A 60,948-nucleotide genomic window follows, 5' to 3' on the forward strand; every position below is an offset into this window, starting at 1 on the left:
TACATTCTTCATGATAGACATGAGAGCACGGCATGCGAGTCACTTCCAAACCAGCCTCAAACTCCTGCGTGCATATGACACATGTTGCAACCGAGTCCAACTCATCTTGTTGAAGGGTAACCTTCTCCAATGCTTCAATGGATGATTTGGTTGCCCGAATAAGTTTCCCCTCATGATCCCTCATGATCGTATTGACCACCTCATCATCATTATCATATCCATCGGACTCATAGAACGTTACGCCAATTGATATGGGTGATGTGCCAGCCAATCGAACAACCTCTGATATCTCTTGTAATACACGTTCTTGTGTTTCAACTGAGACATTCATGTCCATAAGCAAGGACGATAAGCAATGACCGTCATCTTGCAACAACAATTCATGTATGGAAAGCCTGCGCCTAATCACTCTTGTTATGTTCCCTCCGCCTAAACTACAAAGGAAAAGGATGTCATCTGGCTGTGATTGTGATGGCTCAGTATCAAAGGATCGTAGCTGCCACCACACCCCGTAAGAGCACCCGTAGCAGATGTGCTAAATGTGCCAAATGCCAAATTTTTGGCACATTTAGCACACCAAACACAAAAACGGAGCTTTATCAGATGTTCCAAATGGCAAAAATTATACCGCATATGAATAGTACCGTTGCAAATTTGCAACGGTACGGATGAAAATGGTATAAGTTTTATTAATTTTTTATTCTCTTTTCTCTCTCCTCTCTCTTCACTTTATTTTTTTCTCTTCTCTCTTTCTCTTTCTCTCTGCCTCTCCATCTCTGTCTGTGTCTCCTCTTTCTCTTTCTTTCTGACTCTCCCTCTCTTTCTTTGATTGTTGATCTTTCTTTGTGGGCCGAGTTGATTTCGTGGGTAGTGGTGGATCGTCCTTGTTCGTGATTTCATGGGTCTAGGTTGATTCATGGTTCGGTTCTTCGACAAGTGTGAGTCTGGGTTGATTTCGTGGGTTTGGGTGATGGTGGTTCGGCAAGTGTGATATGATTTGGTGGGTTTTGTAGTTTGATTTCAGTGGGGTGATTTGATTTTGTGATTTGGTGGGTTCGTGGGTCTCTGACTGGCATGGGTCATCGGCTAGGAGATCTGTTGGTCATTGGCGTGGGCATCATGGTGGTTGTTTGCTAGATTTCGTGTGTTTGGGTTGTGTGAAATGTGATTTGTGGCTTGGCCGCCACTCAACGCCGCCGATCTCACCAAAGACCACCACTTGACGCCGCTGTTCATCTATCTTCTCTATTCCGCTTCGGGTTTTTTTTTTTTTTTTTTTTTTTTTTTCCTTTTCTTTTTTTCGTTCACATTTTGGCTGTGGTTTGATGGGTGGGTTCGGATGTGGCAGATTGGTGGGTGGGTGTGGGTTCGGGATGGGGGTTATGGCGATGGGTGGGTGGGTGGGCAGATCGGTGGTGGGTTATGACGGTGGGCGAATCGGTGGTAGTGGGTGGGTCGACTGGTGGGCGAATCGGTGGTGGTGCCGATCTCTGTTCTGATCTGTTTTTGTCTTTGTTTTTCTGCTTTGGTGGTGGATTCGGCGGCGGTTGATTTTGGTGGTTGTGGTTTTTTTTTTTTTTTTTTCCTGGTGAATATGGCCGCAACAATTTTTCTGGTTGTGTGGTTGTTGCAGTGGTGGTTGATGATATGATGATTTCTGATCTGTTTTTGTCTTTGTTTTCTGTTTTGGTGGTGGATTTGCGGCGGTTGTGGGTTGATTTTGGTGGTTGTGTTTTTTTTTTTTTTCCTGGTGATTGTGGCGGCAACAATTTTTCTGGTTGTTGTTGATGTCGTTGTTGCGGTGGTAGTTGATGATGATAATGATGATGATGATGAGGATGAGGGGAAGAATTTAATATATTATTTTAATGTGGTGTAAATATTATTTTAATGTATAAAATTGAAGTATAAAACATCTGATAAATGAGATGTTGTAAAATGATGTGGTAAAATAATAAAGTAGGTGTTTGATGTTTTAAAATGACATTTTTTTTACAACGTCTGCTGTGGATGCTCTAATGGAGCTTATAGTTGGGGCCCCAAATGCTATTTAACATACTAGAGAAAAAAAAAAGTAATAATGGGAGAAGATGCAATTAATTGTTTTGGAGAAATAAAAAATAAAAAATAAAAGTAATAACAGAGAAGCTGAGAAACGTAAGGAGAGTATGCGATAACGAGACATATATAACCATAGGAGCACCGACACGTCTAGGTAAAATAAAAACCCTATTAGAGTTTGTAATATACTAGAGTCCTAGTAGTAGTAGGGTTTGTAATATACCAAAGTCCGTCTTCTGCTAGAGTTAGGAATGTCTCCCGATAGAATTCAGAGCGGGCTCCATTCCCCCACAACCCCACAAAAAAAAAAAAAAACCCACTTAAGACCATAATATAAGTTATAACTCCCACCAATAAAATATTGGCGAAAACACTATTCCTGTTCTCTAAATTTTGAGCTCATGGTCAATTTAGTCTCTATTTTGAGAGCAATTATTTGATTCTTGTTATTTTTAACTTGCAATTAATTTAATCCCTATCGTTAACTCACTAACGAAAAATGTTCATGTAGCAGACGGTGTGTATTGTTGGCATATTTAAAACTTATGTGGCAAATAATAAATATTAAAAAATTCCATATCAGCACATCCGCATCAGCAATTATATAAAAAAATCCAAATAAAATAAACATAATAAAAAAAATGTTATTTTCTTTTATGTTTTCTCTCACTTTCTTGGCAACCAAACACTACAACAAATACAAAGAAATTTCAAGCTTTGAAACTTTCCTGCAATTTTGAAAGCAACTTTCCTTTGAAACAAACAAAAATTATTGAAGCAAATAAAAACTCTGTTTCAATTTTTAAATCCAAAGGTTTTGGGGGTGTTTGGTACATGTGTTTGAAAACATGTGGGTGAAAAAATGTGTGAAAATGCGTGTAATATTGTTTAAAAATTGAAAACATGTGTTTGAACAAGTCTACCAAACAACCCCTTTGTCTCTCCTTTTCGTTAAACTTCTCCTCTCTCTTTCTTTTCTATGTAAACCACTGATCTGCTTCCATTCACACCACCAATCTCCAAAGAATTTGTCATCTCTTCTCTAATCTACCACTAGCAAGTCTACGTCACTTACCAGTAGTTAGAGTTCAATCCGTCATCACAATCGGCCTTTGACTCACAAATCTCCAAACCCAGTTACGCCTAAATCTACAGTAGCAACAACGATGTCATATCATGCGAAGGCCTACGCAAACATTGCGTTCTTAATCCCTAGTATTTCTACCACTAAATCCATCATTCTATGCTTTGCCTAGCCTTCAACAGTGATCAAATGATTTTTCAAACATTGTTTGGTTGATAGTTGATACATTTGAATTTTGGAGTGAATCTAATGGCATAACTCTACTAATTACCAAATGTATCAACCAACAACAGCAACCAAACACAAACAACGGCAATAGTACAGTTTTTGGATTTGTGTTTCGACCCACAATATATCTCAAACACCATTATTGGGTTTGAATTTTATTTATTTATTTTAAATTTGGGTAATTTAAGAATGGAGTAATTGATAAGGTTGCGTTCGTTTTTCTCTTTTTTTGGTTAAGAAGAATTTCTATTTGTTTTAAGGACAGTTGCTTTCGAAATTCCAATAAAGTTTTGAGCTTGAAATGACATTTTTTTTTTGTATTTGTTGCACTGTTTGGTTGCCAAGAAAGTGAGAGAAAATAGAAAAGAAAATAAAATATTTTTTTATTTGGATTTTTAATATAATTGCTAATGTTGATGTGCTTACGTGGAATTTTTTAATCCATATTATATTTTTTATTATTATTTTGTTTGCCATGTAAGCTTTAAGTGTGCCAACAATACACACCATTTGCCACATAAGCATTTTTCGTTAGTGAGTAAACAATAGAAACCAAATTGATTGCAAGTTGAAAATAACGGGGACCAAATTGACTGCTCACAAAATGTAATAACTAAATTGACCATGAGCCTAAAATGTAGGGACTAAAATAGTGTTTTCGTCTAAAATTAATGTGACTAATAAAATTAATGTATTCCTAGTACATATAACTTTTCTCTCCTTGGCTCTTTGCAGTCTTGGAAAGTAATAGTTGCTAACTTGCTATTCCATATGCAAGATTCAAACCTCTCTGATCAGTTTCTCACCAATCGTAGTAGGGGATTTCTCCATCTATGTCTTCTCTTCCTCTTCTACCATTCATATTTATCCTTCCCCCCCCCCCCCTGTCACCTATTCTCTCCCTAATTTTTTCACCCTGTGTCAATTTCATTTTTACTATGGATGCAAATATGGAGGAGTTATGAGAGAAGTTCAGTCTCTTTGAAGAGGAAAAGGGTGTCTTATCAGTAAATTCTTAGGATGTAGTTGGGTCTAAAAAGCAAGCTCAATTCAGGCTGTTAATTAGGTTGCAAATCAAGAAAGATTTTAATAAAGAGGTGTTCAAGTCCACCCTTCAACAACTGTGGAGAGGCTCTCATAGCGTAAATATCAAAGAAGTGGGGAACAACTTATTTTTGGCTATCTTTGTCAAGGAAGAGCATATGAACGATATATTAGACAAAAGTCCTTGGTCATTTGATAGGAGACTGATTTTATTGAATCGCTTCAATGGTGAACTTAGTCCTAGTAATGTAACTTTTCAACGGTCCCCTTTTTGGATTAGGGTCTTCAACATTCCCATTAAAAGCATAAATAGAATCATTAGTGAACACATTGCCAATGGGATTGGAATTCTGATTTTGATTCATGCTCCTAGAAGTGGTCTTACTTAGGGTCCTTTTCTTCGTATTCGGGTGGATATTGATATTACAAAACCTTTGATGAGAGGAAAGATGATTCATATCGAAGACGTGGAAGAAGGGTGGGTCCATTTTAAATACGAGAGACTTCCTACATTTTGCTACCATTGTGGTATTCTTGGACACCAAGAGCATGAATTTCAAAAAGTTAGAAAAGGCTGTCTCTTGTTGGAGGAGGAAGACTTACAATTCGGCCCATGGCTTCATGATGTGGCTCCAAAAGTTGGTCAAAGGAAAAAAAATTTCAGCCAATCTAAGATGGATGAGGATGAGGATGACGATGATGATATTCTAACATAGGAAGGGAACAATGGGGAAGGTGAACCAAACATAGGTCGGCCATAGTTGATCAATTTTTTGTCAGTGGGGAAGCCCAATTTAAAAACAGTTAATTCACAACTGGATGATCCAATAAGAATCTCGGATGGTCAATTATCTTCAAAACCATCGAATCATTTTTTAAATTCAAAATCTGGGAAAAATAATTTTATATCTAATCCCACTATTTATGAAGACCCTATATCTCATTCAAATTCGAATTCCAACTTGACAGAGAACCCACACCCAAAAATTTTAGAGAAATCCCTTTGCACAGTGGGAGTATCTTCGGATAACCTTATCTCTATCCCTCAAGAAAGTGTTTCCTTTTGTTGACGGTCATTTTGGGGAAGCCAAATAGAAAGAAGCCAAGCAACACAGGCAGAAAAGAATTGGTAAATGGATAGAAAAAACCATTAAGCCCAAGTGGCAGGAATAATGAATCACAGGTCCATGATATAGACAAATGGGCCTTAAGGAAGCAAACGGGCTTAAAGAAGCCCGGAAAGAGAGGAATGGCAAACCCATGGGCAGTGTATGATGTAGAAAAGTGAGAATGGGTCACAGCAAGCCCAAAGTAATGCAAGCAAAGAAAGTAAGGGGTTGATGGCAGGCCCATGAGCTCCAAAGATGAAGTATAAGGTAATTGGGCCGGGAAAACCCAAAGAAGTTAGTAAAAAGCCAATAGGAATGCAGAGTTAGGAAAAGGGCCAAGGATGCCTAAGAGAAAACAAATGGGACGCAGGAGCCCGCAAGCAATACAACTAAAAAGGCCGAAATGAATATACTGAGTAATAAGTAATAAGCCCAAAGAGGCCCAGCAGGCTTGGACCAAATAACATCACAGCAAGAATAGCTGAGTGATATGGCAGGAAACAATGGCAAGGCTACGGAAAAAGTAAAAGGATAGGCTAGAGAAAAGGAAGCCCACAATCTGGCAAAGCCTAGCCCCAAAAGGAGCAAGGGCACAGAAAAAATGAGATCAGAAAATAGCCCACGCCATAAGAAGCCAAGAATGGCCGGCAGAATGTGCAGACAGGTCTCCAGATCACGAAAAGCGCGTGAGCAGCAGGCAAGCTTTGAACAAACATAGAAGTAAAGCACGCGCAAGGCCTAGGCATCACCAGCCTGTCATGGGTCAGAGGTAAGAGGTAAGAGGGCATGGTCTGGCGGTGGGGAGAGGGAAAAAAACCTATTATGAGATTCCTGCTCAAGCTCTTTTAGGGGAAATGTCCTACTGGGATGACATACCACCCAAAAGAAGTAAGGGTAAGTGGGAACCACTAGGTGTATGCCATGAGGGATAGAGAGAGAAAGCACCCACACCGTAGCAGGTCAAGATGACACGACAGACAAACAAACAAAATAGTCCTCTTTGTCTGGTGGTAGGAGTGGCACAACCAACACAGATGAACCAGTGGTGGTCGATAAGTACATCCAGACCAGACAAGACAAAGGTGGTTAAGGGCTAAAATAGTAAAATTTGGTTACGGCAGGCACTATAAAAAAGGGGACCCTAGCCGTGCACAGGGATCACGGGAATGAGGGGTGATAGGAACTTAAAAGAAAATCACGGAATAGAAAACAAGCATTGAGAAAAGAGAGAAAAAAGAAAAATTAGAAAATAAGGAAAGAAAAACAGAGAGTTAGATCGGTAGGCATGCACCAATAGTTTGATTCCCTCTCTCCCTCTCAAAGTCCTGCTCTCCATCAAAGGAAAAGAATCTTTGTTGAACATAAACCATTTAGGCCCATTCCTTCAAAGCAATTAATTTCACTCCTTGAGGAGCTTATTTGCATTGAGGAAGTGGTTTCCCTTCTCGGTTTCAAGCTTTATAGTGTCACTCGGTATGGCAGACTGACTTTCCCCTCTTCTTAATCCAAGAAACCCATACCTATTATTTTCTGTTATTTTTTGTATACAGAGGGTACTTCCTGCCGCTCGTTTATTTATTTATTTTGTCTTGTCTAACTTTTCTCTTGTGTTACCTTTATTATACCTGCTTGCTATAACTCCCTGTAATAGCTCTGCCTACCATGGGTATATGATCAAAACTTGGCAAAAATGGGCATAGTTTGTGCACAAGCCGGATCAAAATGAGTTGCAATTGGACCGATCTCAACTTCCTTACTCAGAATACTTGGGCCCAATACCGCAGGAAGCAGCCCAGCCCAATATTGTAAAAAAGGCCCACAACACCTTTAAAATCTCTCTAACAAATAAGGTAAAAGATATGCCCTCAAACCCACAACTAGTAGTGGAGAAGAATGCGCAACGGTTTTCTGAAGGAAATCTGGATAAATCCTTTGAGATGGGTATCAAAAATTTAAATGGGGAAATTTTAAACAGTGATACTGAGATGGAAATATCCCCAGATATTGTGGAGGTTTCTTCGAGCAGTAATAATCCATCTTTGCGTTCTTGGAAGCGTATCTTACGAAGTTCCAAAACTCCCTCATCCTCTAAAGCACTTGAAAATTCCCTGCATCCAACCTCTCATAGAATCCTCTTTACTAGAGCCTCTTGCTCTCAAAAAGCAAGCTATTGAGAGTGATAGCCTGAATATTGATCAATCCTTCGCTGGGGGTACTCTCCCACCCCATCCTCCTACATGAAAATTTTAAGCCTCAGTTGTCGTGGGCTTGGGATCCTAGAGGCAGTACAAGAGCTTTGCTGCCTAATAAGCAAAGAAGGTCCCAAAGTTCTGTTCCTGTCTGAAACTCAGTTGGATAATAATGGTTTTATGAGATTAAAGAGGAAATTAGATCTACAACATGGATTTAAAGTTCCTAAAATTGGACTAGGTGGTGGTTTAGCCCTTCTTTGGTGGGATAATGTGGATATTGATGTCAAAACATCTTCTCCACACCATATTGATGCTCTGATAATATAGGATGGTGTCGTTTGGCACTTCATTGGATTTTACGGACATCCTGAAACTTCAAAGCATGGTGAATCTTGGGATTTATTGCATCATTTACACATATCTTTCTCTCTTCCATGGCTTTTACTTGGAGATTTCAATGAAATACTTCATCCTGATGAATACCAAGGAAGTGGTTCTTGGCCCCTCAATCAGATAGCAGAATTCACCAGGGCTGTAGATGACCGTTCCTTACTTGATTTGGGCTTTAGTGGACCAAAATTTACCTGGTGTAACAGAAGGTTTAAGGGGAATTTGGTTTATGCAAGATTGGACCATGGTTTATACAATTTGGAATGGCTGGAATTATTTCCTCATTTTAAACTGTCACACATTCCTTTTGGTTTCTCTGATCATACGGCATTGGTGGCAAAACTACAAGCCACTCCGGGAAATATCTTTGTAAAAAAACATAGATTTTTCGGTTCGAAGCATTTTGGATGCGTGATCCAAATTGTGAAAACATCATCAGGTCTAGCTGAGATTCAGTGCAATGGAATACTCTTATGTATCGGTTAACTTAAAAGATCAAAGAATTTAGGGTGGCTCTTCTCCAATGGGGTGGTGGCAATGTAAGGGGTCTTACACAGATGATCACAATAAAAAATAAAATAAAATAAATAAATCTACTCACTAACTTGGAATTGGATTGCCAATCAGATCCCTTAAATCAGCAACTCTCTCAAGCACGAAAGATTACCAAAACTGAGCTCAATGAACTTATAGCTCAAGAAAACAGCTACTGGCATCAGCGTTCAAAAGTCTCCTAGCTTAAGGATGGTGATCGGAATTCTAAATACTTTCACACTATGGCTTTTCAAAGAAAAAGGAGTAATGAAACCACTAAGCTCCAAGACTCATTTGGCACCTAGTATTCTCAATAGGATAAATTGGAGAGAGTAGCAGTTTATTACTTTCAGTCAATGTTTACCAATGCTTCCACTTGTTCATTCCAACAGGCAATTCATCATGTTCATGAAGTTGTTACCCCAGACATGAACAACACACTGCTGGCAAATTTTTCATAGTAGAAGGTGAAGAGAGCTTTGTTCCAAATGCATCTAACAAAATCACCTGAACCTGACGGTAAGAATACTTTATTTTTTCAAAAATATTGGCATATTGTGGGTATTGATGTTTCTAATGTTGTTCTTGATTGTATAAGCTTTGGAAAATTTTTACAAAGCATTAATTATTCTCATATTACCCTAATCCCAAAAAGAAAGAACCTGGAACTTATGTCTCACTTTTGACCCATCAGTTTATGTAATGTCATCTTTAAGCTTGTCTCTAAAGTCTTAGCCAACAAACTTAAGAAGATCTTGGGAGATATTATCTCAGAATGTCAAAGTGCATTTGTAGCTAAAAGAGTAATCACAGATAATATTCTCATCTCATGTGAAACTTTGCATTGCATGAAGTCCAAACGCAAAGGGAACATTGCACATATGGCTCTCAAGCTTGACATGAGTAAAGCTTATGACAGAGTGGAATGAGATTATTTGAAGGCTCTGATGATGAAGATGGGTTTTCACCCAAAGTGGGTTAACCTTATTATGGATGGGATTTCATTTGTCTCATACTCCGTATTGGTGAAAGGAGTCCCTTGAAGCTATATTAGACCCTTTAAAGGCATTCGCCAGGGGGATCCATTGTCACCCCATTTATTCTTACTATGTTCTGAAGGTTTCTCGGCATTACTCAGAAACGCTGCCCAACACAGGTATCTACATGGTGTCAGTATCTCTTGGAGTGGACCTCAGATCACCCACCTTCTATTTGCAAATGACATCTTGCTTTTCTGCAGTGCCTCCCTATTTGAATGCCACATTATCAAGGAGATTCTGCACATCTATGAATTAACATCTGGCCAAAAAAATAAATTGTGACAGAACCTCCATTTTTTCAGCACCAACAGTCCTTTTGCCTTAAGGGAGGACATCGGGCTTTTCTTGAATGCCACATCCAATGTGTCCCTTGAAAAATATCTTAGGCTACCTCTTATCATTGGCAGAGGTAAGAAACAAATTTTGTAGAGATTAAGACTAGAATTCAATCCAAACTTTGTGGTTGGAAGGGCAAGTTATTAACACAGACTGGTAGAGAGATCCTTATTAAATTAGTGGCTCAAGCTATCCCGGTGTATGCCATGAATTGCTTTCTTCTTCCCTTAGGTCTTTATGATGAAATCAATTCTATGATGGGACAATTCTGGTGGGGTCGGAAAAATGAGGAGAAGAAAATGCATTGGTTGAGTTGGAAGCATTTGTGCTTAGCAAAAAAGGATGGAGGATTGGGATTTCAAGATCTCAAATGTTTTAATTTAGCTTTGTTGGCCAAGCAGTGCTGGAGGCTTTTGAACAATTAGGACTCCTTGTTCTTTAAAGTTTATAAAGCCAAAATTTTCCTAATACTTCTTTCCAGTTGTTCCTAGTCACTCCTCTTATGCTTGAAGAAGCATTACCCATGGACAATAACTTATCATTCAAGGCAGCTGATGGAAGGTGGGCAATGGCTCTTTGATTAACATTTGATCCCTCAGAAACCAACCAAAAATTCCTTTCTCCTTGAACAATCTTACCATCGGAAGCAAGAGTAGTAGATTTAATGGATTTTTCATCACCTTAACCAAGATGGAAAAATATACTCATCGACACAATATTTTATCCATTTGAGGCATCTACCATCAAAGCCATCCCCCTAAGCTTTCGCAAACCTGAAGATTCATTAATCTGGACTAGAAATCGATTTGGTGTCTTCTCTATTAGAAGTGCATACTTTCCACAAACTGAAATTGATAATCAAAAGGTGATCAAGCTTCCCCCTCTAATCTGTCTCAGCTTTGTGGACACAAGAGGTTTTGGAATCACCACCTAATTTTTGCAATGGCCTAGGAACCATATACATAGCGTCCTCTCGAGGAAGGACTTTTTGATCTTACTACTAGAGATACAAGTTCGGAGTTAAGATACGGTCTTGGAAGGTGTTAGGCACCCAAAACCGCCCAACCCTAAGGTTAGCTTTGCATCATTGTGTCTTATGTCTTAACCCTATTAAAGGCACACTCAATATTGTTATCTAACTCTCATACACACTAACATTCATCTAACAATCAACATGGCATCAATCATCCTAAAAGACCTAATCATACATCTATCATGCTTACAAACAAAGACCCACCATTCATCTAATCATGGCATCACATATCAAAGGTCCTAACATTCATCTAGCATGGCATCAAAGTATTCATCACATCACAAACCCTAATAATACATCTAAGCATGCTTTATCATAAACTCCATGTTTATTTACCCAAGGCAACAATCAAATCATGGCAAAAACACAAACATAGAAAGATCTAAGCAACATATGATTGCATCTACAAATTGGAAATACTCATCCAAACAAGCATGTTCATACGCATTTAACAAATTAAGATCCTACAACAAATGCATGTTCATTACAAATGCATAACTTACCTTTACTTACCTTGTAGCAACTTAGCACTTATGGCATTATGCATAAGCATATGAATGCATGATCATGGCATTGAAACAATAAAACACTAAATAAATGCTAATTTTAATGTGTGGAGGCAAACAAGCAATTAGGCATGTGAAAGCAGAAGCTAAAACAAATAAACAAAAATTAGGGTTTCTGGGAAAGTTCATGCACAAGCATGAACTTCCCTGCATGCACATAATCAAGCCTACGTGTGCAGGCAAAATTATGCGTGCAGAGGTTTCTGCCCAGAAACCTTAAAAACACAATAAATAGGGCAGAACATTCAAACACAAATTCTAGCAACTAACATGCTTTTAAAACATATAACTATAGAAACCTAAGCTAGATAGACATGTTAAAACATATTATAACAAGAAAATAAAACAAACAAACAGATTTAAAGCAGAAAAAGAAAAGAAAAGGAAAAAGAAAAGTTTAGACTAATATATCAAAGAAAAGCTCTTCAAGATTGATTTTTGACCATTTCCCTCAGTCAAATCTATTCATAAACTAATAAGAAAGTGATTAGTAATATTCAAACTCAAAGATCAAGGCCAGAAAAGGCCTTAATCAAATAAAATTGACTTGAGTATGCTTTTTGAAAAACTCCCTCTTTAATTTATTATTTCTAGTGAATTTTAGTGTTTTCCTGTGAGATTTCTATGTGTTTTTTAAAATATACCATGTAAGGTTACTTATAGTGTGAAAAAAGGGGTTTGGAACGACTCCCAAACGATATGGGATTTGTTCCAAATCTCAACATTAATGTAGAAAACTTGCTTGTTTAGGTTTTCTAGAATTTTCTATACGTGCACAAGATTAGGTCTGCGTACACATGCAGAAAGTTGCATGCGCAGGTTGATTTTTGTGTGCGCATAGTGAGGGTTTCCTTAGCCTTATTTTTCCAAAAATAGATTTATTTGCTCATTAAAATTTATATTTTTCACTTTCACATTTCTCAAGTCAATTTAATATATGATTGGGCCTTAAACCAACCTTAGGTCTTAGAATTTAGCATCATTGGAGAATGGGGGCTCGAGTCGTAAGGGGTACAAAATGCGGTGTCTACAGGCTCCATTCATTTTGGGAAGGTATTTGGTCTACCTAGGTTCCATCTAAGATCAAAACATTTGTTTGGAGAGCATGCAATGACAGTTTGCCAACACGCACCAAACTTTTTGACAGGAAGATAGTGAACTCTTTCTCGTGTTCTTTGTACTGAAGAAGCCACACCTGTTTTTGGAGTGTTCATTTGCTCAAGCCATTTGGCTGCAAACTCCTATCTTGGATGGTTACAGATTACCTTCCCATATCAAGTTCATTGATGCAATGGATGCCGCCCTCAAGAAACTACCTGCATTAGTGTTTGATACTCTCTGTATAGCCTGTTGGATGATATGGAACTGTCATAATAAACTGGTTTTTGATAACATAGTTCCCACTCACAAAGATTTATGGTCTTGGGCTGATTTATATAAATTGGAATTTTTGGAAGTGCAGTAGAAGAATGTCCAAATTAGGGAGTCCGTAGTAGCAAAATGGAAACCCCCTCAATCAAATTCTGTGCATAAACTGAATGTGGCCATTTCTCAGTCAAAGAAGTTTACTTCGGTGGGCTTTGGTGTTCTCATTCGCAACAACAAGGGTGAAGTGTTAGCTGCATCTTGTGACCGGGTAGAGAAGAAATTGAACCCCCTTTGCACAGTGGCTTTTGTGATGAGGAAAGCTCTGCAATTCTATCAAAGTACTAGTTTTTATAAAGTGGAAATGGAATGCAATTTTGCTGAACCGGTGGATCTCTTAAACTCTAATAGAATTTGTCCAACGGAGGTTGCTTGGATCCTAGAAGATATTACTTTAATTATAGATAATTTTGTTTTTATTTCTTTTGCTAGTATTGGCTTTAGCCAGTGCTGCAAAAGAGAAAGAAGAGGCCATTGTTTGGTAAGAAGAATGTCCCTCTTTTCTCTTCCCCATTTTACAATATGATTTAACATGAATAAAGTCTACCATTGTTTTTGCTATATAAAAAATTAAAAAAAAAAAAAAAAAACCCATGTACTTCTCAACACATGGAATTTTTTAAATGGGAGGTAGAGTAGAGGAGATAAAGATTGAACTCAAGACCTTTTATTCTAATACCATGTTAAATTAACATTTATAGTAAAAATTTAAGTTATTAAAATATGATAAATTTAATTATTTAACCATATATTTCTAACAACATCTAGTCACGCACGATAACAACAATAAGCTCCCTATTTCCCACATCTTTTCACATCTGACCTGGGGCCAAATACACCTCGCCGAAGCCTTGAAACAATGATGGATTTGTTGTGTCGTGAACTCAAGGTTTTTATTTTTTATTTTTTTTCTAAATATGGATGGGTTTGAGTCATTTCTTGAAAATTAATCACTTGATTTAGTATGAGTTTGCTATATTTTGATATTTTGGATGTCGGAAAACTAAAAGGTATGGTTTCATTGTTTATTGATATCTTGATGAGTTTTGATTGGATTCCTAAATGTCAATGTTCAACCCCGAAACAAATTTGAATTAGGGTTGCAGAATATAGATTTTTTTTTTTTTTTTGGTGGGTATTTACGTTCTTGTTCTCTTTAACATAGAAAGTATTAGATTATTTTTATTATAGAAAAGATACGATTTCGAATGAGAGTTTCTGCTAATATTAACCCCCCTAGTGGGATTTGGTAGAGCAAGAACAAGAATGATGAAAATAAGAGTGCCTCCTATATAGGTTATTGCTTTTCCATTTACAACTCTGGGGAGGGGGGAGGGGTTGTTATCCATTAATAGTTAGAGCGAGTGTTCTCAAGATTCAGGTACGTTACTTCCCCTTACTTTTAAAAAAATAATAATAATAATTAATTGCTAACCCGCGCTATGCGCAGAAAGGTTTTATATAAATGTGAAACATATATAATATATGCACAATCATCTTGATTTCTTTTTCTTCTTTTGTTAAATGTCTTTTCCATTTGCCATTTAAGATTTTGCTATAAATCGAAGATTATTCCAATCAAATGATAGTCCTTATGCTAACCCAAAATGAAAATAATTTTGCCAAATTAAATTTTAACATCTATTTGTCAAATACTGATAGCTGAACAAAAGAATATTGCCAAAATCCTATTCCTTAATTCCTTTACCTTCTTGAACTTCCACACTAACCAAGCAAAGGGAAAAAGAGAAAAAGAAAGAGAGAAAGGCACTTGAAATTTAGGAGTATGGACCATCTAGCCAAATTAAGTGCAAATTTCAAAAATAATTGGCTTAAATTTTGAATAACACTAAAATTCCCAAAATTCAATATTTTCCTTTTCGTTTCTCACAATTTTCCATCAACCAAACAAAGAAAAAAGTTGAGTAATATAACATTATCTAAAAGAGGTGAAAAGAAAGGCATGATGAAATTTTGAGATCTCAATTTTTTTGATTGAAAAATGGAAATGACTCCACCAATCTACCAATCCATGCAAACCTTAGTTCAACAAAACAAAATACAAACCATATCAATTCTTTGAGTTAATAGCCATAAAATCATCAAATTATTGTAGCAATATTACTATTTGTATGTGAAAGTTAGATTTGAGCTTATATAGGGGAATAAAATAAGTTATCTAACAGTACATCTATATGAGAAAGTTTGAAAAGATGCTAGCTTTGACATGACACTTGAAAAAGAAGAAGAAAGTGATAGTAAGAACATAAAAGGACACAAGATGTACGTGGAAAACCCTAGAAAAGGGATAAAAAACCATAGTTTGAGCAAGAATCGAATGTTCTTGCTCTTCTCAGATTGTATTATGTATGTAAAGAGGTCACTCTTGTACAATAAAGGTGTTCTTGCTTCCTACCATCTCAACTCTCTACTCTCTTCTCTAAAGTATCTCTTTGGGTTCTTGATTAAGACTACAGCTGCATGTCTCTCTTATAATCTAAGGAATATGGTTGAGTACAAAGGCAGGTGTCAAATCATCATTTCTTTATTTTGGGCATTTTCACAGCTGTGATGTTATCTGCTGACTAGAGGATAGGAATTGCACCAACGTGGCAATGGGACCCGTGAGTAAGTAACTTTGCCACTGCTTGGGAAACAAGTCCTAAACATTGAGAGGAACATCAGGAGTATTGTGATTGATACACGTGTTTCTGAGGTGATCCAACATGTATTCAACCAATAAAGGGTGTCCTCATAGCTTCTAACCTTAGAAAGTCATTATCTCCCTTCTTGGGAAAAAATTGCCAAACAAACTATTTTTGGGAAAAAATTAGGCGCATGACATGCGTTCAAAGTTATTTAGTAAGTTGGACTCTTTTTGAAAGTCGAGTTTGGCAAACTCGACTTTGGGTTGGAAAACAGATACTATAGTGGCGTTTTTTTTAGTGGCGTTTGTCAAAAACGCCACTATAGGTTCCCTATAGTGGCGTTTTCTATAAACGTTGCTATAGCCACTAAAAAAACGCAACTATAGTGTTCGTTTTCCAGTCCAAAGTCGAGTTTGCCAAACTCGACTTTCAAAGAGTCCAACTTACTAAATAACTTTGAACGCGTGCCACGCGCCTAATTTTTTCCCAGAAATAGTCTGTTTCGCAATTTTTTCCCCCTTCTTGTGAGTGCTTGAGTACCATGTCAGATACATATCTTACTTCCTTCCCAAGGCAGTCATGCCTTTAGCATAGACCAAGAACAAGATCCCTTAGCCAACGCTTCCTCTTCCTTTGCTTACCACCGTTCCACGTGTAAGGTCCAAATTCAACCACATATGCATTCTCCCATGCCTTAATGGTGTTATGTTCACTATTTAAGCGGGAAAATAAAAATCAGCATTACAAAAATACATTCACTCAACTAAAAGAAAAACTTTCATCCAAGAAAAACAATAATCTTATTACAATTTTAATTACCTTAATATTTACTAATAACTACTGGCTAAATATTACAGTAGTTCAATGAGTATTGTATCACTAAATACAGCAGCACTTAATTGATGTAGCCTTAATGCAACAGTCCAGTATGACAGACCTTGTATTCTAGCAGTAGACAAGCCAACAATAGCTAACATTATCAGGAACATAGCAATGTGCAACTTAAGGCTCTAACAGTAATTTTACATTAAGTCCCTGTAGGAAGCATAGACAGCAAGCCATTATGTATCCATCATTTCATAACCTGAAAGTATATTTAAAAAATTGGATCTTTAAGTGGTAATTTAAGCTCTAGTAATATTATCTATTAATTAACGAAATTGATTCCAGGAAGACATCGTGGTTTTACCACAAAAGAGACCAAAAGATTGATTATAAAGTAATAACATTCAATCTATATTTTCCAAGGTCTTAAAGGAGGCACGAAGTTAAAATACTGATCTAGTTTTGGCTTCCACAGTCCTTAAAAATAAAGAAGAGAGCCAATTGATGAAAGAGTTATGATATTTTTAGAAGATTTTTTCTGTTGTATCTTTTAAAATTTAAATCTTAATAGGCATCAAATTATTGTAGCAATATTACTTGGTGAACCACTAAGTTGCAAACTTGATAGTGCTAAAAGTGTTAAAATCATTTACCTATTTGAGTTGCTAGAAACACACAAAACCTCATCCTTATAGAAGCTCTATGACAATGGAATGAAAGAATTACCTTCTCTCGAAGGCATTTAAGCACTTAGAAGTTTTATTATCTTGTGAACCATCAAAAGACCTTTCAATAATAATAATATCAGCTATATCGGAGTATTCAATGTCCTCAACTACCGAGACATCAATACAGTTAACACTGTTTCAAGTGCTTGTATGAAGGAAAATAGTCGATAACAGCAACCAACTTTGAGTTGTAATAAATTAATAATAAAAAGGACACATTTGTACATTATACCTATTTTTGCATATGTGCATTAGTCATAGTTTGGAACCTAATTTGGTGTATATTAGCCAGAGAATTGTAATGTCTTATAAATAAAAACTATCCTAACCATAAACATATAATTTCATCTAATAGCTTCAAGTCTTCAACAACAAACACACAATGACAAATGATTAATGAATTTTCATAAATATTGTAATAATAACAAACAACTTGGAACTCCACAGTCCTTTTATCATTCACTAAGTTTTAGCTTTGTCACTTTGAGAGTATATAGATAATTCCTACATTTGAAATTTGGTTCCAAGCTATTTGATGTGGATTATTTGGATAGAACGTAATCGGCGTTCTTTCGAGAATACTGAAAAATCTTTGGCTCAGTTAATAGATTTGTTCCAGTGGACTCTCTTAGATTGGTCTCAATATTGGGGTCTCTTGGACTATTCTTCTCTTAATGATTTTCTGTTGTCTCTTAGCACAGCATTTTGAGTCCTTTGTTTCTCTACTTTTTTTGTTCAATTAATTGTTCAAAAAAAAAAAGAATACCTGAAGAGAGTTTGTGTGCTTCTAAAAGAAATATATTTCTTCTATAATTAACCAATGCTCCATAGTTGTTACCTAAGATTCAAGAAAGGCCTCAACCTCCATTGCAACAGGGACCAAGACTTTACCACTACCATGACCACGACCACCGTCTTTATTTCTCTTCCACTTAAAAGATCTTCATGTATAAGGATTCAAGAATAAAAATTAAAAATAAAAATAAAAAAGATTACTCAGGAATTTTCTTAAACAGATTGTGTATATAAGCATAAGTTGTTCTATTGCCTTTTATTCAAAAAAATCATATAGAAGAATTATGAAAAAAAAATTTGTCAAAAACAAATGCTTCATATCTTCCACCATATCCGTACTTGCACAAACTAATCATTATATTTGAAAACTTGTAAAACGAATGAATGTAAATGCCTCAATTCGGCTACAAAACCTAAAATACCAAAGCAAACCTCTATAGATAGTGCATCACAAGATGTAGCATCAATATCTTTTTTTTGATAAGTAAGATGTAGCATCAATATCATACCTAGCAATTGAATTATCTATTTGATCCGTTGGTCATAGTGGTGGGTCATTGAATTTGTGAATATTTGTATAGTCCTTACTAATATCTTAATAAATTTGAAATATGATTGGATTGATCATGATTTGAACCATTTGCTTCATTACTTTTTCTAAGTGTAAAATGTGACAAACCTTGTAATGCATGAGTTATATTGCCGCTATAACATTATGCTTTAAAATGAATACGATTTGCATTTAATTTTTTAATATTGGACAAAACTTATCTCTTAGTTGCTTAATTATATATTGTATTTGATTACAACTAACCTAATGAATATTCATATTTGCTAAATTATATATTATAATCTGATTACAACATCCTCAGTTTAGTTGAACTAAAAACAGTCAAAACATTAAAATTCTACAAATTTAAAGTATATGCACCCCAAAACCTAGATAGCATGCAATCAACACCAATTCAATAAAATATGGTGATGGAAAGTTCTGTTCTATTATTTCTTCAATCACTTTCAGGGGAGTTGGGAAATCAAAGGAAAAAAAAAGATTTTCTTAGAATTAAGAATCCAACTAATGTAATAAAAAAGAAAATTGTACTGGCAAAAAGAAATACTAAATAGACTTCTTCATGTTATTGTCTTAAAACATTAACAAAGAAATTTTTTCTTCACTCATTCTAAGTTTATCCACTTAAAACTTTATTCTTCTTCTAGTAGCAAATCTAAGTCAAGGATGTGTATGAGGATAGAACAATATACTATCACTTTAAAAAGGCTTAGACACAGAAACTTACCCCAAGAGAATGAACTTTGGATGGAATCATTGATTTGAGAACTTCTACTTCTAAGAACCTCTCCAACAAGAACTTGTGGTTGAGAGCAAAGGCCTCATTGAAACACCATATCTGCAATTCTAGTTAAATGTCAATCAGTCAACAAATTACTTTGAATGAGATTCTTGAAGAGAGCCATTAAGGCTTATTGCAAGAGCAGAGTTTAAATTGATATGGATTATGTTGTAATGCAACTCAAATCCCAACATCCCACCCAACCAAACTTTAAATCAAATAAAGATTAAATCAAGCCCCAAAGAAAGTCACGGAGAAATTGAGCTTTAAAAAAAATCAGTAATAGAGAAATAGAGAGTTAAAAATGTGTTGATGAAATTTTGTACGTGCAAGTTAGATTTGAGCTTATATAGGAGAATAAAATAAGTTATCTAACAGTACATCTACATGAGAAAGCTTGAAAAGATGCTAACTTTGACATGACACTTGAAAAGGAAGAAGAAAGTGATAGTAAGAACATATAATGACACAAGATGTACGTGGAAAACCCTAGAGAAGGGATAAAAAACCACGATTTGAGCAAGAATCAAATGTTCTTGCTTTGCTCAGATTGTATTATGTATGAAAAGAGGTCACTCTTGTACAATAAAAGTGTTCTTGTTTCCTACCATCTCAACTTTCTTCTCTCTTCTCTAAAATATCTCATTGGGTTCTTGCGTAAGACTACAGCTGCATGGCCCTTTTATAATCTGAGGAATGTGGCTGAGTACAAAGACAGGTGTTAAGTCATCATTTCTTTATTTTGGACCTTTTCATAACTGTGATGTTATTTGCTAATTAGAGGATAGGAATTGCGCCAACGTGGCACTGGGACCCATGGGTACGTAACTTTGCCACTGCTTGGGAAACAAGTCCTAGACATTGAGAGGGACATCAGGAGTACTGTGATTGATACACGTGTTTCTGAGGTGATCCAACATTTATTTTACCAACTAACCTTAGAAAGTCACTATCTCCCTTTTTATGAGTGTCTGAGTACCATGTCAGGTGCATATCTTACTTTCTTCCCAAAGCAGTCACACCTTTAGCACGGACTAAGAACAAGATCCCTTAGCCAACGCTTCCTCTTCCTTTGCTCACAGTCGTTCCATGTGTAAGGTCCAGATTCAACTACATATGCATTCTCCCATGCCTTAGTGGTGTTATGTACAAATTTCATTCTCTCTTCTTGCCCATAAACTACAAATACTACTTTAATATAAAATAAAATCAATCCAAGGCATCATATACAGTTAATAGAAGTACAAAATTAAGTAAGATAATAAGCAAGAAACTTGTATATTTGAGAATCAAAATCAGAAACATGTCTCATTAAAAAAAAAAAAAAAAATCAAAACATGTTATCACATCTCCATTATAAACTTGACTGATGACCGAAAACTCCTTTAGTCAAGGCCCATTTTTTGTTTGGCTCAGGCATTTGGGAGAACACTTAGAGGGTGATGGGATTGGCCTCTCTTCTTTCAAGGATTTTTCCATAAAAAACATATCTTGTAAAGGAAAAAAAATTACAAAGTAGAGAGAATCTAAAAATTAGAAGAAGAGAAATAAAGATAGACCTGGTGAGGCCAACAATGCCAACTAAAATTTAGGATTTGCTTGGCGGTGGGATTGACTCCACTATCCCAATTAGTATTTGATTAAAGAAAAGCCAATTCCATCAGGTTGATTGAAAGGAGGAAATTACGGAGATAGTGAAAGCTTTAAATTGAAGGAGAAAGAGAAGGAAGCAAATGAACTGTGTGTGGGTTTTATTTTTAGGGTTTTTAGTTTTGGTTTTTTTCAGAGATGTGGTTAGGGTTTTCAAAGGATTGGTGGATGGACTGGGTTTGGTTTCTACGTTGAGGTCTATAAGGTTTTAGTTTGAGGTTTTCAGATGTCGGGTTTTTCACTTTTTTTGTAGAGGGTAGAGGAGGGAGAAGAGGGGAAGAAGGAGAAGGGTAGAGAAATAGAGAAGAGGGAGGAGAAGGAGAAGGGTATGAGATCGATGGTTTCGGGAGCAGGGTTGGTCATGGGTCTTTGTTTTGGAGGAAGGAGAAGGGGTTTGTGCTTATGTATTGGGTTTTACAAATATAAAATCAGATTTTGCGTTTTTATTATTATTGGGTTTTAGAAATATTAAATCATAATTTTTGTTTTTTTTATTTAAATAATGCTAATGTGTAAAAATGTTGGAGTTTTAAAAAAAGTCAAAAGCTAAAGTCAAAGGCTTTGATTATATATATATATATATATATATATATATTACTTCCTCGATTAGCTTGGTAGTTTAGAAAATTCAAGAGAACCCCTTTTTTAAGAAGCAAATTCAAATGAGAGTTGCTTCCTCAATTAGAGAGTCTTATTTTGGATTAGTATTTTAGGAAGCAATTAGAATGAGAGTTGTGGGTTCTGGTTAGCAAAACTAGTAAAATCTCTAATAGTTGAATAAGAGATTTGAGATTCAATTTCAGCCTATACCAAAAACTGATTAGTGTCTTGGTCTGATAATAAAGAGCAGAATCATAAAAAACGAACGTCATAGATTGAAACTCTATATATAATAAATAAATAAAAATAGTATGAGAGTTATGTGTGTGTGTGTGTGCGCGCGCACGCTCGCGTGCATAATAAGGATTAAAATGATGTTACTAATATCCCTATGAGAGTTATATATTAAAATTTGCTACTCTAATGAATTGTAGTGTCATCTTAAAACCATAAACTCATTCTCATATTAAATGAATTGACTAAAACTTAATCTTTTACTCTTCCCATGACTCTTCCTCTTATCTCTTAATTAATGGACATACTAAGTCTCATTAAAGTTAAATTCTTATCTTAACACATTAATTGCAAAGTTAAACACAATTAGGAGGTTCTCTATAAAACTTTAATTTGTTTATTAGAGAGTTTTCACATCATGTGCAGCACAAGTTATTTGCGTCATTGATTTTCTTGTATGCCAAACACTATAAAAGACTTTTCATTTTGAGACTCGCAAACAAACACTTAAAAATTAATTAATTTACTAGAAAACATTTTAAACAAGTGATTTTTCAAAAATTTCATATTATTGTTGAAATGAACAAAGCGTTTTAGGATTGATTGTATCGACTAAGAAGAAAACAAAAGGCATTGAACTATCAACTTCTTTGTCAATTAGTATAGCTTCTATTATTTATTTATTTATTTTTATTTTTATTTTTATTTTTTTGAGAAGAAGCTTCTATTAAAATTTGATTATGAATTTGTAAAATATCTATAATGTAAATTTTTTTTGGGAGAAAAGAAATCAATAATAATGTAATTAATGTATTATATATATATATATATATATTCTTCTTTAAAAAAGAAAAAAAGAAGAAGGAAGTGGATGATTATAAAATTTTGTTTTTTTGTTCTAAAAATAAAAGAAGCAAAGTTGTCAACACGTGTGGTAGTATTATTATGGGGGAAAAAAAGAAAAAAAAAAAAGGTGTCGTTTTATTTATTTATTTATTATCTATCTGCAAGATTTTTGGGGATCAGAGAGAAGACCAAAATTATTATTATTATTATTTTTTTTTTTAGAGGCAAGAAGACCAAAAGTTAGTTACATTGGTACCCGTTCACCAAATTCCTCTGACGCGGTCGATTCTTTCGTTTAGATTTTTTACACATTTACCCCTCCACTTTTAAATCACATTCTTCATCTCCAAGTAAAGCTCCTCAAAATCAAATCCTAGCCGTCCATTTCTTAAGAGACTCCGCCCCATAACCATAACTCGGTTCCAAAAATTTATTTAAGATACGAGGAGGGAAAGCCAGAAAGGGACCCTTTAAATTCTCAAATCTAGGGTTTTTGTTTTTCATTATTAGTAGAATTCAATTCTAAATTCCAGGGTTTTACTGTTACCGGTATTGAATGAATAAGAAAAATAGAATAATACCATATAAACAATTTTGCCTGGAATTTGAAATACCAGAAAACAATGGCTAGGAAGCGAGAATTGGGTAGTACTAGTGGAAGTAATCATGGTGAAAGAGTTTGTGAAGAGTTAGGGCCCTGTTATTCTGAATCTCGAGAAGACGTGGCTGAGCGTCGATTTCTTCGCTCTCAATACCTTGCTGTCAAGGCCCTCATTAGTGGTATTTTTTTTTGTTGATAAAAATTGTTTTTTTAATGGTTTTTGGCTTCTTTAGCAATTGGGTTTCATTGTTTGGCTTTTTTAGCAAATGGGTTTCATTGATTCTAGTATTTTAATGGTTTGTGCAGAAGAAAGAGATGATATAACAAGAGCAGATTCTGACAAGTTTGACTCAATCTTTCACCAAGTCCAGACCTTGCATGATTCCGGTATTTTTTTTTTTTTTCTAAATGCTATTGTGTTTCCTTAATTGTCTGGTGCAGTTTTTGTTTTTGTTTATTAAAAGTCGTAAATTTTTTTCCTTTTTTTAGCATTGCACACAACAGATTACAATAATGTTTTTTTTTTTTTTTTTCCCAATAATTGTTGGAGGAAATGCTTTGAGTGCATTTAAATGCTCCTACATTGATTTCTTTAGATTTTGTTCTCAGCAATGATGGGCTATTATTACAATAATTATCACTTAAATTTTCCCATTTAATTTTTTTTTTCATTAAAAGTTGTAATATTTGTTCCTTTTCTTAACATTGCACACAACACAACAAAGGGCATGCATATTCTTTCATTTTTTATAATTGGTGGAGGGAATGATATGAATGCATTCAAATAATCCTACATTATCTTCTTTAAAATTTGTAACAATGATGATCTATTATTGCAATTATTATCTTCAAAACTTCCCTATTTAAGGGTTTTTTTTTATTTTTTTATTTTTTAATTTTGGAGCTGAACCATTCTATTTTGTTCATTTTTATTGCTCATATGTTATTTACTTACAATTAAGAATGTTAACTTGAGAGTTGATATTCTTTTTGTTTTGGTGTGGACATGTATTTCAGTACAACAACCAAGAGAACAAGTTGCTGATGCAGAGGCTCTTTCAGACATTGCAAGTACATTGCTAACCTGTGTTAGGGCACATAACAGTGAAGGTATTACACCTTCGGATTTTGTCACATGTCTTCTCAAACAGTTTGGGCAGCAAAGTGGACCAAGCACTAGTACAGAGAATGCTGGGAATGCTACATTTTGGAATGATATTGGTCTTGCAGTGTCACATGTTTTCAGGAGATGTTCAGGATGCAGCACCATGTAATTGACATAGAATTATTTCTTTTTCATGTATTATTAGTTCTAAAATCATTCAAATGATTCCCTAATTAATTCATCAATTTTTCTTTCTTCAGGATTGGGCCTATGAACACTGAACTTAAGCAGCGGAAGATGCCTGTTCAAAGAAAACGTGTGAGACACACAGAAAGTGCTCAACCTGAACAGGTATGCATGCTTCATCCTAATGTTGTGATACCACAATTGACCAGCAATAAAATAAAAAAGCTGTAACATAGGGAGCCAGAATGAAATTAAGCACTTTATTTTATTGAGAATGGGAAAAAAAAATCCATTCTGCTTATCAAATAGAATAATGGAAAATCTTTTTCTGTTGTAATTGTTCATTTCGAAGTGTTTGAAACGTTTCCCTGTCTACTTTCAAGAATATATATGGAACATATACGTAATCTTTACAAGATTTTTATGCCAAATCTTGAGACTATTAATTATTGACTGTAATGCGTCTTGTGTCTATGGTGTGAATTTGTTTCTTTTTTCCCTCCGAACTCTGGCAGTTAACTTCCCTATAAAATGTGCAGTTTAATTACATATATGTTCCATATAACATATATATGCTATCTGTACTAGATTTTTATGCCAAATCTTAAGGCTACTAATCAGTGATTGTAATGTGTCTATGGTGTGAATTTTTTTCTTTTTTCGCCTTTGAACTCTGGCAGTTAACTTCTCTGTAAAATGTGCAGTTTGAAGATGCTGGTGCAGAAGAGAGAATAGATACTGACCGAAATATGTTAACTATGTTTAATATCTTGAAGAAGAATAGAAGTGTCAGGCTTGAAAATCTAGTATTGAACAGAAACTCTTTTGCACAGACAGTGGAGAATTTATTTGCCCTATCATTTCTGGTTAAAGATGGTCGTGCTGAAATAAAAGTGGATGAGAAAAACTGTCATATTGTTTGTAAGATCCTGTTCTAATGCCTTTTTGCAGTTTAATTTCTTCTGTTTTGTATTCATTCTCTTTACCCCATTTTTTTTTCTTTATATCAGCACCAAAGAATGCTCCTTCTGCAACGGCTGTTGCCTTTGGGGCTGCTGCTTACAGCCACTTTGTGTTCAGATTAGACTTTGAGGACTGGAAGGTACTTTGACAAGGAAGCATAGTTTATATATTTTCCTTTGATATTATATTCTTCTTCTTTTTTACTGCGTTTATACATGTGACAATATTTTGTAGATCTCAATTGCTAGTGTTATTGCTTGCTATAATTGTTTTATTCAAACCGTTTTTCTTGTGGAATTTGCAGTTGATGACATGTTCCGTAGGGGTTGGGGAAGAGCTGATGCCACAAAGGAAGCAATTAAAAACATCAAGCAATTCTGAAGTAGATCCACTATCTGGAGAATCTCAAGCAGCAGTGTCTACAACACATATTAGGAAGTTGTGTAGAAATCGTGGCCTTGTTTTACAAGAAGAGTCTGTTGCTGAGAGTGAAGAGTCTCTGTCAGCTGATGAAGACTCAGTTCAGTGTGAAATTATTGAAGAAAAAATTGCAGCAATTCAAAAGATGCTCGAGCAAACATGAAATTGGTTGGATGTACAGTTTACACTTTACAGTAGCATTATAATTTTTTCTAGCTGAAAGCCTGGAAGTTAGGATTTGCATATTAGTCGTTTAGCTCTCTATATCCTACATATTCTATACTATTCTTTAAGAGGATTCCTCACTTTCATCTCCACTTTTTACATGTCCTATAATACCCACAGTCACCTTATGAAGTCATAAAAAATCTAAATAACTTTATCAAACAAGTAAAATTAGAACTTTATGTTTTTATGTTGTGGTTAGAACATAGAGGATGTACAACTTTCCACATTTGATCATTGCTTTTGTTCGTCAATGACCTTGAAGAAAGGTATCAAAAATTGACTAAACATTGATAGAAGAAACTAACTTCTACTGCTTTTGCCACCTATTGGTCCATTAGGGCCTTAAATTTCACTTATTTTTGTAGTAAAATCTGAGTTCTCGAAAGATACCTTAGTCATAACTGATTTGTTCACTGTATTTGGTGAGAAGTTAGCCTAATTTTTCAGGTTTTTTATTTTTTATTTTATGTGCATTATTGCGGTGAATTGATTCCGTCATTCCAATTGGTATTTTCTGTTAATAAAATTAACTTAACTGAATGGTTTTTCTGGTTCCAATTGATGCTTGAGCCCGCTACATTGGGTGGTTTTGGTCTCTAAATTTGAAGGAATGAATTCTCTCTGTTTTTTCTTTTTTTCATCTCGAGTAATTTTGGGGTTGTCACATTTCATATATATATATATATATATATATTTTTTTTTTTAAATTTCAGGTGAAATGCGAGATAAGTTTTTGATTTTACATCTTTTTTGTCTTCCCATCTCTTCGTTTTAAAACCTAATCTTATGCAACTAAAATGCATGTTAATGAATCTCTCAGATGACTTATTTTCACTAATAAAATGAATTCAACTGGAAATTATAGACAAGACAATAGAGGAGTCGTTAGAGTCTCCTTCTCTTTAGTTTTCCAATTTAATTCATTCTTTCTTTCATCAAAGTTCTTGCCCTGTTATAGACATGGAGGGGTATTGGAACTACTATGGCCCAAAAGGTTCAATGGCCACTTCGGGAAGTTCTTGGGATGAGCCTTTTTGTCACATCAAAATCATGGGCTTAGTTAATCAGATTCATATAATTTGAAAAGATTTTTGCGTTAGGGTTTGAAGACTTTGTCCATTTTTTTTGCTTGAAACTAAATTGTAAAAGCTCTGTTTCCCTCTTCTATCACAAAATTTTTTTTTTTTTAATAGATTTCCCTCCTTATCATCACTGCTTGCTGTAACACTATTATCTACTTCGATATTGTACTTTAATTCTTCTATCTCAAAGCTATCTTTGGCTGAACTCTTGTTTTTTTATAGATATCTTTGGCTGAACTTATTTCTTCGTTTCTTTTGTGTATGAATCAAAACTTCAACTTAAACAAAATAATAAAGTACTGGATCTAAAGTAGCACTACAAAACACTAGCTTTGAACAAATGTAGAATGAATTCTATTTGTACGCCGATCACCAAAATAGTTGGTAGTGGGCTGATACCTAACACAGAAAATAAACACTAAAATAGCTTTAAAATCATTATCCAATGTGTGAGTGTGTTTATTTTTTTTGTCCTAGATCTCACCCTACTTTTAACTATTTCTATGATTTGAGTATGCATAAATCTCACTAAATAAAGGTGTGAAACTCGAATTAGGATGAATGTAAAGTTTTGAGTTAAAGGGAAGAAAAAGAAAAAAAAAAACCCTTTAGACTACGTATTTCATACTGGGATGAATGTAAGATTTTGAATTAAAAGGGGGAAAAATCTCTAAACATGTGCGTGTGCGACGAGGCTAGTGATCTCCTTTTTCTGATTTCATTTATAGAAATTCACAATATCCTTTTTCTTTTTTCTTTTTTTCATGTACGAAATACATGATGTGGTATAAGCCTTATTCCTTGCAAAATCAAAGTTACACTCTGGGAGCCATGATTTGGTTTTAACCCTATTCCTTGCAAAATCAAAGTTACATTTTGGTAGACAAAACAGGCGGCAATAAGGAATCAGTGTCTCTACCAAATGTGGGAAGCATTAAACGAATTGAAGCCAACAATTGTTATTTTATTTTTATTTTTATAAGAAAGCTTTATTGATATGAAAAAGAAAAATATGGTAATAGCACCCAGTACACAGAAGTGTACTAGTAGTGCAGCAAAATTAAAGAAAATTACAGCAATCAATAATGTTTAAAATACTAGTAAAAGAATGGCTACTCAAAACCGCCAACCACTCATATAATGAATTCAGAAAAGCCCTCTTTACCACCACCTACTTCAATGTCCTATAGTTCCTTTCCTTCCAGATGGTCCACATTAAGCCATCATTGTGATCAATTATCATTTGTCATCGGTTGCATTGCTGCAGACTTTCAAAATTATTTGATTTTTTTTTTTATTTGCTGGATAAATTGTTAAAACAAATAGGAGATGGGGGTTTCAAACTCCCCTCTTCTTATAAAAAAGACTAGACTATGCCACTGAATTACAAAACTCTCGACAATTTTGTGGAGGTTTTAGTTGGTGCCACTGCTGTGAATTTATAATGTTGTTTATAGTTGCCATCCCATTTTTATTCTTCTCTCTTAATTGTAGGTCAATCTAAAACCATTATAGTTGTTACAACATTCTGGTGCGACATTATTCATGATATAACTATTAGACGACTACATTTATGTTTATGCATGAAGACGTAATGGTTGTTACCACCATTAATGCATTTTTTTCATATCGATTATCATGTCCAAGAGAACTGTGGTTTAAAACTGCTCAACAATTATGGAGTCGAGTGAAAGACTAGTCATCGGTCTAAATATATAATTCTTGAGAACCAAACACCTGTTACTGAGTGACACAGAAAGCAGACATAAGGCCCAGAGCATCAAAGCCATCAAGTTCAGTTGAGAATGGCTGCTGTGTCCTAAACTTGTACACACTGATGACCAAAATGAATTCCAAAGTGGGGAAAAATCATGCTATCTTCTTGTTAATATGGAAATGCGAAATAATCCATTTGCTAATGATACAAGAACATATGAAATGTGAGAAAACAATTATTTCTTTTTCTTGATCAAAATTTTCAATAAAATTCACTTACACAATCCATGTTTATCTTAACCTCTAACCTTGGCTTTGCTAAAAATATAAAAAACCCTCTGGCTCTATTTACCTTTTGGAATGTCTAGGTTCTCAAATATTGGGCTGTCAACTCCCACTCCCATTGCATTCAGACCATTGTCAACATACACAACGGCACCAGTGATAGCTGAAGCCAATGGTGATGCCAGGAAGGCAGCAGCATTCCCAACCTCCTCTGTTCCAATTATAATTCAAGCTCAGTAACAGTATGAAAAATGCCAAAAAGAAAATACAAAACATAAATTATCCAAAAGAGGCTGCATCTGCTTGTGTTGTAAAAGCATTTTCAAGCCTCTGTTGTTTAGTGGAGAAATATCACAAGAAGCTAGAGTGATCATGATCAATTGACCATAAACGAGGATAATATTTTTTAAAAATTTGCAATTTTATTGAATTGCTGTCTTGTTCCACAGAAAGTAGGCAGTATTATTTTGATCGTAACCAAATCTAGAAATATCTGTGGAAAAACTTATGACTCACCTGCAGATAATTCTTTCTGTAGGGGTGCATTGGCTGATGAGTAATCTATCATCATATCAATAAAACCAATTGCTTTTGCAGCACGGCTTCTTAATGGCCCTGAAATTTATATAGTTTGGAAAACATGTGAGGAAATAGATACTATCTAAAGAAAAAATTAAGTTAGGAATTATATCATTTGATTTTGCCTTCTATTGAATTCAAAGGTAACCTTAACACCAAAAAATGAATCTAAGACAACAACAGGGCCAGGGTACAAAACTGAGAACACATAATATTATGGAAACTGTAAAATCAATTTAAACTGCATGGTGAGATGAAAGCTCTATTTCAAAGGGATGGATTTGTACTTTTTAAATACAAAGTAGAAATAAAAAATAAATAAAAATAAAAAATTGAATGCATTTAAACTTATGCTAAAATTACCAACAGGACTACTGCAAGTGATGCTAAGTGAGATTCAAGCCCAATAAGATATCACTGGGTGGACTCCTTCAGTAATGTTTCCATGACACAACTAACATTCAGTTTGGTACCATTGATGAACCAATTATCGTAAAATCATACTGATGGTTATTTTCATTAATTGCCGACACAAGGACATTTAGTTATCCACTCAGTCTGGGATTTTGGGCAAATTAATGGAAACATGTTTGAGTATTGGGATTTTAGTGTGCTGTGATTGATTGCTAGATAAACAGCAGTGAAGATTGGGGCTAAATTAATTTCTATATCTTATCAGTAAAACACATCATCCATATAATTAGGGAAGAGAACCAGGAATGATAGATGATGTCTTCTTGGAGAGATCTACATACAGATCATTAAATCATATCATCTTTTAATTGGACTATAGAGAAGAAGGATAGAGCCATCCCTATAGGTCTCATTTCAGATGGAACACCCATAGCATGTACATGGCAGAATGTGGCACCAGGACATAAACCAGTCAATGAGATTACAAGAGAATTATTCTCCTATTTTAGGTGAGGATATGATTCTCAATATAAAGTAAATAAAATACCGGCAGATATTGTGTTGACCCTGATTTTGTGTTTTCTTCCAGCTTCAAAAGCTAGCACCTGTGTCAAGCCCAAAAGTTTATAGATGTTATGCTAACTATCATGAACATTTGAAAAACAGAAATACATGAAATAAAAATAAAATAAAATAAATAAATAAACATATGACTTACTTGTGTGTCACTCTCCAGAGCAGCCTTTGCTGAACTCATGCCTCCACCATATCTGCGTGTAGAACAGTCAAAATGAAGAAATTGTTCTTAGGTGAACCACACGACAATGTTCACAGTGCTGAAGGAAACATACCCTGGAATGATCCTTTCAGAAGCAATGTATGTTAGAGAAATTGAAGCACCACCTGTAATGTTAAGTCCAGCCAATTAGGGGAAAATTTCAGAGGTTTTCTTACTGGTTTTGGAATCCTACATTGGTTAGAAAACTAATAATGAGATGAAGTAATTCCTATTGAGAGTATTAATCTCACACTGGTAAGAAAAGAAGCAAGGTGGTGTGATAGTCCCTATAGATAGAGTGGTGGTGTAGTTTTTGAGTGTGAGAGAGTTAGAAGACAAAACTTTATCTAGTATGTTTCCCTGAGAGGCTGTGATTCCCATGAAGTAGTCACAATTCATGCAAAATATAACATACCCAAAACCCTAGAGTTCTCCCAAACAAAGCCTAAATCACATATCACTTTAAGAACTTGTTTGAAACATCAAAATCACTTAACCTAGGACATGATCGAACCCTAAAGATCCGGAAACACCTAAAAACCTAGCACTCGTAATCCAAGACCACTCAAAACATCAAGATTACCCTAACCCTAAACCAGGTTCCTTACATAAGGGTGCATACTGTAAGGATTCAGACTTAAGGGGAAAATTAGGGATAAGGAAAAAAGTTGGGATGGGGAGAGGAGGGTGAGAAGGGAAGAACATAAAGATAAAAATCAAAGAAAAGCAATAGAAGAAATTAAGTGAGAAATGTGCCTGGATTCATTATTGGAACAAAGTGCTTGAGTAAAGAAACAAAGGAGTAACTAGATGCAGAGATAGCTGCAAGATATCCATTCCTTGATGTCTCCAAAAGAGGTTTGCTGACCTGCAAATGAAATAAAAAAAACACTAATTAAGTGCCTTAAGATCTTGAAAGAACAGCCTTAAAGGATAAACTGACGAACACAACACCTCTGGCCCATTGGCAAGTGAGTGCACAAGGATGTCGATGCTTCCAAAGTCCTGTTTCACAGATTCAACAACTTCCTGCAAAACATTAGAACCAAATTGGTTACCAGTGGTCAGTTGGGTCAGTTATCTCATTTATGTCTTTGCCAGTAAAGAGACCTGTAGCTCCTTGCAAGAGGAGCATGCATTATAAGTTTTTTACATTCAAAGTTTGCAATTGACCATGAATTTCAATGTTCACCAAAATATGGATTCGAACAGTTTGTGAAACAAATGCAGCTTAGTCATTAGTAGGTTGAGTTAGATTAAATCCTTTTGCTATACATTTGAAAAGAAATTTGACATGTGACATGACAGATAAGATGTAGTACAAACTTATAATCATATTAAATCCATCTACTTATTAGTTGAACTTTTAGTCAACTTATTAACATTCATTTTTATCAATGTGAACCATGGTGCGATTTAAGTTCAATACTTGATTAATTCTGTTGTTCTCTCTCAAGGAAGAAAACTAAGCACTTGTAATTTAATCGAGTCAGAGGCATTAATGCAATTTGGTTTTACTGATACTAATGTGCCCACCAAGTGAAGACAAAATACTGAGATATCTTTATTCTATGTTGTGTTTAGAAAATCATGAACAGACGTGGGAACTCATAGGCCGATGGAATACTTTGGAGAACAGTTCATCACATGTTATGCCCAGGTCAATCTGACATAATAAATTAGTGATGTTTACTGAGTGGAGTTAAAATGTCTTTTATTCAATAATGACCACTTAAATTAAATAGTGATGTATTCACAATAAATGATACCTGAACCGTCCAATTTGAGGATCCAGCATAGCGTTTGTTTGCTTTTACCTGCCCAAAACCACAACTAAGAATATCACCAAGAATACAATTGGACTTTATATCAATTATTCCAGAAATACATGGAGATTTTCATTACATCCTCAGGAACATCTTCAGGATTGTCATAAACAGCATCCAATGGATACACTTTAGTAATTTCCATTAGAGAACCATCTGGTAATCTGAAAAATCAAATTTCAATTAGAAATTAACAGAGGCTTGGAAACAGTACCGCAATTTTTAATTGATTACCCATAATGCAGGAAACAGAACATCATATCTTACTTGCGTGACTCATCGAATTTCCCACGCCGTAAACTAGATTCAAAAATATTCAGTGCCTAGATAAAACAAAAGTTCACATTAAAAATTGTGCACTTTTGTCATTACTTGAGACTCTAGAATCATAAGATCAAGTTAGATCAATTTACATACCGGAACCCATGTACCAACAAGAATTTCAGCACCAGCAGCAGCAAGAGATTTTGCTATTGCCCATCCATATCCATTATCATCAGCTATGCCAGCAATAAATGCTCTCTTACCTGCTAACACAATGTCCCCGTGTTAAATGCAGCAGCATATATGTTATATTCATACGATTTGGACAAGTACATCTTTGGCTTGACCTCAACACCGGTGGTCATCCTAAAACATTTCTCTTCATAGCAAGACAATGACAAAAACCTTCCTGTAACACTTCCCACCATTGTTCACTCCCAACCTCAAATTTGGGCTTTGCCTCATTGTTACCAGAGAACTGATTTTTGTGCTTTGATTCAATACCATGGTTCAGGTTTCTCCAACATTTATACATGTGACTTATATATATATATATATGGCAAGATTCTTTGCAAAGCCAAAAAAAGGTAATCAACTACAACTACAAGCAAAAAAATTGAAGCAGCCAAGCAGGTGTTGAAACTCCACCCTTTTTCTGCCACTTAACAGCATGGCAACTTAGCAGACTATGTAAGTTTACAACAATGCTCATTTTACATGCAATATCTCAATATTTTTGTTATGCTTATGTGTGTTCAGTTGAGATACATATCAGAACCCAGGATATGAAGCTAAATAGGCATTTTGTTGAGCTTTCATTGAGGTAATTGTCTTTTCAAGTCAATAATCATGGGACACAGAAATAAAGAGAAACCCCATCTACATTTTGCTTTAAAATGCTTGGTGAAATACCATCTTACAAAGCAAAACATATAATCTTCCCAGTCAAAACCTCATCTGCAGTTGTAAACCTGGCCTTTGCTTGCAGTATCAATACCATGCAACAAGGAAAAAGGTGGAGGAAGATAGTATGTGAAGCTATTCATTTCATATTTCTTATATATAGTTTGCGCATCATATATAGAAACCAGTGAAGAGGGTGCTAAGCAACTACAATATTTATGAAAGAAAGACCAAATGATAATAAAGGCATCTTATAATGAAAGGGGAAAAAAAATAGTTGTCTGACCTCTCAAATCAACAGGCAAGCCAGGCAAAGGCTTGTACTCTGCAGCACCAGACACTGCTCTTGTAACAACCTTTTGAAATTTTACATTTCCTGATGTGAAGCTCTGGAAGAATGGCTGCCTTGATGAGATGTGGGAAGAGCTGGTAAGCCTTGTCCAAGATGCCTCTTTATGCTCAGCACTGAAATTTGCAGTGCTTGTCATAACTCTATTGCGGGAAGAAGATAAGCAAGAATTGATTGTTGTCATGAGCATGCCAGGGGTTGAAGTAGCCGCCATTTTCAATCACTTTTAAGACCTCCAAAAGTCAAAACAAAAGTCTGCAGTATTGAAAACATTTATAGGTAATCATCTATGTAGTAAGAATGTTCATGGTATGATTTACCGTATCATGATAATATTTGAGTATCTACAATGTCAAAACACATAATCTACCACACAGAATATGAGAAAAAAGTATATCATGCCTACTTTTTTCAGAAGTTCCTACATATAAACAAGTCAATAAATTAAGTTGAAAACAGATATCACTCAGCTCAAAACAAACCGGAATACACATAATATCTTAATTTACCAATGAACTACACGCCAAAATAAAAGTAGCAGAATGAAGAAAACTTAACCATGGGCTAAATATGATCTATGTAAAATTCATCAGCATTACCAAGTATTAAGTATCACGTATGACCAAGAAATTGGTGGAGATTTTCAGAATACATTGAAATCATGTTCACTAAAGGCACAAGAAAAATCATGTTCACTCGGGTGAAAATAAATTTGAAATCTTGGTCGCACTTTGGTCACCAAAAAAAAAATAGCATATCAAAACATATGCTAACACTCAACCTGCAAGTGCAACCATGGTATATAAAACTATTTGAAAAGCAACAAATATTGAGAGCATTATATCCAAGATTACCCACAAAATGAACATAGATGTCAACAGAGATTCTTTTCTTTCAAAAAAGAAAAAAAGAAAAGAAAAAAGTGATCAATTTTAATTCTGGGAAAGACTCAAATATGAAATAAACCCACGATTGAGGAGCCTAAACCCAATCACATTTATGTAATAATGAGAAAATAACAAGTCATTCAGACGTAAGTTTTAAACTCAACATTCACTGAGAAACCTGTACATTCATTCACATAGAAAAGATCAGAACTCACCTTAGGTGTGATGTTTGGGATGCAAAAGTTTCAGCTTGGTGATTAGAACTTGGGAGAGAATGAGAGGTTTTTGTGTGTGTATTATATTTATTTATGTGTTTGTGCGTTAAAGTTTCGATGAAACCAATGCTGTGTTGTTTGATGTTTGGTGGTGACTGGTGGGAACTTTGGAAATGTCGAGTAGTAGAGTGGTTCATGAGTTGTTGGTTTGGCGCTCCTCAAATGACATTTATACCCCTGCTTGCTCGTTTTAAACCTACAGCATGCTCCACATTTTTAAAATCATATATATATGTTTTATGGTTTAGATTACGGTGTCTAGCTAACAGATCATTTTTGAAAATTTTTTATGCTACTTTCATGGAAAAACTGTCAAAAAATAAAATAAAAAATAGAGCTTCTCATTAAAAAAAAATTTAAAAAAATTTAATAACTCAATGCCTTCAGAGTATCCATTAACTTTTCCTATATTAAAAACAAATATAAAGAAATAATTGAGTGGCCCTCTTTATACCATTAGATAAAACAAATAAAATCTCAATCCTAAAATGGATAGTATCTTATAAGATAGAACGAATGTTAAAGATAGTTCATGATGGAGTTCAACTTTTTATTTTAGTGCAAAGTATAATTTACATGTGTTTTGATTATTTCATTTAGTCCACAAAAATTTTCAATTACTATATTTAAATCCCTAAATTTTGGATTAAGATGAAATTGTTAACATTTTATCTCAATTACCCTTTTTCACACGTGTGGAACATATGAGCAATTTTATGGAGAAAGTTCCTTATTCCCAAAAACCTCTTTTTATATATGAGCTTCTTTTTCTTTTTTCTTTTTTCCCCCCCTCTCTCTCTCTCTCCTTTACTTGAATTGCTTTAATTGAATCATTTCTTTCAATAAGTGGCTGAATTGCTTTAATTGAATCCTTTCTTTCAATAAGTGGATGTGTTATTGCGTTTAAAATAAAATTAAATGAATAATTCTAAACTTTTAATACTTGGTTTGACTTGACTCATTTGTTGTCCTAGTATCACCTCTAGGAATCCAAAATCTTATTTAGGCTTTCAGGTTCCATGCCTAAGTTAATTAAAATAATGAATTACATTATTTTATGTTGATTAGGCATGGAGGCTTTTTTTTCTTTTTTTTTTGGTCAACAAAAATAGGGGTTCGCTAGGTTACGCTAGCTCCCAGGCTGGGCACTAAGGTTAAAACCCTTGGGCCAACCCATGTGGATGCCCACCAACGGATTCTTGCTGGCAACGGGACTCGAACCTAGGTGGGTTAGACGAAGTATCCAAACCTTACTAACTGAGCCAAGCCCCCGTTGGCAAGGCTTTCATTTGTAGAATAAGAAACTTATGCAATTTCCATCACATATCTATTCTTTCATCATGTCTTCCTACTACATATCTCAGGCTCCCCATTGTAGTACTTAGTCAATACTCAATAGCATTGATTTCCTGCTGCGCAGTGGGTCATGATAGTTGTGGGAAATTGGTGCGCATATTTGCCAGAAAGATTTGGAAGTATAGCTCAGATACGTATAACATCTAGTCATGGGATGGATTCAGAACTCTATAAGAGAATTATGATTTTAATTAAACCATATCCAAATAATTTAGAAATAGGGGGTATTCATAACTTGCTATAATAAGATAGCAATGAAATGAAACTATGTTTGACTGCTATAACATAACTCTTACTGATTACTATTATATAAACACCATTCAGCATATACAACTAATAGAACTCCGCCCAAAAAATCTCTAAAACAAGTAGTATTGGTGTGGAAAAATGGGATGAGGAAGTTTTCACATTATCATGTAGTCTGATGTTCATAGCCACTTTAAGTTGTTCACATAGCAGCAATGCAAGGTCCATCATCCAGCATGTATTTCTAGGTATGTAAACTTGACAAATATATCAATCGAACATGGATTCACAGATGTAAAGCATTCAGAGACAGACCCCCCAAGGCTAGCACCTACTAAGCAGTACCTGCTACCAGTTGCCACATGTCCTATGAATAGGCAAGCTCCTACAACATAATACAATAACGCAGCAAGCTATTTCAGGTAGCCAGGAGATGAGCAAAGCACTATAAGAGAATTCTGTCCACATTACTGAGGGCTGAGTACAAGATCAAGATCAACCATTGGGAATAGCCCACAGATCAGTCATCAAAATTTAGGTTGTACATTTCAAGTCAAAAAAGTTCTTGTCTGTAGAGAGACGATTTAAGTATAAGATTGATGTCTATGGCGATCCTTCCCCCTTGAAGAATAAGAGGAACTGTGGTAGTCCCAATCTAAAAATAAAGAGGTTCAGATAACAGAACTACGGTTAAACAAGAAACCATATTGATCATGCAATACCAAAGGAAAACAAAATGCATACCTCGTGATGAGGGATGTCTTGATTTCTCTGAATGTCCTGGGCATTCACAATAACAAGAGAAAGATCATATCACTAGATAATCAGAGAACAATTAGAAAAGAAGATCACACCACGGCACACCCATAAAACAAACAGGGACATAGCTACATCTATGGTTGGCCCCTCGAAAATTTTTAAAATTTCTTTTATAGTAAATATAATTATAAAAAATTTAGAGATTTAATAAAATAGGAGTTGGCACTTGAAAATATTTTAGTCCAATGGTGCTCTTAGAAAATGAAGGACTTTGTCAGTTGGTCTATTAATTATAGAGGCAATGTAGTTTTTGTTTTCTTTGTTTCATTTTTATAATGTAAAATTTGCACTTGTATCTATTAAATTTTTCTATCATCCATGTCTTTGAAGACTTAAGTGATTACATTGAATTCTTTTATTCGCTTTGGTAGACAATTTTTGTGATTCTTATTGAAAATGAAAATTTTACAAATTTCACTATGGAGACGGTAAAAGATTAAATTTATTCTATTAAAGATTGTCATTGAGCATAAATTTTATAGGAGATATTGAGTTCTCTTTGTTGATATTTTTCTACAAGTCTAATATAAAACATTCAGAGTAGACAACTTTTCTCATTAGAGTTTAAAAGATGATAAGTTATCCTAAAAATTATGTAGTAAATATGCATACATCAAAGTTGATGATGTCGTATACAATTATTTATGAATTATGACTTACTCTAGTATTAAAGTTTATATATCTATACACATACATGTGTGTAGGAGTTTATCTTGACTAATATATTAGTACCACAATTCGGCCCCCCTCAAACAAAAAAATCCTGGCTACACCCCTAAAAGCAAATATTAACAATAGCATCAGGTTCATGAACAAAATTGGTTGTAAACATACCTAAATATTTTCCTCTATCCTTGGAACGGTGACTCCAATCCCTAACTCTATCTTTGTCCCTCTCTGTTTCCTCTTGATCACGTACACGGTCAAAATCCCTGCTCCTATCACGATCCCGGGCCTTTATTCTGCCCTCCTTCTCTCTGTCCCTTTCCCTCTCCTCTCTCTCCCTGTTTCTTTCCCTACTTGCGTCTGTTCTGTGGTCAGAATTTGATTTTGGCAGGGGCTCTTCTCTTGCCTCTCCCTCAACAGACATGTTCTTTAATTCATCATCATTTTTCTTAGAATCCTTCAGCTTGTCAAGGGGTGCTTTCACCAATACATCCTCGGATCCACCAGATTCAGTGTTAACAGTGGCTGAAGCTGACTTGATATTAGCTGTAGGGCTAGTCTGAGGAATTTCCTATAGATCAGCAATGAAATAAAAATCCCACCATGCTAAAGTGATTCAACTCTCCCTAGTCTGCAGAAATTCTTATAGAACTGCAGTAAAATAAAAATTCCACCAAGCTAATGTGATTCAACTCTGCTAGGGGAGATCATATTTTAAGTATGTGGCATTATGAGGTTGACCAAATTTTCTGCAGTCCCCACAATTGCCATCCTTTCTCTAAACAGAGCATTCAAGTGCTGCTGTTCCATCTCCAAAATTTGGGTGGTCTAACAACCCACCTCTATGGCAAGAATCTCTGGAAAAAGGACAGCAGCAGTTAACAAACATAATGCAATACTTGCTGACGAATTGGCAATTGCGAACACTGCAGAAAGGGCATTAGCAGAGGCTTTATGTTTCCAATGAAACTTAAAATTGTACATGAATAAAATAGAAGTACCTTCAGAACTGGCTGAGATTGTGAATCCCTCGACTGGCTAGAAAACGTAGAAGAGTCTCCATCCTTAAAGACAGGGATATATTTTGCCTTGGGGAGGCTGTACAGCTCAGCCAGAACTCTACATACTTCATCAATCCCAGACTTGTCTGCATCAAATACCTTCCACCATGGTGGATTCTCGGGAAGGGGTACTTGGAACCGACGAGCAGCAGCATAGACAACCCCGCAAGCCACAACCTCACTCTTGAATCGAACACACAAAGTTGTGCGCAAACTGCTCAAATTTGAATGTTAAAATAAAATTAAACAACAAGACAGATTACTAATGGAAGTGTAAGCCACAGTGAAAGACACGGAACAACTGCAACAATCAGCAGACATAAATCGACCCATTATTCTGAAGCATAGAAGAATGCAATTGTGTCTTACATACTACAGTGTGACTACCAACCAAACAAATAACTGTCAAGATGTCTTCTGCATCAAATTATATGCATGGACATGGCAACAAAAAAAAGGCAATTTATAGATTCAAGGAGCTTAGGGCATTAAAGAGAGGCCTAAATATAATATGGGTCTAAAAAGCAAGAAAAGCATAATCATAAAAAATATAACAGAATATGGCCCTAAATAGGGCTGATTGGAGAAGGATTCATGTAGCCCACCAAAAATAAAAGCACTATACATTGTCCAAAGAGTATTTAGTGTACGCTCAAACATACTAGTTGAATAATGAACACTTCCTACAAAAATCTAATACTATACAATGTAGATTCTATATGATACTAAAGACATCTATGAATAGTCTTTTTTTTTTTTTGATAGTTATGAATACTATCTATATAGATATGTAAACTAAATGACACTTTTTTTTTATAAGTAAGACTTAACTGAAGAATAAAAATTTTAGATGCAAAGTTTCCTTGTTAAATGTATAACCAAATAATAAGAAAAAAGAGTGCATAACTTTTGTCCATGAGTAGTTAATTTGCAAAAAGTACCTATCATTTGCTAGATTCCAAACTTCCTGCCTCAGTTCTGGAGGTGTTTCAAGAATGGCAAGGTAGTTAAATATGAATTTATGAGGATGTTCAACATGACAAACAAATCCCATCTCTTTCAATATATGTCTTTCTGTTCTGCTCAAGTCAGTCTTGAGGTCATGATACTTCTGTTAGAAAAGAAATAGGAAAAACAAAGAAACCATGAGAATTTACTGCTTTTTTTTTGGGGGGGAGAAAAATACAAGGACTATATAAGTGCAAAGACACCTGAAGTGCTAAAATTAACCACCTATTCAGACAAAGCTATTATACTTGGTGGTTGCCAAAAAGAAAAAGAAGAACAAGTAATGAAAAATTCAACTCTTGTGCCAAAGAAGAAAATGATTAAAAAAAAAAAGAAAAAAAAAAGGTAATTCCATGGAAAAGAAGGTGGGTGCTTAACCTGCGAACCGATCTCCAAATGCTCTATAGGTGAGTTCTCCATCCTACATTCCATTCTATGGAAAACAATAAGGACTTGTCTTGCTTTCATTGGGCTTTCCTCGAGCTTTGATGCAAGCCACACGCAACTCGCAGCAACTTTCTGCAAAAAATTATCATATCCCAGAAAATTAAAATATCCAAGTTAGAAACACAACTATTATTCATTTGTTGCCAAGAAAATGTAAGAATAAAAATAAATTCTGGAAAACATGGACCTTAATTCAATGAAGCTCAAGGAAACTGTTGGTCTTGGCAGAGGTGAATTACCGATACAAAACTAGTGCTAAATTATCAATTATCCCCAAGCCTTAAACTAATAGAAAACGGTGTATTTAATCATCTAACAATAATTCTAACACTCCCCTCGTGTATAATCTCAAACTCTCCCTTAAGAAGCGAGGCCCAACACATGGGATTTTTAACATTTTTAATGAGAGGTGGAGTGAAGGTTGGGTTCGAACTCATGACCACCTTCATTGATAACCTGATAAATCACTAATTGTCCCAAAAACTTCAACTATTACGAAAGGGTGAATTTAACCATAATTCTAACAGCTAGGACATCATGGATACATTTCAAAGAACCCCTTTTCTTTCCTACATTTATTCTCTATGAAAAGAGAGAATGATAAGAGACAAAACTTAACCTTAACATTGAAGCGGGCAAACGATTTCTTGCAATAGAAACGATGGAATAGAACCTGCCCGGTCGCCACAACCTGAGGTCTGTAAGTACAAAGATTAAGGTAACATATGAACCAATAAAATTAAGAAAAGTAAACAATTTCATAAACCCAACATTAAAGAAATCAAAAAAACAGGATACAGTTTAAGCAAGATGCCACTTTTTTGGATGAGATCACAGCCATAGATTCGTAAGGTAGTTTCAGTTGCTTCATCAATGCCATCTTTCCTAGAAGGTGAGTTCTTTAGTTGCTCATCGGTTAAGTAGAAATTGTCAATCGCCGTGTATATCATTCTAAAACCAAATAACTCAACAAAACTGCCACAACATAGCAAATAAAATATTTTAGTATAACATACCCATCAAATTTTTTTTTTTTCTTTTTTTTAAGTCACAAACTTGAAGCTGTGTATAAACATGAATGAAGCATTTAGATTGAGAAAATTTGGAGGTTACCTTAATTATTGTATGGGTGCCGAACCTTGAGAATCTCTAGATTCTATCGCCGTTGAAATCGCCGGAGGGTAGCTGGTCTGCCCGTTGGGGGTGTACCGGTGGTATTGTGGTGAATGGTGAAGCAGAGGCCATTGGGGGTTTGATTTGGTTTTAAAGTTTCTTAAAATGATTTTTTAAAAAAAATATCCCTAAAAGCCAAACTATTTTGTTAGTTAGCATAGTTTTGAAACTATTTGGGTATCTAACAATTTGAGACCAGAGGACTCGATTTTCCCATCACGCAACAGCTAAGGTGGATATTTGGTCCACGTAGGCATTAAACTCGAGTCAAATGGACTTGAGTTCTATCATATAGAAATCAAGTCCTTAGGACTCTATTTTGTGTTGCTTCCTTTTGCTTCAAGAATTGGATACGAACTTTCTTGTTCTTCCAAGCCCCAAAAACCCATGAACAAAACCCAAAACAAATACCTGATTAGATCGGATCTTCTTTAGAACTCCAACGTGTTTTTCTCCTCCACTGGAGCGACAGCGACATCATCAAAGTGGCAGCAAGAAATCACACTTGTATTAAGTCCGATCTTATTTCCCTCGCCTGAAGCCTTCGCTGCCATTGCCTGAAGCCTTCACGCCTAGGTTCAGTCAGAATCACTGCCTAGGTTGCTTCTCCTCTAGCAAGATCTTCTCTAGACTCCAACGTGTTCTTCTCCTCCACTGGAGCGGCAACCACATCACCAGAGTGGCGGTGAGAAACACACCCACATTAAGTCCGATCTGATTTCCCTCGCCTGAAGCCTTCGTCACCATCACCTGAAGGTTTCACCGCTTGGGTTGCTTCGTTATTGCTTCTCTAGTGCTTTGCCATTAAGTATCAGGTGGTAAGAATTGCTAGGTTCTGAAATCGAGCCTTATAGACTTAATTTCAATTTAAAAGAATCGACTCTGTAAGGCTCGATTTTCATGCCTATGTGGAAAATTTTCCACGTTAGCTGCAGCACGATGTTGAAATTGAGTTCAATGTACTCGATTTAGCATTCCAAAATCGAGTCTAACACACTTAAGATGCTAGTTTCCTAAATAGTTTGAAAACGATGCTAACTAACAAATATGTTTGAAAAATGATGTTATTTTGAAAAAAAAATACTTCTTAAAAGCTTTGGGTTGAATCGAGTTTGGGTCAACAAAACTACCCAAGTAAGTGGATTTCCTTATTTCGATTTTTTTTTTTTTTTTTGCTTGTTTATCTCTCCATTTTATATTTAATTAAGCTACATTTATTTTGTGAGTTCTAGTTAGTTTAACTCGTAAAGTCTCTGAGGATTGAATAAAAGATTTAAGGTTTAATTCCCGCCTACACAAAAAACCAATTGGTGTCTTATCCTATGATTTACATCCTTTTTGATCTCTCAATCTTTATAAATTATTGATCTAAGATATCGAAAACTCTCGCTCTTTAGTATCTCTTGGCCATTGAGTTACCGCCCATTCACCTCTATTTCTACTTTGATTCAATGTACTCTATTTAATTATACTTAATTGAAAACCTTTAGATTCTAGGGCGTCTGGCCAAATTTCTAACTTGACATTAACTACACTTTTACTTCTCTCTGCTAAAATTATATCATATGCAAAAAAGTATACACCAAGTGAATGTACTTCCTCTTAAATCAATTTAGTGAACTTATCCATCACTAGTGCAAAAATGATTGGGCTTATTGCCGATCTTTGATGCAAACCTATAGTGATAGGAAACTCACTTTGTGATTCCTCCACTTGTTCTCATACTAATTACAACGTCGTCAAACATATTTTTAACAACTTATTATACTTTAAAGGAACCTAATTCTTCTCCAATACTGACAACATAGCCTCTTTAGGGACCCAATTACATGCTTTCTCAATATCAATGAAAACCATATGAAAATCCTTAAAGGCCTCTCTATATTTTTTCATTAGATGTCTATGTAAGAAAATAGCTTCCATTTTCGTCCTAGCATAAAACCAAATTGATTATCTGATACTGTTGTTTCATGTCTTAACCTATGTCCGATCACTCTTTTCCATGGTTTGATGGTGTGAGTATGTGACTCATAAGTTTAATTCCACAAATAATTTGTATAGTTTTGAAAACCCCCTTGTTCTTGTAAATAGGTATTAAAGTATTTCTCCTCCACTCATTAGGCATTTTGTTAACACTTAAGATCTCATTGAAAAGGTCTTATTGAAAAGGTTTGTCAACTAACCAACATACACCCACATCACCTAAGCACTTCTAAACTTCAATGGGGATTCCGTTCGGTCCCACAACTTTTTTCCATTTTCATGTATCTTTTACCAAAATCATCCTAATTCGTCGAGCAAATATATGGTTTTCATCATCCGTTGAGTTACCCAAATCGTTCCAATATTTTGTATCATTTCCATTAAAAGTTTACCAACATAGCTTTTAAATCATTCTTTAATATGCTCTTCTTTTACTAACACTCTTTGATCTTCATCTTTAATGCACCAAACACCATTCAAGTTTATTGTTCCTTTTTTTTTTTTCTTTTTTTTTTTGAGATAGTTTCAATCTATAGTGTCTGTTTCTGATAATAACTCTTTATTATCATACCAAGACATCGATTGGTTTTTGGCGTAGGTGAGAATTAAACCCGAGATTTCTTATTCAACTATCAGAAACTTTACCAGTTGAGCTAACTGGAACTCACCAAATTTATTGTTCTTATATATAATAAAAAGAAGAAGTCAAGGAACGCAAAATAAAATTATAAAATTGGTGTGCAATCCAATAAGCTAATTTAAGCATTCCAATGACAATAAGGGTCAAAATGGGGTTTTAAGAGGGTCCATTTTGTTAGGCCTAATGAAAAAAAAAAAATTAGATTTGTATTCAACAATTCATGTCCATCATTCAACAAATAATTATAATTTACACAATTGAGCCTATTATTTCAATTTCAATAAAAAAGAATAGGTTATTTTGATAAATACATTCATCTAATTCTAATCCAATTACTCATTAATATCCTAGAAGATTTAAAATTCAAAATATTGAAATAAAGCAATGTAATAAATTTAAAATACATGCATATGAAATATTTTCAATCATGAGGGTTGGGTTGGGTTATTTGGGTTTTAATCTCATATAAAGTTAAACCAAACTCAACCTAAAATTCAAAACATTCTTAAAAAAAATAAAAAATAAATAACAGTATAAAACCTACCCCCAACAAGCAACCTACAAAAAATCAATACGAGAAGTTAGATTAGGTTGTATTAAATCGATTCCTAGGATTGATGTTTTTTTTAAATTTTTTTATGAAACTATGATTGATGAATTGAATGCACATGCCTAGATAAATCTAAAAAGTTAATTCAAACTTTTCTAAAATAAAAAATGAAAACCCACCCCTTCAAAAATTAAAAATAAAAATGAAAACCCTCCAAGATTTTTTATTTTATTTTCGATCAGCCCTCCAAGATTTTAGCTCTGCTCATGTGATGGAGACCCCAACCCAAACCAAGTGCACATGACTCGAAGCCTCATTCTAAACACAAGCCTTAATTTATAATAATAATAATAATTATTATTATTATAATTTTTTTGTTTTAAATTTTAATCCAACCCAAAGCTAATTTTTAATTTAAAAAAAAAAAATTACTACAATTAATCACAGTCTCTAAGTTCGGTAACCCTAACTTTTTATAAATAAAGCCCCAATTATTTACCGCCTATAATTACTCCAACTCCCACTAGGAGTAATAATTTAATAATAATAATTTTCCCAATTAATAAATAAATAAAATAAATAGTATTAATATATAAATCCGTCATCACGACCCTTATTCACTCTCTCTCTCTGTTTTTAGGAACCTCACGGGCGAACCCCCCTTTGAGCTTCTTCTCCTCCACAAAAACCCTCGTCTACTCTACTCTAGGGTTTCCCTATCTTTTTAGGGTTTTTCTTCTTCCTCTAGGGTTTTACTATTTCCATTTTTTTTTTTCTTCTTCTTCTTGGGGTTTTTTTTTGTTACTTCTTTCTCATTCTTTATTAGCCTTATTCTTTTTAGGGTTTCTATTTTGTATCTCTGGAAAAAAAATTATATCTGTGGCCGTGCTTGGATCTGGATCTGTGAGATAACATCACCAATGGATACTCGCAAAAGAGGAAGGCCTGAAGCTGCTTTCAACGCTAATGGCGGCTTCAAGAAGTCCAAGCAAGGTTCGTACTTTTTCTCTCTCTCTCTCCAATTATGACATGTTCCAATGCTGTGTTGCTCTGCTTGGTTTCTGAGAAAGTAGCAGAAAACTGTGATGTTTTAGTACTGTTATGAACTTACTTTAGGGTTTAGTTTTTTCTTTGTTTTTACTGCGCTGGGCTGTTCTTGCTTTCTTCTTGTTCTGTTTAAGTTCTAATTTTTTTTTTTAGGTTTTTATTTTTTATTTATTATAAAAAAAAAAAGTTTCTTTTTGTAAAAATTGAGTTACTTAGCTTAGCTACGTGTATGTGCAGCGATAGTTAATAAATTGTTTGTGGGGGGTTTTTTTAATTTAAAGCAGTACGTAATCAATTTGTTTTTGCATATGGGGGCAATTAATGCTAAAAGTTTATAATTTTAATTGTGTACATGCTCTAGGGCCTGAATGGTCCCGAAGGGTCTTCTAGTATATGTTAATAGTGTTTGCAAGAGACTCTGATTAAAACTCATTAAAAAGGTTTTGAATATAAGGGTTGGAAAACTGAAGAAGCTGTTAACAATGTATGTGAGAAGATGTTCCTATGAACTACTTAATCGATTACCGGAGAAATTTTCATCTGGGTCCTACTCCTTGAAAAGAAAAAAAAATGCGTATTCTTTTGCAAAAGATTAAACTGGAAAAAGTTAGGCAATCCTTCTTTGGTTTTATGTTTGGGCAATTCCTTCAATCCTTTGTTGCAATATAAAAAACATGTGATTGCCAAGAATCTTGTAGCCAACTCGCACTTTCTGGTGTTTCCAAGTTCCAACAGAGTTTTCTGGGGTTCAAATCCCTCCTCACTTAATATATTAAAAAAGCTTCTTTATTTTCACTGGTATTTCTTAATTATGGGGTGGTTTGGGAATGAGGTGGAAAGTTGATAATAATATTTAGGTTGCCCTAAACTTTAATGCACTAGCACTCTATCTTTATTAAGGTATTGGATAGTTAAAATTGCCCTTTTTCACTTTGGAAACAGAAGAACCAACTCATTAAAATATACACCTATTGATAACATGTAGGTAACCTAAACAATGTGTTCTTATAGACTATTTGGACTTTTATTTTTGTAGAAAAGAAACTTTTTCCCCCTTTTGTGAGTGAAATTTTATGAAATTAAGATTTTCATGAGTTTCTGATAGTCAGAGTAATTACATTAAGAATCCAGATGAATTAACCGAGAAAATGTAACTAATTTTTTGCAACAGAAATGGACTCCTTATCTGGTGTAGGAAGCAAATCGAAGCCATGCACCAAGTTTTTCAGGTTCAAATCTTTTTCTCATCTAAATAAAAATTTGAGCTGTCTTATCTTTTTCTAATGTTTGTAAATTATTATAAAATTTACAATTGTGCGAGATAATAATTTGAAACTGCACTAATGAACTGGGGATTCATAGCTTTTATACAGGTACATGCTGTGCTTTGGTCTAATGAAAATGCTATGTAACAGAGTAGAGGTTTTATTAATGAAGTACAAAAGATAACCATTTTCCTGAAAAAGAGTTGGTGCACTAAGGATGTTACATTGAGATTTATCTTTTCCCCCACTTTTAATGATTTATACTGTACCTTATAGCTAAATTGGAGTCTTAAGCACTTCCCCACCAATCCAGTAAGATATAATTTAATGGTAATTTCTCCATCTTTTAGTGGATTGTTACAGCAATTGAACCCACCATTCTCTTGGTAAGATGTATATGTTATTATGTTGAAATCTGATAAATTTCATTCCATTCTTAAATAGCTAGACAAATAATTTTTATGAAGATTTTTTTTTGTTTTTTACTTCCACAAGAAGAGAAACGGAAAAAAAAAAAGGCGGTGTTTGCTAATGTCTCCTAATGAGTCCTTGTCAGTAGCCTTGTATACTTGTCATTCTTTTCAGAATGAGTTCTATGTCCTTTTATTTATATGTTTTAACTTGTTTTTTGAGAGGTAGACTGCCTTATTTTCTCCTTGTATAAATACATGTTTAAATAGCCATTTTAATTAATAAAAACTGAGGAAATTAAGTCAAATAAATTTGTATTAAAAAATTGCCAAAAAAAAGTTTTTAAAGAGCTGGGAGATCAACTTTATACTGCAAAACTATCTTTGTGAATTTCATTATTGTGTCATTGTCTGATGTTTCATAGAAGCTTTTATCTTATATTAATTGCTGATAATGTTTTGTAGGTCGATTCTTGCCTTATATGAGCCCCCCCCCTTTTTTTTTGGCTTTGTTGCTTAGGTTTATTGTCACTAGATTTGAATAATTATTAGAACCAATATCTTTTATTTTGTTGGTTTCTTTTTGTTGGCGATTCTCAGAAACACATACAAAACACAATGATAAGGAATTGATTCCTTAGAATAAGACACAGGATTATGATGTAGGAAGAGGGTAGAATTAAAAGGATTAGAATGGTGCAACTTAGTATTACTTTGTTTCAAAATAGGGAATAGATTGTTGTCTGTGGTTTACTGAATTTCAACCCCTTTTGGCTTCCAAGAAAGTTCTGATTTGGCCTTTTAGGCCGGTTATTGTTCACACACACACATATTGAAATCACTTCATTCTTGCCCGACTGCCTTCTCTCTCTTTCTACCTGTCCTAGATGCCTAGGAAGGCAAAAGCTTGTGGTTTTAGCTATATTACAGTAAAGAAGTTAATCAATAGGGCAATTGTACATGGAAGGAAAATGTTTAAGTAACCTTTTAGTTTCTACTTTATGGTGATGGCAGTTGAATCCTCTTAGATCCATTCCATTCAACTTTATGTGGAGCAATTAATTCCAACAATTTAGTCTGATGTCTAATAAAGTATGAAATTGTAATCTAAGTTTTTGTTTTTGAGCTTCTAGCTGAGTGTTAATTGTTGGCCTCCATTTAATTCAGTATCCAAGAATTCATTCAGATGTGGCAATCTTGCTTGTTATAGTGATGTCCTTGGCCTTTATAATGCTTCAGATGCAGTATTTTGTTATCAATTGTTTAGAGTGATCTGACACGTGCTTTTGATTGCAGCACTGCTGGATGTCCCTTTGGTGAGAGCTGTCACTTCCTGCACTATGTTCCTGGTGGCTATAATGCTGTAGCACAGATGATGAATCTAGCCCCTGCCATTCCTGCAGCTACTAGAAACATGTCAGGTCCTCCCCCAGCCATCCCAAATGGCTCTACACCTGCAGTTAAAACTCGCTTGTGCAACAAATATAATACTGCCGAAGGCTGCAAATTTGGTGACAAATGCCATTTTGCTCATAATGAGTGGGAACTAGGTAAGCCTATCGCTCCATCCCACGAAGATCCACGTGCCATGGGACCACCCATGCCAGGCCGTATGGGTGCTCGAGTGGAGCCACACCCAGCAGTCCCAGCCTCTAGCTTTGGTGCTTCAGCCACTGCCAAAATCAGTGTTGATGCATCTCTTGCTGGAGCCATCATTGGTAAGGGTGGGGTGAACTCCAAGCAGATTTGTCGCCAGACAGGAGCCAAGCTTTCAATTCGAGATCATGAGTCTGATCCCAATCTCAGGAACATTGAACTTGAGGGGACTTTTGAACAGATTAAGGAAGCAAGCGCCATGGTAAGACAGCTAATCGAGACTGTTTCATTGTCTGGTCCCCCAAAATCCCATGGAATGATGCCTGGGGCTGCGGCTCCGCCAGGAAGCAACTATAAGACTAAGCTGTGCGAAAATTTTACCAAAGGATCTTGCACCTTTGGAGAAAGATGTCACTTTGCTCATGGTGCTGCTGAATTGCGTAAGTCAGGAGTGTGAAGGCTCATTCTTGTTTTCCCCTCTTTAGTGTTAACGCAATCTTGTATTAGTGGGAGGTATGTCTGGATTGGCTATGTAGCGCAACGTAGTAGATCGAAGAGATAATATCTGAGTTTTTGGGAATCTGGTTTATTTAAAAACGATCATAGCTTTATTAACCGTAATTTACATTCTGATAACTTTTGTGTTTGCCATTTTGCTAATATTTAACGTGGTATTGGTATTTGTGGTTATATCTTCCTACTTATATATGATGAATTTGTCGAACCTTTTCACTTTTCAAAAGATAAAAAAGGGTCAAACATTGGGCTATTAAAAGCAGACTGAACACTCGTATAAAGATTGCACTTTGCCTGATTGGCACAAAATCTTTGATTATCTTAGTGTGTCAAAGTATTATCTAATCAGAGCATTTACTAAGTTTTCTTTTCTATGATTCAAAAGCAGATGTGAAAACTTTCCTATTTGAAAAGACCTACCCCTCATCCAATTCTTGATACTAATTCATGTTTTGGCTAAATGATAAAGAAAAGGACAATGTAAATGAAGAAGGGAATGAGTATTCATCAAACCTGCCAACTTGATGAAAATCTTTTCAATCCAATCCAATCCAACATGATGTTTTGGGGTTGGTTTTTGTGGGTTGGGTTAGAATTTTATTTTGAGCCTTAGGTTAAGTTTGATAGTTTATTTTTTTGGGACACCTGTTTGACCCAACTCAACCCTATATCATATATAAGATTTTTATTTTTATTTTTTTTAATTACCTCTAATATTATTTTTTAGTTTGATTAATTTTGGCATTTTAATAATTAGTTTTGATGAATTTGGAAATTTAGAATATAATTTAAGCATATTATATGAATTGCAATAATTTATTATTAAAAAAATGTAGATAATTGATGAAAGTCTATTTTTTATATGACATAAAACATGTATGTACAACCCATTGACCAACCTAACCCAACACAACTCGTGGGTTGGTTTCTACACATGTGATTGGTTATGAATTTTTCAACTCGACCTTATCAAGTTGGGTTGAAAAAAGTTATTCAATTCAACTCATGCAAACCCTTAATTTTTATTTAATAATGGAAAAGTTCTATGGCCCATAGATACATTTATTTGTACTCAAAATAAATTTGAGCTCTTTCATCTATTTTTTTCTTTTAGCCAATTACCGAGCTTAGATTATTAAAATTTATTCAAAGTGCATGGAATGCTGGAATTCCAACTTGTACATCTCTCTCTCTCAATGTCTTGAGAATTATAGAATTTTCTTTTTATTGTAATATTCAAAGGATTTAGTAATATTTTGATTTTTTGAATCCTTATTCTTTCTAATGAAAATTAGTGTTTGATTGGGCGTGAGCACTCAAAAGTGTGACTTACAATTGTCAACATATAATGTGAGTGACTTTTAAGTAGACATGGCAAAACGAGTTAGAATTTTCTGACCTGACCTGACCCCACCTGAACCCAATTGTTTTGATCCAAGGTAAAAACGGGTCGACCTGTGATTCGACCCGTGCTTTTTGCAGGTCAACCTGACCTAAACCCGAGCCATTTTTTAAAACTTTTTTTTGGTAAAAAAAAAAAAAAAAATTAAGTCAATATTGATTTAATTGTTTGTTCTGAGCTTAAGGAAACAATTGAGATATTTACATAACTGCATTTAAATTAATTGAAAGATGAATGGTTGAACATTTTGTAATGAGTAAAGATTTTTAGATATCAAATAGCAAAGTACATGCCAAGATAATCTGATTACAGTACAATTAAAAACATAGATTTAAAATTGTAGACATGTGTGAGAAACATTCACAAGTGTGAAAATAGTAAAGCCAAAGTATCAAATTAACATAAATTATGAAAACTTAGACCTATTTTTTAATAATTTATGTTCAAAATAAACAGTTTTTCAAAATAAATTATGATATTTTCTAGAGTGCGTGTTGTTTAACAATGATATGATATTCATAAAAAAAGACAATGTATAAATAAGTAAACAATCAAACTTTAATGTATATCTCAAATTGAAATACAGTACCAACCATAATTGACAATAGATTATAAAATTAATTTTCAAAATTGTAAATTTTTTATATGTTTTTATTCTTTGTCAAATGAATTATCCAATAAGTCATTTATAATTTTGTTTTATATTTTGGGATGTTAATATTGTGTAGAAATAAAACTTGTGTATTTGTTAAACTTATCTTTGTGTTATTTTGTTTTAGATAACAATGTTAGGATTTGTATAATTTTAAAATTATTGAATAAGTATTAATAAGTGTAGTTCATTCTTGATATAAGTGGGGAATTTAAAGTAATCCATTTTACATCAAGTAATTTATTGCATGACTTTCCAAATGGCAAATACATGTTGTTTTCTTTATATATAAAAATTCATGTGAAAAATATGGATCAACCCAACCCGACCTGCAACCCGATTGACCCGACCCGCCGGTTTTGCTATGTCTACTTTTAAGACAATCTGGTGTGAGTTTATAAGGGGTTGAGAGATAGGGTGACAAGAGGAATTGCCACTTGATTTAGTTTATTAGATCCAAGACCTTTACGTGCAGTCTATCATAACCAAACTTGAGTTTGGACTCCGCAGTTAGAGTTAGGATTGATAAGGTGTTAAGACACCCAAACTCGCATAAACTTGAACAAGCTCGATTAGTGGCTTAATTATCCAGTGCTATGAGAGCACAATAAGTTCATGCTCTTGGAACTCAGAATAATTACTTTTATTAGTGTTGCTTGAGCCATGATTAATTAAGAAATTTATTAATATGAGGACCACATCTTAATCACACAATTATTACATTAAAGTAAAATAAGGGAATTCAGAAGAAAATATCAAAGATGATACCACTACATAAAATAAAATGAAATATATAATACAAAAGAGTTCTACAATTTTTTTTTTTTTTTTTTTGGGGGGGAGGTGTTTGAGAAATCAGCTTGCAATATATAAAAAGAAACAGTCCTCACGAGAAGTATCAACCACAAGTTTATGGTACTGTCTACAGGAATATTACAACAGTCAACCAAGGCGTTGCACCTATGAAATGGGTTTCATCACTTCTTGCCAGCAAGTGCTCATTTAGTTTCCCTTTTGCAACGGACATTTAAATTGCGTGTACTATATGTTTTTGCGTTCTCCTAATCTTGCAGTCTCCAATTAAGATTAAGGGCAAATTGCTGACATACTTTTAAAATATGGAGTTACCGTACTTATATTCTTTGTGGTTTGTTTGTTTGTTTGTTTTTTTTTTTTTTTTGCTGAACTTTGTGGTTTGTTCTACATTCAAACTTATGCTTTTTAAATATAAACAAACCCAAATAAGGGTTGAAAAGGAAAGTTAGAGAGAGAGAGAGAGAGAGAGAGAGAGCCAGAAGTGTGAGTGTAGAATGATCATTTACTTTAATTTTTTCTCAATATGTGATATTGTTACTTTCTACGCTATCAAATTAAATTAGCAAAAATGCTTCATATAATTAAAACATAGAGATAACTGGTTTATAAATGGATAAAGCAAACTTTGAAGTGTCATAAAATAAACCATATGATAGTTCCATGTTTAAAGGGTATACCACAAGAGTGGTATGTTTAATTTACTTTAAAATTTATAATATTCATTATTCAGTGTAATTACATTTTAAGATGCTAAAATCATTTTGGATTCTTACCAATTAAATATTTTTGATCATGTAGTAAACCATCTCCATCCCTGATCATGCAAGTTTAAAAAGTTTAAATCACATAGCAATGTCGCAATCAGGTACCAAATTTGATCTTAGGTTTTTGGTACTTAAATCTACTGATAGAATTAGGTGCCAAATTTGATCATAGGTTTTTCGTACTAGAATCCAGTGAGGGAACAGTTGGGCTGGAGGAAGCAATGGGCCTCCCATTTTTTTTTTTTTAAATTCTAAATATATAATACTCATATGTATGAGGTATTCAGTTTTATTTAAAAATATATAGGTTTACTAGCCCCCATTCCACTTAAAATTTATTTTAGCAATTTAATTATATTTTATTAAGAAAATCAAGGTTGGAATCCCTCCTTGTAATTTCACTTTATTTTTTTTTTTAAAAGACATTAATAATGATATCCTAATAATCATATATAAAAGTATTTCTCTGCTTTCAAATCAAAATCACATTTATACATAACACGAAATTATTAAATATCTTATATTTTTTCTTATAAAATATAATTAAGTTGTCCTCAAAAAAAAAAAAAAATCTAATTTAACTGATAAAATATGTATCATAATAAGGATTCAATCGAAGCTGTAATAAATACCCTTCCTCATGATGGTTTTGGAGAACATCATTTTATCGTAAATTGTAATATATTGGTCATTGCAAATGAAATCTAATTTTTGAATCTGTAATACATCTTCTTATAAGATTTGTTTGGATTGAGGGGGAAGGAGGGGAGTAGAGTAGAGTAGAATTGGTTGTTATAAAAATATAAATCTTAGTTAACAAAAATATTTAATTTAGCATACCTTTGAGACCAGACCAGATTGCGTCTTTTAAAGTGAACTATGAACATCTTTCACTTCATTTGGAACCAAAATATATACATCCAATAATCAAACAGCTAAATTTGTTTTCCCCTGTTAGATCATGAATTTTCTTTTTGCTTTCTTTTTGTTTGGGATCAGCTTATTTAGCTGAAACTGAAAATTTTTTGCTGAAAGTAATATAGATAAAACTAAAAGTAAGCTGAAATTATTGAAACTTATAAATAATACCAAAAAGTACAATGGTATCCATGAATAATAGTAAAAATAAACTAAATAATATAAGAAACTCCCCCAATATAAGCTTATTCCAAACGCATCCTAAACATCGAATGGGCTCACAAGGCCACAACTTCTATGATAAGAAGGAACATATCTTGATGGTAGGCTTAATATTCGTATCTGTACCTCACTTATTCAAGACAGATATTGCTTAAGCATATAAGATTATATTTAGCATATACGATATTCCCTCTTTCAAGCACCATGATATATAGCACATGTCTAAAAATGTAGTGTGTTAACACTGTTCAACTTTTACTTCCTCAAATTCTCTGAGAAAGCTCATCAATTAATCTATTTTAAGGCAAGGGCCTAGTATAGCAAAAGGCTTATAGGGTTGTGACTTGTGAGTTTAAATTCCCCCCTAACTATGGAATTAAAATTAGTAAAAAAACTTTATATAAAGAAAAACATAATCATGATATTCTTCTTCAAATTGAACTGCCACTTGCAAATACACACATCCAGACACCACACCTATGGTAAACTTTTAAAATATAGATTTATTATGTGTTTTATTTTATTACACTTTTCTTTCTTGTGGTTTGAATTATATAGCATTTCTGCGAAACTTTAACGAAATTTAATGTTGTAGCAAGTGCCAATAACAACCATTGAAAAAGAATTAAAAAAAAAAATTGTTTTACTTCTACATTCAAACTTACCTTCTAAATATACACAAACCTAAATAAGGGTTGAAAAAGAAAGTTAGAGAGAATCAGAAATGTGAGAGTAGAATGGTCTTAATTTCAATTTTTTCTCAATCTATGATGTTGAAGCTTTCCACATTGTCAAATTCAATGAAAATTAGCAAAAATGCCTCATAAATTAAACCACAAAGGAGGTGACTAGCTTATAAACCAAACCGTCAAGTGTCATAAAATAAACCATATAGTAATTCAATTTTTAAGGGTATATGTTTAATTTACTTTAATTTTTTTCTAAAAAAAAAAAATTTACTTTAAATTTATAATATCCATAACATTAGTTAGATGCTATCATTCATTATTTAGTGGAATTACATTTAAAGATGCTAAAATCATTTTGGATCCTTACCAATTAAATATTCTTGGTCATGAAGTAAACCATTTCCATCCCTAATCATGCAAGTTTAAAAAGTTGATGCCACATAATAATTACTCAATCAGGTACCAAATTTGGTCTTAAGTTTTTGGTACTAGAATCCATTGACGGAGCCATAGTTGGGCTAGCAATGATGCAATTCGATACCAAATTTTATTTTAGATTTTTGTTAATTGAATCTAGTGACGGAACAGTTGGGCTAGAGGAGGCCATGGCCCATTAAATTAAAAAAAAAAAAAATGTAAAACTCATGAGGAAGGTATTCAATTTTATTTAAAAAGTAAGTTGCAGTTAATTTAACTAATAAAAATTTAACTGATAAAGTTTATGATGATTAAATAAGAGATCTGGGGTTTAATTCTCATTTATATAAAAAACTGACTGGTGTATTGATTTAATAATAAAAGAGTTATTATCAGAAGCAGACGTCATAAGTTGAAACTCTATAAAAACAAAAGTTTTATTTAAAAATATGTGTTTATTAGCCCCCATTCCACTTAAAATTTATTTTATCAGTTTAATTATATTTTATTAAGAAAATCAAGGTTCAAATCCCCTCCTAAAATATGTATCATAATAAGTATCCAATCGAAACAGTAATAACCTTCCTTCCTCCTTGTGGATTTGGAGAACATCTTCTTATCATGATATATTGGTCATTGTGAATGAAATCTGATTTGTGAAGCTGTATTACCCTTCCTCCATTTGGTTTTGGATAACATACTCTTATAGTGATTTATTGGTCACTAGAAATGAAATCTGACCTACGAGTCTGTCGAAACTATGTTGTACCAAAAGAATGTGGGGGTGGAGTCCCGGGCAACATATATTCAATGGTAGTGACCGAATGAACTCGTATGCTAGCAACAATGTTATTCAAGGTGGTAACCCAATGAACTGGTTCATTTTATGACACTGCCCGAATCTCAGGATTGTTTCCCAATTTTCAACAGAACTGGCTCTGTATATAGAATACACTTTTGAGAACATGCGAAATCTTTTTAAGTGAACTAGAAACATCTCTCAATTCATTTGGAACCAAAATATACACATCCAATAAAATCCAACAACTGAATTTGCTTTCCCCTGTTGATCAAATCAGGATATTTTTCCTTTTGCTTTCTTTTCATGAACAGGGGTGGCATGTAACATTCTCTGTGAGGTCGGACAGGACGTGATCAACAGATTCAACACAAATGGTTTATTAAATATTGGTTTTACAGTTGCATACACGACTTTGGGTAATTCTTGTTGGGTGCACTGCACCATGAATCCAGCCCACATGTTTTTTCAAGAGCTCATTTAATGAGCATGTCTTTAATGTTTCTTATCTTTTCTTCATCATGTACAAAAGTCAGCAGTAGTTATTGGACTTGGTTAGCTTAGGCGTGTTGGACACGCTGAGGAGTAAAAGAAGAAAAGGGGGTTGATGCATTAAGGCCATTCGGCCTAAGGGAGAGCTGAAGAAAGAGATTTTGGTTGAAGCAAAGTCAAGGTAAGTGGCTTGCATTTATTGTGACTAGATTTGAAGAGGGTGAAAGAGAGAAAATAAGGAAAAGATGAAGAAATAACTAGAAAGGCCATTCGGCCATTTGAAGAAGTAGAAAAAAGAGGAGAAGTCCCAGCAAGTGAGACCGAGGACGAGGTGCAGTCTGGCAGTACTGCATGAGTGAGTGGGCAAGCAAAAGAGAAGAGAAAAATAAAGAGAGTAAGAGAAAATTGTGAGAAATATACCGTGAGAAAAAAAGCAGTAATTGTTGTAATCTCTATTTAATATAGTGAAATTATTCGGAATTTGTTTCGTGGTTTTTCTCTTCTAAAGAGAAAGGGTTTTCACGTAAATCTTTGTTTTTTGTGTGATTGTACTTTAGCTATGCTTACTGAATTATTCATTGTTATATATTGAAATTTTGGGCCAGATTTTGGAAACAGCTTCAGAAGTTATGGCATTGTGGGAGAGGGAGAGGATAGGTTGAGGCTCCCTCAAGGCCACAACTGTGATAAGAAATAACATTTCTTGGTATTGGTTTTCCTGTAGCTGGATCCTTGGAACCACAAAAATCCTTGGCTAGAATAAAGATTTTGTCATCTTTGTACTTAAAGATTCTAAAGATTTTGTCATTTCTGTACAACTTTAAAGACAGAGATATCGCTTAAGCATATAAGATTATACTTTGCAATAATGGTATTACCTCTTTCAAGTTCCACGATGCTTAGCATATGCTAAAAAATATTAGTATCAACAAAGTACAACTTTTGCTTCCTCAAATTCTCCGAGGAGGCTCACCAATCAATCTTAGTAAGGCAAGAGCCTAGTATAGCAGAAGGCTTATAGGATTATGCTATACTATGGAATTAAAATTAGTTAAAAAAAAAAAAAACTCCATATAAAGAAAAACATAATCATGGTATTCCCTTTTTTTTTTTTTTTTTGGTGGCTGAATATGGTATTCTTATTGTTATTCAAATTGGATTCTAAAGATTTTGTCATCTCTGTACTTAACTTCAAGACAGATATCGCTAAAGCATATAAGATTATATTTGAAATAATGGGATTAATTACCTCTTTCAAGCACCATGGTAACATATTCATGGTATTCTTATTCTTATTCAAATTGAAATGCCACTTGCAAATACACACGTCCAAACAGAAACAAGCCTAGAAAACAAAGAAAGGGAAAACAAATACTAGACAATCAAACTAACTTCAAGTACAACACACACTACTTTATATATAGATTATAGACCACACACCATGGCCACAACCATATTAAAACAGACATTGACATTTTTAACTGTAGTTGCCACCAGGACCAGACCCATATGATCCTGGGGGATTATTCTCTTCCACACTGGTATTATGGGTTGTGGTCCTCCTGGTCCCAATGGGGTGGGGGTGAGACTCCTCCACCACACCCTCATGAGTCACTGTCACTTGACCCAAATGCTGTCCCTGTCCAGTCCCATGTCCCGGCGTTGCTGACACACGGTGGGTCCCAGTTGTGGTCCCACCGTACGTGGCACTAGTGGGCCCACCAGCACCAGTGGTAGTATTAGTATTAGTATACCCAGTATGCCCTCCAGCTGGAGTGCTCTCCATTTGTTTGGCTGCAGCATTGTGCTGTCTTGCCTGCTGCTTCTCCAATTCAGCTTGAGTTTTCCTCTCTTCCTTCTTCTCTGTCGCCAGTTCTTTCTGCAATGGGTCACGGGCTGTCATCCTTTCCACCTGCGCATCACAAATACAATTCGACATTGTATCAAACTCCAATTATTAATTAGTGAATTTTCATAATTTCCAGAGCCAAATTGTTAATAATTAATGTTGAACAAAGTTTATGTATGTTACTACAGTGTGCATGTGTGATAGATTGTATGAATGTAACACACAATAGAGCCATCGAGGGACCATCTTTGTTTCATTCATTCCTTCCAATTGAGCCCATGGGGCCATCACCATGATACTCAAAATTAATGAACGATTCCTTTGCCACCAATTGTGATAGATATAGACGTCTAATGTATAGTTCATGGAGGACCATGTTTATGTATTACCACAGGACTTTAATGCCTGGTGGCAAGTAGGCCACTATCAATATTAATTTGTAATGGAATAACGACACAATAAGCAGCATCAATTGGGATGGCGACCTAGCATATAAAACGTAATGTTGATAAATCGATAACACTTTTCCATAATTGATAACACAGTCACAGAGAGCTAGCAAATATGCTTAAAGTTGATAAATCAGTAACACTTTCCAAAATTGTGTTAAATTTTTTTGATAGGAGATAGAATTCTACTCTAGCCTAATCTAAGTGTATACATGTGTGGAGCTCTCTCCCAAAAACTTGAACCGCCACACTCTACAAGCACATTTGTGGAGTGAACATTGCACCAAAGGTGTCGCCACACTCCACAAGCACATTTGTGGAGTGAACATTGCACCAAAGGTGTGCTATGGTAAAATTGTGTTAAATTGATAACACAGAGAATACAAATATTATCGCATGTATAGCCGGACCTTGATGAGCTATATAAAACAAAGTTGATAAATCAATAGCACTTTTCAAAATTGGTAACACTTAATGTAAATATTACCACGTGTATACCCGGGCCTTGACGAGCTATATCAAACGTAAATCAAAAACACCTTTCAAAATTTTTGATGAGACAGAGAATGCAATATGCCTTGGAAAGATATGATAGAATTCGACTCCACGTTAGTCTAGACAAATACCTCAAAAAAATATGGAAGATATTTTATAATATTAAGGAGCAGAAAAAAGAAATTCAAGCAAGAATAAAATAAATGGAAATTAAACCTTTTCCTGCACAGTGGCCTTGCTCTTTTCCATGCCAGACTTAGCGGAGGCCGCTACGTTGGCCGCCGTTTCCTTCACGGACGATGCTGCGTTCTTTCCTGATTGCATTTCACAATTTCTTACTTTTTCCTCCTCTTAGTTTCTTCTTTTTTTTTTTTTTTTTTTTTTTTGTAAATTCAATATATTTTGATAGTAAACACTGTGTGCCAATGGTAAATCAAAGTTTAATAGCGACCCAAATTAAATAGATTTAGAAGAGGGGCTTTGCGTGAGACACGTAGCGAGGAATTAAGAGACACGTGTCACCTGACAGATTATTATACTATTTCATCTGACACGTTTCCGACAGATGTCACGTGGCACTAATTCCGCGCGCCATGCAATATATGTCTGTCAGTTTCGGT

The 60,948-nt window shown here is 34.5% G+C and overlaps 6 protein-coding genes across 8 annotated transcripts in view; 2 read left to right on the forward strand and 4 right to left on the reverse strand.

Annotated features, from left to right (window-relative positions):
• LOC115951765 (E3 ubiquitin-protein ligase MPSR1-like) overlaps positions 1 to 7,190 on the reverse strand; it is a 7,258-nt gene extending 68 nt beyond the window's left edge. The window contains exons 1-2 of the mRNA XM_031068914.1: positions 7,152 to 7,190; positions 1 to 496 (exon numbers count right to left, since the gene is read on the reverse strand). The exon at positions 1 to 496 is cut by the window's left edge and continues 68 nt beyond it. Coding sequence (XP_030924774.1) covers positions 1 to 496; positions 7,152 to 7,190 — 535 coding nt within the window. The remainder of the gene's footprint in view (positions 497 to 7,151) is intronic.
• Positions 7,191 to 23,100: 15,910 nt separating this feature from the next.
• Positions 23,101 to 26,408, forward strand: LOC115952306 (non-structural maintenance of chromosomes element 4 homolog A-like). Its single transcript, XM_031069409.1, has 7 exons — positions 23,101 to 23,500; positions 23,628 to 23,708; positions 24,339 to 24,591; positions 24,687 to 24,777; positions 25,317 to 25,533; positions 25,623 to 25,714; positions 25,880 to 26,408. The coding sequence occupies exons 1-7, from the start codon at positions 23,344 to 23,346 to the stop codon at positions 26,156 to 26,158; spliced, it is 1,170 nt and encodes a 389-aa protein (XP_030925269.1). The 5' UTR covers positions 23,101 to 23,343; the 3' UTR covers positions 26,159 to 26,408.
• A 2,756-nt stretch (positions 26,409 to 29,164) lies between these two features.
• Positions 29,165 to 35,697, reverse strand: LOC115954053 (enoyl-[acyl-carrier-protein] reductase [NADH] 1, chloroplastic-like). The gene is made up of 13 exons (XM_031071906.1): positions 35,522 to 35,697; positions 34,357 to 34,674; positions 33,321 to 33,430; positions 33,171 to 33,226; positions 32,983 to 33,067; positions 32,847 to 32,894; positions 32,032 to 32,106; positions 31,834 to 31,945; positions 31,151 to 31,202; positions 31,018 to 31,069; positions 30,847 to 30,904; positions 29,823 to 29,921; positions 29,165 to 29,517 (listed from the first exon to the last, which is right to left on the reverse strand). The coding sequence occupies exons 2-13, from the start codon at positions 34,631 to 34,633 to the stop codon at positions 29,366 to 29,368; spliced, it is 1,176 nt and encodes a 391-aa protein (XP_030927766.1). The 5' UTR covers positions 34,634 to 34,674; positions 35,522 to 35,697; the 3' UTR covers positions 29,165 to 29,365.
• Positions 35,698 to 37,213: 1,516 nt separating this feature from the next.
• Positions 37,214 to 42,456, reverse strand: LOC115953463 (cyclin-L1-1-like). Of its 3 annotated transcripts, none has more exons than XM_031071107.1 (9): positions 42,298 to 42,452; positions 41,983 to 42,159; positions 41,804 to 41,882; positions 41,116 to 41,256; positions 40,671 to 40,840; positions 39,670 to 39,943; positions 38,837 to 39,227; positions 37,928 to 37,963; positions 37,214 to 37,838 (listed from the first exon to the last, which is right to left on the reverse strand). In XM_031071107.1, exons 2-9 carry the CDS (start codon positions 42,132 to 42,134, stop codon positions 37,768 to 37,770), a joined length of 1,314 nt encoding a protein of 437 aa, XP_030926967.1. In that variant the 5' UTR covers positions 42,135 to 42,159; positions 42,298 to 42,452; the 3' UTR covers positions 37,214 to 37,767. The 3 variants fall into 3 exon arrangements, with proteins under 3 accessions (XP_030926967.1, XP_030926966.1, XP_030926969.1); XM_031071106.1 differs by having other exon boundaries at positions 38,837 to 39,239; XM_031071109.1 differs by lacking the exons at positions 37,214 to 37,838; positions 37,928 to 37,963 and having other exon boundaries at positions 39,147 to 39,525; positions 42,298 to 42,456.
• A 3,690-nt stretch (positions 42,457 to 46,146) lies between these two features.
• Positions 46,147 to 50,538, forward strand: LOC115953400 (zinc finger CCCH domain-containing protein 14-like). The gene is made up of 3 exons (XM_031071037.1): positions 46,147 to 46,523; positions 47,749 to 47,806; positions 49,549 to 50,538. Exons 1-3 carry the CDS (start codon positions 46,451 to 46,453, stop codon positions 50,303 to 50,305), a joined length of 888 nt encoding a protein of 295 aa, XP_030926897.1. The 5' UTR covers positions 46,147 to 46,450; the 3' UTR covers positions 50,306 to 50,538.
• An 8,238-nt stretch (positions 50,539 to 58,776) lies between these two features.
• Positions 58,777 to 60,699, reverse strand: LOC115953921 (11 kDa late embryogenesis abundant protein-like). Its single transcript, XM_031071750.1, has 2 exons — positions 60,545 to 60,699; positions 58,777 to 59,447 (listed from the first exon to the last, which is right to left on the reverse strand). The coding sequence occupies exons 1-2, from the start codon at positions 60,650 to 60,652 to the stop codon at positions 59,013 to 59,015; spliced, it is 543 nt and encodes a 180-aa protein (XP_030927610.1). The 5' UTR covers positions 60,653 to 60,699; the 3' UTR covers positions 58,777 to 59,012.
• Positions 60,700 to 60,948: the final 249 nt, after the last annotated feature.

The sequence above is a fragment of the Quercus lobata genome, chromosome 7 (assembly GCF_001633185.2).
Source record: "Quercus lobata isolate SW786 chromosome 7, ValleyOak3.0 Primary Assembly, whole genome shotgun sequence".
Taxonomy (NCBI): Eukaryota; Viridiplantae; Streptophyta; class Magnoliopsida; order Fagales; family Fagaceae; genus Quercus; species Quercus lobata.

What these genes read in the sequence shown, in the direction of transcription:
- LOC115952306 (XM_031069409.1), top strand. Translation starts at nt 23,344, where the DNA reads ATGGCTAGGAAGCGAGAATTGGGTAGTACTAGTGGAAGTAATCATGGT. An exon ending in CCAGACCTTGCATGATTCCG is followed by an intron (nt 23,709 to 24,338) that starts GTATTTTTTTTT and finishes CATGTATTTCAG; the next exon opens with TACAACAACCAAGAGAACAA. An exon ending in GAAAAACTGTCATATTGTTT is followed by an intron (nt 25,534 to 25,622) that starts GTAAGATCCTGT and finishes TCTTTATATCAG; the next exon opens with CACCAAAGAATGCTCCTTCT.
- LOC115954053 (XM_031071906.1), bottom strand. Translation starts at nt 34,633, where the DNA reads ATGGCGGCTACTTCAACCCCTGGCATGCTCATGACAACAATCAATTCT. An exon ending in TCTGAAAGGATCATTCCAGG is followed by an intron (nt 31,070 to 31,150) that starts GTATGTTTCCTT and finishes TTCTACACGCAG; the next exon opens with ATATGGTGGAGGCATGAGTT. An exon ending in CTCTGGAGAGTGACACACAA is followed by an intron (nt 30,905 to 31,017) that starts GTAAGTCATATG and finishes GGCTTGACACAG; the next exon opens with GTGCTAGCTTTTGAAGCTGG.
- LOC115953463 (XM_031071106.1), bottom strand. Translation starts at nt 42,134, where the DNA reads ATGATATACACGGCGATTGACAATTTCTACTTAACCGATGAGCAACTA. An exon ending in TTGCCCGCTTCAATGTTAAG is followed by an intron (nt 41,257 to 41,803) that starts GTTAAGTTTTGT and finishes AATTTTTTGCAG; the next exon opens with AAAGTTGCTGCGAGTTGCGT. An exon ending in ATTTGGAGATCGGTTCGCAG is followed by an intron (nt 40,841 to 41,115) that starts GTTAAGCACCCA and finishes CTTTTCTAACAG; the next exon opens with AAGTATCATGACCTCAAGAC.
- LOC115953400 (XM_031071037.1), top strand. Translation starts at nt 46,451, where the DNA reads ATGGATACTCGCAAAAGAGGAAGGCCTGAAGCTGCTTTCAACGCTAAT. An exon ending in CTTCAAGAAGTCCAAGCAAG is followed by an intron (nt 46,524 to 47,748) that starts GTTCGTACTTTT and finishes TTTTTGCAACAG; the next exon opens with AAATGGACTCCTTATCTGGT. An exon ending in CCATGCACCAAGTTTTTCAG is followed by an intron (nt 47,807 to 49,548) that starts GTTCAAATCTTT and finishes TTTTGATTGCAG; the next exon opens with CACTGCTGGATGTCCCTTTG.
- LOC115953921 (XM_031071750.1), bottom strand. Translation starts at nt 60,652, where the DNA reads ATGCAATCAGGAAAGAACGCAGCATCGTCCGTGAAGGAAACGGCGGCC. An exon ending in AGGCCACTGTGCAGGAAAAG is followed by an intron (nt 59,448 to 60,544) that starts GTTTAATTTCCA and finishes TGTGATGCGCAG; the next exon opens with GTGGAAAGGATGACAGCCCG.